Source organism: Electrona antarctica, assembly GCF_951216825.1.
Source record: "Electrona antarctica genome assembly, chromosome: 19".
NCBI lineage: Eukaryota > Metazoa > Chordata > Actinopteri > Myctophiformes > Myctophidae > Electrona > Electrona antarctica.
In genome coordinates, this window is record NC_136800.1 from 26,069,083 (window position 1) to 26,141,171 (window position 72,089).

The 72,089-nt window shown below is 41.5% G+C and overlaps 3 protein-coding genes and 2 long non-coding RNA genes across 8 annotated transcripts in view; all 5 read right to left on the reverse strand.

Moving 5' to 3' along the window:
• LOC306943069 (scavenger receptor cysteine-rich type 1 protein M130-like) overlaps nt 1–9,479 on the reverse strand; it is a gene marked incomplete at both ends in the record, with an annotated part of 19,364 nt that extends 9,885 nt beyond the window's left edge. The window contains 6 exons of the mRNA XM_079529274.1: nt 58–224; nt 2,697–2,991; nt 3,984–3,994; nt 4,117–4,414; nt 6,785–6,864; nt 9,452–9,479. Coding sequence (XP_079385400.1) covers nt 58–224; nt 2,697–2,991; nt 3,984–3,994; nt 4,117–4,414; nt 6,785–6,864; nt 9,452–9,479 — 879 coding nt within the window. The remainder of the gene's footprint in view (nt 1–57; nt 225–2,696; nt 2,992–3,983; nt 3,995–4,116; nt 4,415–6,784; nt 6,865–9,451) is intronic.
• Nucleotides 9,480–15,302: 5,823 nt separating this feature from the next.
• LOC306943614 lies at nt 15,303–26,936 on the reverse strand. Its single transcript, XR_013792430.1, has 4 exons — nt 26,908–26,936; nt 19,550–19,663; nt 15,547–15,639; nt 15,303–15,445 (listed from the first exon to the last, which is right to left on the reverse strand). It is a non-coding gene; the product is annotated as an uncharacterized lncRNA (long non-coding RNA).
• A 4,461-nt stretch (nt 26,937–31,397) lies between these two features.
• On the reverse strand, nt 31,398–46,487 carry LOC306943613 (uncharacterized protein). Of its 2 annotated transcripts, none has more exons than XM_079530043.1 (6): nt 46,360–46,487; nt 41,980–42,093; nt 40,289–40,402; nt 37,213–37,305; nt 35,411–37,111; nt 31,398–32,350 (listed from the first exon to the last, which is right to left on the reverse strand). In XM_079530043.1, exons 1-5 carry the CDS (start codon nt 46,397–46,399, stop codon nt 35,433–35,435), a joined length of 2,040 nt encoding a protein of 679 aa, XP_079386169.1. In that variant the 5' UTR covers nt 46,400–46,487; the 3' UTR covers nt 31,398–32,350; nt 35,411–35,432. The 2 variants fall into 2 exon arrangements, with proteins under 2 accessions (XP_079386169.1, XP_079386170.1); XM_079530044.1 differs by lacking the exon at nt 46,360–46,487 and adding an exon at nt 44,648–44,827.
• Nucleotides 46,488–48,647: 2,160 nt separating this feature from the next.
• On the reverse strand, nt 48,648–57,729 carry LOC306943188 (uncharacterized protein). The gene is made up of 4 exons (XM_079529394.1): nt 57,605–57,729; nt 53,424–53,558; nt 50,170–51,674; nt 48,648–49,675 (listed from the first exon to the last, which is right to left on the reverse strand). Exons 2-4 carry the CDS (start codon nt 53,491–53,493, stop codon nt 49,640–49,642), a joined length of 1,611 nt encoding a protein of 536 aa, XP_079385520.1. The 5' UTR covers nt 53,494–53,558; nt 57,605–57,729; the 3' UTR covers nt 48,648–49,639.
• A 7,538-nt stretch (nt 57,730–65,267) lies between these two features.
• LOC306943491 lies at nt 65,268–71,186 on the reverse strand. 3 transcript variants are annotated; one of them, XR_013792409.1, is made up of 9 exons: nt 71,070–71,186; nt 70,885–70,980; nt 69,715–69,852; nt 69,121–69,245; nt 68,477–68,575; nt 67,674–68,194; nt 67,113–67,199; nt 66,841–66,931; nt 65,268–66,699 (listed from the first exon to the last, which is right to left on the reverse strand). It is a non-coding gene; the product is annotated as an uncharacterized lncRNA (long non-coding RNA). The 3 variants fall into 3 exon arrangements; XR_013792410.1 differs by having other exon boundaries at nt 67,674–67,737; nt 69,715–70,118; XR_013792411.1 differs by having other exon boundaries at nt 69,715–70,118.
• Nucleotides 71,187–72,089: the final 903 nt, after the last annotated feature.

A 72,089-nucleotide genomic window follows, 5' to 3' on the forward strand; every position in this document is an offset into this window, starting at 1 on the left:
CAGACTCATTGCCATTGCATAGGAACTCTTTCGTCCACATTGAAGCCTTTGCTTTGCCCCCTGGATGACTAATGGAGCCCCACAACCAAGCTCTGAACAGACCACCTCTGCATCCTGCTGGTCAAAGTCACCTTCACACACTGAGACCCACGACTGATTAGACTTCACCTCCACTCTGCCTGAACATGAGTGGAGACTAGTCCCGTTGACTAACCTCACAGACTCTGAAGAGAGAGAGAGAGAGAGAGATTTTGAGTCAAGTTTGATCATCAACATCATTGCACGTCTATAGAGTGTCACAGTCCCGCCCCCTTTCAGAACGACGAGTGGCCCAGGAAATAATTCCCCATTCATTTTCCCCATAGGCTTTACAAAAGGTATTTATTTAAAGACGTATACGCCGCGGACAAAGCCAACTCGGCTCGTGACAAATCATGACAATAAATACATAAATACATAAATGTTTTGGGCCGATCAAATAATTAGTAAGAAGAAAATCAAAACAAAAAGTGTTGTATACCTGCCTTTTTCTTCTTCTTTATAATTATTTGATCTGGAAATTATGGAATTATGGAAAAATGGGGGGAAATAACCTGTCCTTGGACAAGACTTCATTATCCAGAATTGGGGAGAGGTTGCTAAAGGACAGCGGTCTTGTTTGTTGTCTGTTAAGTAGATTGCAATTACAGAATCACTGAATGAATATAAAGGCAGATTTAAGGGTGGTCATGCATACCTAAATTCATTGTAGGCCTACATGAGACATAAGCCACCATACTTTGTATCATATTAGACAGAATTGGCCTTCATTTATCAATCTAAGGTAAAATTATCTCATGACAGAAGTGACATGATTTATAAAACGGTTGTGTCTCACAATCGCGAGCGGCCCGACGCAGCAGCACAAGCACGCACGGACGCACTACAGAGAGTTTATATACACAGGCAAGCAGCATGTTTCTGTGTTTACAGAGAAGAACAGACAGACAGCAGCAGAGAGACAGAAGTGGTTGGAAAATACGTATACAGATAACTGAAATGAAGACAGTAAAGATGGGTCATGTTTAAGTTAGTTGTCTGTGTTACCTGAACAGATCAACTCCAGTCTGTCAGTGGACATATGCGAGTGCTTTGTCACACACTCCCTCAGCGAAGACTCAGTATCAACACAGGAACGTCTAATGCTCCATACAGGTTCGTATGTGGAAGCAGAACTCTTTATTGAAACCACAGATCCACAGTCCAGCTGTCTACACAATACAGCTGATGTGTTCATGTTCCAGTTAAAAGATTCTGCTGGTCTCCACTCCCCCTGGTCTTTCATCTCCAGTGTGCCATTACAGTGACTGGTTCCTCCTACCAACCTGACATCATGAGCCTCTGTACAGAGATAAGAGAGTAACGGTAAGTAGCATGAAATAATAACGGCATCATATATAGCTGCTGTGCAAAAATGTTCGGGACAAGGCAATTTGAGGACTGGTTTGGACATGCAGAGCTTGATTGATGCTACTCATACACCGAGTTGGCAGTGTCTGGTATCAAATCCAAAACCTTGTGAATCAAGAGCTCTACCAACCGAACTACCCAGGCATACAACACGTTAGTTACTGTTCAGTACATGGGATTATTGTGTATAGAGGGAGAGAGAGAGAGAATCTGATAATGTCTCTAATTCACACAGCCTGTGTACTGTGTGTAGATGCTGGCATGTTTCTTAGTTTAAAGACCATAACCCTAACCCTTTTATTATCCAGGGCTCAAGTTCATAACGTTAACATTTATTTTATTTAAGGTGCACAGACACCTTAACCAGAAATTTGACCAGCAATTTAAGGTCATGATTTGTGTGTGGTAATTTAAAACAAGCCCTCAATAAGCTGAGGTTTGAACAGGGTACCTTCAGATTCATAGACATACACTAACTCCAGAGCTAACACATAGAAAGTGAAAGAAGTCCATACAATTAACAAATTAGTAATGGAAAAATGCTAGGCAGAATGCTCAGTGATTGGGGGTGTTGCAGTTTGACTGTTTATGTGACATGTAATCACAGACCAGATTTTAATTTGTTTGAATTTCATCTCGACCAGCGGTGTCAGGCCAGTGGAAATCATCTGAAGTGGGGTCTGGGACTCTGGAACCCCCAAGGATCCTTGGGGAATTGCTTTCAGTAAAGGTTTCCTTGCACAGCACGTCACTGCAGTGAATGTTGCAGTCCAAACAGCAAAACACATTAATTTCAATTAGATCCTGCTCAAAACTGTCGTCAGCTTATCTGGATAGCAGTGTCCTAATCAATTACATTATTTGTTGTGCCAACTTGTGCATAAATATTCACAGGGAGTCTTACCTGTCCTTTCTGCTTTTCTTACATAATGTCAAGTTCTTACAATTTCACAAATAATGGTAATGGCTGTCACTTTCAGTCTGGAAATACTGTTAATACTGAGGAGACAGGTATAGTTTTACAGTTCATGAGAAAAAAAATGCACATAATTCCTGAATTCCTACCAACCAGCATATGAACATTTCTGTTCACGTGGGCACACATTTCAGTGAAAGATGCAAAGTAAGTGATAGCCCATACTGATTGACAGTACCTGTAGTGCCACCATTATAAGGACTATCGGCACACAATGCATGTTGAGCTAGTTTGGCATTGGATCTGTATGGCCCCCTAGTTTGTCTTTTACCTGAGCAGGTGAGTCCAACAGCCTTGCCATGTGAGCAGGTGTTTCTAGTTGAGTCTGAGGTTCTACAGTCCAGGAGAACAGACTCACTGCCTTCACACTGGAACACTTTGTTCCACATTGGAACCTTCACTTCTCCATAGAGCGCCCCCTGGAGGGCTGAAGGAGCCCCACAGCCAAGCTCCCTACAGACCACCTCTGCATCCTGCTGGTCAAAGTCACCTTCACACACTGACCATGACTGATTAGACTTCACCTCCACTCTGCCTGAACACAAACCAGTCCCATTCACCAACCTCACAGACTCTGGAGAGAGAGAGAGAGAGAGAGAGAGAGAGATGGGAGTTTGAATATATACATAAGATAAATCACTATCATCATCCATATGTCCGCACGGGATCTATCTACTATCTACTTATTTTTTTTAAATTTACGTTTTTTTGAATTTTAATCAAACATACATGTAAACAAAACGACTGACAACTGACAATACATACAACCGAAAACAAAACAAAACAAGACAATAAACGTACAATACACACAAGGGGAGATATCTGCCTCTCTTCTCTATTGATGATCATAATACATAAGTACCTCAAACAGGTGCTACAGGTTAAACAGGTTTAACTGAATTTATACAAAATCAGGTCTTATGGTAGAAACATGAGTAATCCATCTAAACCAGTTATCTGTGAAGACTTCAACTTGACCTCTAAAGCTGAATGTAATTCTCTCCATAATAAATATACTATAGATTAAATCAATCCATTAATTTACATTTGGTATAACATTTGTAAGATCTATCTACTTTTGAATGAACACACACACACACACACACACACACACACACACACACACACACACACGCGCACGCGCGCACGCGTTGTATGGACGTGCATACACATGCATAATGCTCATGCATTTTAAAAAGAGACTTAACTGTGAAGGTTAATGTCATTTCGTTTTACCTGAACAGATGACCTCCAGTTCAAGGTCCCGTGTATAAGAATGGTAATGGTGAGGTCCGCGTAGAGTAATGGGCTTTTTTATACAATCCTTCAGTGAAGACTCTGACCCATAACAAGAAGATGTAATTGGCCATACAGGATACCTGTATGGCCACTGACTCTGACTCAATTTAAACGAGACAGCAGAGCCACAGTCAAGCTGTCTACACAATACAGCTGATGACTTCAGGTTCCAGTAGTAATCATCTGCTAGTTTCCACATTCCATGCTGTTTTATTTCCAGTCTACCAGCACAGCGATTGGTTCCTCCCACCAACCTCACATAATTCAACTCTGTACAGAGAGAATAGAGTAAACGGTTAAACAAATTATTAATCAATCAAGCAATGAAATTAATTACTTATGAAATAAGAACCCAATAAACTATAAACACTATAAACTATAGTTTATTTTACCTGAGCAGGTGAGTACAACAGCCTTGTCAGGTGAGCAGGTGTTTCTAGTTGAGTCTGAGGTTCTACAGTCCAGGAGAACAGACTCACTGCCTTCACACTGGAACTCTCTGTTCCACATTGGACCCTTCACTTCTCCATAGAGCGCCCCCTGGAGGACTGAAGGAGCCCCACAGCCAAGCTGCCTACAGACCACCTCTGCATCCTGCTGGTCAAAGTCACCTTCACACACTGAGACCCACGACTGATTAGATTTCACCTCCACTCTGCCTGAACACAAACTAGTGCCATTCACCAACCTCACTGACTCTGGAGGGACAGAGAGAGAGAGAGAGCCCAATGCACTAAATGAAATTTCCACCCAGGTGTAAATAAAGTGACTAAAGCACTGACTTGCTGAACGTTAATAACTGAATAAAGTTCCTCTAACGTAATGAGAAAGAAGTTCATTCATACAGTTCACAACCAAAGCCTCAGACAAAGCCAACTCGACTTACTTATACAGGACTTTATCATTCTTTGGGCAGAACAAATAATTAGAAAGAAGAAAAGAAGGGCAGCGTACAACACTTTTTTTTTTAAAGTTCTTCTTCTTTCAAATGTTTTGTTCTGCCCAAACATTTGGGCCGAATTTGGCTTTGTCCAAGGCTTAAAAGGTCTTTAAATAAATACTTTCTGAAACGTCTATTAATTCATTACTGGGGGCTGGGGTGATTGATTCCCTCCACTGGACCACTACATTGGATTTGGAAATCAAATGGCCAAATTTCATACATGTACCTTTTGTATTAATCATTCTACGTTTCCTCATCAAATTGTAAGTGTGGCAGGATGGACGTGCGATGACACGGCCCATCTCCCACCATTGTTGGTGGATGGATTAGTGTCACGGCCCATCATCCACGGTACATCATCCACCCACTTATTAGTGGTTTGATTAGTAGCATAGTAGCCTTGCCGAGCCATGAGGCCCATAGGGCAGGAGCCTATCTCCTGTTTCTGCAGCGTGAGGCAGCTTGATGTACAAGTACACCCCCTGGACATGACGCTAGTATGTCGCAGGGACTTACCCCCAATCCAACCCTTGATGCTGAGTGTCAACCAGGGAGGTCCCATTTTTAGAGTCTTTGGTATGACCCGGCCGGGATTGAACCCCGACCTCCCAGTCTCAGGGCGGACACTCTAACCACAAGGCCACTGAGCTGGTGATTAGTAGCATGGCAGCGTTATATAAGGCAGCGTGTCTTCCGTTTGCGTCAGCTGTTGGTCTCTCCATCCGCTGGTGTGGGTGCCACGCCACACTCTTCACGCTGGGAGTTATTCCACTGAAGTGCATGGTAATGCAAAAACGAAGCTGTCCCGTTGGGCGACAGCGTGTTAGTGTGTGCAGGTAGGTCTCTCCATATTGCTGTTTAAACGATCACCTGCACTTGTTTATTGAACTTTAACTTAACTGTGAGTTTCTTGTCTCTTTAGCCTCTGGGCTACAATTGACTCACTCACTCCTTCTGGTCTGGAGTCCTGCGTCGGCGACCGCTCACACCACAGGCATATAAATCTATTATGTATTAGGCCTCTTTTAGACGGCGACCATTTCCAGATAAAACGGCAAAGTCCCGTTGCGTTCTCATTTTTTATTGACCCTTTACACGAGAACACACGCTTTATGAAAACGCTATAATGTCGCTAGGTGGCGGTAACAGGTAAATAAAACTTTTTTGTACCTTTTGTAAACACGTTTCTGCCTGCCTTTTATATATCGAACTGTGTGAGGAGTCATTAAGTACTCAGGGTATTCATTGTTTAGAACTTCATAAATATCTCTTGGGGCGCAATTCCACAAGTGGTGTAGTATGGCTACAGTTTACTTCATACCACCCTGCCCCTTTAGCATATATATATAAAAAAGAAAAAATGTGTCAAGCAATGTATTGCTTATAGCTTATGCATAATAGACATGATGCAAATTCCACCGGTTTGTATTTATTTTGTAAGCTGTTGCATTCAGAGCTCAATTATTATTTTGCTGTGTTTGCAAGTGTTTGCAAGTGTCGACTGACTCAGCTAAAGTTTTGATGATGAAAATAGACTATCCCATGCATCGCTGGGCACAGATCCACCTCCATTGTGTTGTGGTATTCATTTATAATAATGTAGGCTACTGCACATGAACGCCACACAGTGTTGACACATGTTGGGCACATACTTTATTTGAGATTTGGGACTATTATGAGGATGAGTGTATGATGCGCCAAAATTCACGGCCAACAAAGCATGATGAATCCCACACCTAAATATGAGCATAAATGGCTTGATGAATCGGGCCCAGAGGGTTTAAAAGTACATATAATAATAATAATAAACCATCATCAGTTCACATCTAACAGTAGCCTACATGCAATCATAACAGCCTCTAGTAGTGATCACACACAAAGTAAGTTGTCTTACCTGAACAGATCACGTCCAGTCTTTCCATTTCATAACCGTAATCTTCATAATATTCCTTTGTTCCACACTCAGTCAAAGACTCAGTCCCATCACAGGGAGATTTAATAAGCCATACTTCGGAATATTTGGAAGCAGAACTTATTTGTGTTGAAACAGCAGATCCACAGTCCAGCTGCCTACATACTACGTCCGTTGCCTCTGTGTTCCAATGGTAACTAAGTACTGGCCTCCACTCTTGTTGGTGTTTAATCTCCAGTGTACCAGTACAGTGACTTCTTCCACCCACCAACCTGACATCATCCTCTATACAGAGACAACAGGGTTCATGATTTAGGTTGTTATTAGAGGAAGTAAAATATGAGGGTTTTTATTTTTTTGCTGCTTTCTTTTATTTTAATGAAATTACATCTGGCCACAAAAGTGAAAAGTTTTCCTTGTGACATAGCCTACTGTATCTTAGGGGGGAAATATTTATATGTATAGTACCGTAATATTACATATGATATATTACACACTCATTTGAAAGATATCCCACAAAGCCAATAACCCACTCAGACATGTTTTACAGGGGGAGAGGAGTCTTCAAGACCAGTTTGTGTTGACATTAAATCATAATAATGACTGGTTAAAAATAAAACAATACTAAGAGAAGGGTGATTTGTATGCGTTTGTCAATTTGACATTAATTCCACATTTGCAACAAAAAAAAGATTACAAAAGCATAACGTCTTCAACACACAATCTAATATGCTTACGTTCTTATCTTCAGCACTCACTAAGTTCAGAGTGTGCAGCCATATGAAAAGGAGACAGCTGTGGGTTATTATCACATGCATTTTGTTCTCATTCAGCAGCATGAAGATTGTTGAAAGATTTCAATGAAAGACACAAATCTTTTCGTGTTCCTCCAGCACTATAGGGATGAAATGCATGAGGACGTTACGTTATATGACATTATTGACAGAGGTTGTGACATAAGATTAAGTCAGCTGTTTTGATTGGCTAATGGAGTAGAACGTTTCACCACACAGGCAGGGGCATAGTGGAGGCAACAGCAGAAGTGACCTCCCTAAAGACACACATAAATGGTACATTCATATACAGTGCAGAACTGTAGGCTTTACTTTTCCAAATGTACATTTCTTTAATTAATTAATTCATATTGGCAGATTAAATTGACTGATGGAATGCATCAATAAGTTGTGGTCCCTCCTTCCCTTGAGTCCCATACAAATCTTAAGATGCATATGGTTCAGTGTGCACATAGTGCACACTGAACCATATATAGCCTATATTTGTACATCTTTAAATGTTCTGATGAATTGAAAATCGTTGACCCTGATGTAAACACAGTCACATACCACAATAAAATAACGGTTGGGAGCAGAGCATTCACACATCGTGACCCCTGTCTCTGGAATGCTCTCCCACAAGCAGTTAGAGATGCCAACTAACTATAGACATTTTTTAATCTAGACTTAAAACCCATCTTTTTCCCCCTGCATTATGGTATCCCCCTAGATTCACTGAAATCACTATTTTCACCTTGCTCTGCCCTGTGGTTTTAAAACCCCATGTTATATTAATGGATTTTCTGAACGCATTTTGACATCTATCTGTTGATGATCTATAGCTGTGTCCTATATTGCATGGTACTTATGTCAACCATGTGTATAGGCACATTTTATTATGCTTTACTGTGTTTCCTTGCTATTGTGTTTTTTGCTGTGTATTGTTGTGAAGTGCACAGAGACCCCTTGGGGTGATGTTGCACTATAAATAAAAATAAACTGAAACTGAACTGAAACAAGTTGTGTGCTTTTCATGGTGTCGTCCACATAAAGTAACAGTTTTTGTATCTTGTGTTTTCGTTTGAAATGTAAGCATTCTACACACTGTGAAATACACATTTCAATAAATCAATGCACTGAGTTTAGGTGGTCATAAACATACTATTGGCTTACCTGTAGTCGAGTAGTACAGGAGACTAAGTTGGCAATACATAGCTAGTAAATAAACGTGTTGTACAATCTGTAGACTTAAGCCTAATCATTCATATTGTCAGGTTCAACCACATAGTCCACAAAGGGCTGTAAAAGCATAAAATACATAGTTTGAAAAAGCACGGTCAACAAGGTACATTATCATCATCATTACCTATAAAACCCCATGCATGTTGCAGATCATGAAAATGATCACATGATTGTTGTTTAGCAAAGCTAGTGAGCGTACTTTTGTCTTTAAAGAAGTAGGCTACTGTAAAGGGAAGTCTTTCATGTTCATGTACAGTAGGCTATGATTTAGACTTGTTTTAAGTGATCAAACAGACATTCCCTCCCTGTAAAGGTCTGTTTATGTATTTCCTCTGGTAATCATTCATCACAGTAATCAATTGAACAAACAAATGGTTTGTCAGTTATAAAGTACAGCTTGCTTTCAAGGTTCGAGAGTAGGCTTAAGGTTCAAGGTGTTTATTGACACAATTCATTAAAGGGACACTTTAAGCCTTTGCGCTTAGAGGCAGGCCCACGGCCGTCTTGAGTGACATGCTAACAGCCAGGCAGGCCGGCAGGCAGGCACTGCTGTTAAGAACATTATACAAGCCATCTGTTTTTAACATAATAGAGTTGTTCAGGCATTACTTTGTATTTTAACGCAAGGACCTCATATGAATGACATTACACAAGCGATCAATCTTATCAATCTTTCTGATTATCTGATAAAATAATCTTATAAGATTATCCTGTAGTGTGTGATGCTATCAGATTTTAAAAGATTTTTAAAAAATCTTGTAGTGTATTGTCACCTAAAATGTTTACAGTAACAAAACAGTACATACGTATTGGACTAAATGTTTACAGTAACATAATAAAACAGTAGGCCTACATACCAATTCTGTGTAACTTGGTGGTCTGCATCGCTGCTACAACTCTGCACTTCACACACTTGCCCAAATCTGCCCAAATGTGATGACGTGATGAATACCCCCTAGTTTGACACATCACATGCTACTTCAAGCATTATGAAATTTAGAACATTTTGCCTTATAGGTTGTTAATGGTGGCACCGTGGCCATATGGGTTTGGCCAATGTGGCGATCCCGAAGGTCGCCGGTTTGAGCGCCCTAGCTAAATCATTAGAGCATACCCTGGCTACATCCGTGCAAAATGTGTCACTTTTGACAAATTAGCGCAAAATATCCCCAAGCTCCTCAACTATACCAGGGACTGATAACAGGTAGAGTAGTGGAGCAAGATGGAAAAGGGGCGACCCCCCAATAGGGGGAGGGCATAGTGACACGTTCGGTAGGATTTTGGCTTCTTTGGGTGCCATCTTTCTGCCTACATGTAGGCTAGTAGGCTGGCTACTTGGCTGCCAGTCTGTAGTTCGTCAGTTTGCTTGTCAGTGACGCTGGTACACTGTCACTGAAGTACACCATCTTCCATCTCTCTACTGTCATTGACATGTCACAACTCTTCTACTCTATGGCTCTGGATTGACGGTGGTATTATTATTATTCGCGAAAATGTTTGGGTGTTCTGATCTGATAGCTGCCTCCCCTCCCCTCGCGTCAAAACAGTTCTCAATGTTTACATCTTACTTGACGAGACATATCCTTACAGGAGAGGGGGGGAAAACACCACGAGAGTGACGAGTGATCAGTCAAACATGTGTTCTCTCCGCAGTAAATAAATAATCTGTCTGTATGCGATCTGACCATTATTATTTTGATTACACTGTCATGCTCGTTTGAGGACAGGTAGAGAGCAGAGCATACATGTGTTTGGGAATGTTGCTGAAGGTTATGTTATTTTGTCAGCTGACACCCAAATCAAAGAAACCATACAGCGTGTATTTAATGTTTTGATATCGCTGACAGTCAACGTACGAGTATAAAAACGGACGAGTATAAAAACGGACAGGGCAGACCCATTACTGTTGTGGATCAAGGTTGTTATTTTGTCATCTGACACCCAAACCATACAGTGTTTATTTAATTTTATATCTACAATGGTATATATGTCTCCACAGTGAGGCTGGATAATATAGCCTAGTAGCCTACTACTATAGCCTACTAGCCTACTGGTAGGCAGAAAAATGGCAAGCAGAATAACCCGTTCTGAGTGAAACTCCTCCCTATGCACTGGCCCTATAGGCTTAGGCTATATCAGCTGTTCTGTGATGCGCACATGCACGCGTGTGCACGTGGCATCATTAAAACCAGTAAAAAAATTCTACCAGTAAAAAAGTGCAGTAGGTGTTATGCATGGAGAGATTTATGCAAACAGTGTGGTTTGGTAGGAGAAGGCGGACAAAGGTGGACGTATAAACAGTTTTGCTACTCTTTCAATTAGTGTAGCAAGATAATAATAAAGCTTTATTCATATATCACCGTTACAAAGTGCGTTACAAAAATAATCAATCAAAGTAAACAGCACACAAAACAGTTAAATGTTAAAACAATGCTAAAAGTAATCTAAATATAAGCAAACAAACAAATTACGTACAAAATAGTAAGAAGCTAAGGCAGAAAAAACAATCAGTAAAACACAATCAGGAGAAATTAGGATTAAAAGATAGTCTATAAAAGAGTTTTAAGTAGAGATTTAAAATGTGGAACCGACTCAGTGAGCCTGATTTCCAGGGGCAGTGCATTCCAGAGGGTGCCTCACACCTCACAATGTGGTTCTTTAGGTCAGTGATTCTCAAAGTGTGGTCCTCCCCCAGCTAAATTATATAGCTTCAGAATAATGTAACCACTTTAACCATTATATACTTTGGCTATTCAAAAATAGCAGATATACAAGCTTACAGTGGCCAAATACATTTGGGCGATCCTTGATATGAAATTGCTTTAGGTCATACAGCCGATGAAAATCAAATGACAAACAATTCCTGCAGTAGTCCTACACACAACTGATACTACAACTACAAAACTATTAGAATAATGGAATGTGCTGAATATGTACCAAATGTCTTTCATAAAATGCATTAATATGGCGTGAAAGGAAAAAATAGAAGATTCACAATGTGTATTCATTTCCAATATAAAATTATTCTGGATGAAATAGTCACAATGCCACACAATGCCTACTATGGAAGCTTTACAAAATGTGGCATTATTATATATAATCATTTTTAACATTTCAGCTACAGGTTAATTATCAAACTGCAAACTCAGATGCTCCAATAAAAAATAAAAACCTCAAACTATATGAGGAGTGTGGTAAAAGGATCACACAGATTCATTCTCCAGGGTGTAAAGAGGACCTGCTAGTTGGACATCAATTATCAGATGACTCAGAGCTTCTTCATGGAGCCTGTGCACAAAGATGATCCAAACATTAAGACAATGAATAATAATAATTCATAAAAGTCTAATAAACGAACAATACAATGCAGTATTGTATTGTATTGTTGGTAACAGCGCTTTAGTTCCAGCATTAGTTACATCTATTAATTTGACCAAACTGGTAGGTGGGTTTCTGAACTGCAGCCCTCATCTGACAGCGAAATTTCCTTTAAGCAATAGAAGGTAGTTAACACTATGATTACCACCACTCCACTCAGGCATCATGTCCTCCTTTTCACTGGAAGGTGAGACAGTTGGGAACAACAGTAGTGGCAAGCAGTGGGAGAAATTAAATTGGCCAAAACATTTGTAAAAGTTGGCCAATTTCAGTAGAAATGGTGAAATGAAAATGGTGTGGTTACCAAAAAAGCATCCAGTTAAATAATATAATTATAATTTGGTCCTTTGGTTATTTTTGTCATTGTATATTTGGACATACATGACATTTCTCCACTCCATTTAACAATCCCATCACTACTCACTAATAATCACACTAAACTAACGTCTTGCCTAGAGAGTCTAAACATAGACTGGGACACAAACTAGTTTCCCAGGAGACCTTTTCTACCTTCTAAGCTATGGCCCGCCCAGTTTTATTTTATTCTCTCAAAACATTTTTGTTGTTGCCTATGACTTTATGTCAATATACTGAGGAGGAAAAAAACGGTTTGCCAAGAAATAAATGTAAATGTGCAAAGTGAACTATTGTGTAGTTACAGCATAGACTGAATGCAACAAAGGCAGCATGCACAAATAGAACAAGAAAGTACTGCCGAAGCAGACAACCCGCAACACTCCAGGTTAGAATAAAGTTCTTACGGTGCAAGGCTCGAATATACAAATTGAAATTAAGAAAATGCCAGCACTCATTTTATGTCCTTTTGATATGACTTTATTTACCTCTGGCGTTAATAACGAACGCATTTCAGCCTGTGTGGCCTTTGTCAGCGTTAGCGTTCGTTATCAACGTCAGAGGTAAATAAAGTCATATCAAAAGGACATACAATGAGTGCTGGCATTTTCTTCATTTCAGCATGCACAAATACTCTTCAAACTTTTCAGGCCATGACCCCCCAAAATAATCATATCCCCCCTGACAAGCACTTGTTGAATTGAAGGAGTTGAGGCTTGAGCCATTACGTTTTGTTTCACTCCGTTCCAGATAGTTATGAAACTAGCCGATCTACAAGCTAGATCAGCCATTTTCTACTTTCTTATATTGTACATTTTTAAACACCTTTTTTGCATTGGATGTGTATACAGGTCTTTTCTGGGCCCCCCATGGGAAGCCTTGGACATGCACGTCTTACGTCCTTTTTTATATCAAACAGGATCGCTGTAATTATACATTTTCTTTGCATTCTTGACTTCAACACTCCTTGACCATGGTTTTGATCATAATGCCAATGTTCTGTGATCATTTCTGACTTTACCATGCATCTCGTTTGGAAAATAAACGCTTCTAGAGAGTTTAGATGTGACAGGGTGACATAATAATGGAAGATTATGTCTCCCAGTTTTGGGGGGTAATGGAAGGCAGGGATTTTCAGAGTAAAATCTGCCCAATCTGCTGCACTATAGCACAAAAAGTGCTAATATAATAATATTAGAGGAAGTAAAAGGGTCTTTAAAGTCCTTAAATTGTGACTTTACTGTTATCTGGGGACCACCCCAGAAAATAATGTGGGGACCCCCATGGGGGGCCTGACCCCACAGGTTGAGAACCACTGTTTCTAGAGTCTAGAGTGGAACTATTAGCAGCTTGGATCTGAGAGAAATAAAGAAACAGACAATGCAACTTACTGAGGTCCTGATGTGATGGGCTTCAGGTTCCTCCTGTCAGGCTGCTCTCTCCATTATGGATGCGCATCCGATGTAGTTTCAGGTGTTCAGACCTATTAAAACACTTCCCACATGTTTCACAACTGAAATGTTTCTCTCCAGTATGGATGCGCTGATGTTTTGCAAGGTTTCCAGAGACAGTAAAACACTTCCCACATATTTCACAACTGAAAGGTTTCTCTCCAGTATGGATGCGCCGATGTACTTTCACGCCTGCATACAGAGTAAAACCCTTCCCACATATATCACAGCTGAATGGTTTCTCTCCAGTATGGATGCTCCGATGTGTTTTCAGGTTTGCATATTGAGTAAAACCATTCCCACATATTTCACAACTGAAAGGTTTCTCTTCAGTATGGGTGCGCTGATGTGTTTTTAAGTTTGAGGACTGACTAAAACACTTTCCACATTTTTCACAGCTGAAAGGCTTCTCTCCAGTATGGATGCGCTGATGTATTTTTAATTTTCCGTTCTCAATAAAACACTTCCCACACATTTCACAACGAAAAGGTTTCTCTTGAGAATGGATGCGCTCATGCATTTTTAATGATCTAGACAAAGTGAAGCTTTTCCCACATGTATTACAACCAAAAAGGTTTTCTCCAGTATGGATGCGCTTATGAGTTTTTAAGCTTCTATACAAAGAAAAAGACTTTCCACACACTTCACAACTGAATAACTTCACTCCAGTGTGAGTCATCTTGTGTATTTCGAGGCTTGTATTTTGAGTGAATCTTTTCCCACACTGATCACAGGCGTAAGGCTTCTCTCCAGTGTGAATTCTCCTGTGTACGGTGAGGTGACTCATTATATTAAAGCTTTTCCCACATGTGTCACACGAGTAAGGCTTCTCTCCAGTATGAATCCTCATGTGGGGATTAAGGGCAGATGATTGAGTGAAGGATTTCCCACATATTCCACAGCTCCATGGTTTCTCTCCAGTATGGACTCTCTTGTGTACATTGAGTAGAGACATTTGATTGAAGCTTTTCCCACACTGATCACAGCTGAATGGCTTCTCTCCGGTATGGATGAGCTTATGAGTTCTTAATGTTGTAGAGCGACTAAAACACTTCCCACATATTTTACAACAGAATGGCTTCACTCCAGTGTGGATTATCTTGTGGGATTCAATGTGAGACATTTGACTGAAGCTTTTCCCACACTGGTCACAGCAGTAAGGCTTCTCTCCAGTGTGAATTATCTCGTGGTTTTTGAGGGTAGTCTTGAGACTGAAGCTTGTCCCACACTCGCCACAGCAGTAAGGCTTCTCTCCGGTGTGAATTCGCTGGTGTATTTTGAGAATAGATGTGGAGTTGAACCTTTTCCCACACTGGCCACAGCAGTAAGGCTTCTCTCCAGTATGAATTCTCCTGTGTACGGTGAGGTGACTCATTACATTAAAGCTTTTCCCACATGTGTCACACGAGTAAGGCTTCTCTCCAGTGTGAATTCTCCTGTGTCTGGTGAGGTGACTCATTACATTAAAGCTTTTCTCACATGTGTCACACGAGTAAGGCTTCTCTCCAGTATGAATTCTCTTGTGTACTGTGAGAGAATACATGCGGTCGAACTTCCTCCCACACTGGTCGCAGCAGTAAGGCTTCTTTCCTGTGTGAATTCTCTGGTGTACTTTGAGATGAGAAGTGAAGGTTTTTCCATGTTGATTACAGCAGCGTTTTTGTTTAACTGAGGATGGGACAGAAAACATAAGATATGGGCAGGGATAAGAACTGAGGACAATGCAGGACAGGAATAAAAGTAAGAAACAAAGAGTACATGAAACTCACTGAGGTCCTGGTGATCTCCAGGTTCCTTATGTTTAATAGAAACAGGCCTGGCTGGATCTGTAGAGTTCACCTTCACCTGCAGTCTGAACTCAGCTTGAATGAAGGAATTGGAATCAAATTAATTAAGGATGAATTAACAATAACAGACAGTAAGGGAGGAGTAGACGTGGCCCATTCACTTGGTAGGCCTTAAGGTGAACATTTCCTACTGTTTAAATATGTGGGGCTCTGGATTTCGTTTGCTACATTAAAATAAATCTATTGGTATTAAAGGGTAAGACCACTTTTAGAGATTTGGGTTGTGTAGTTGCCATGATGCAACTCCAAATGTGGACAAGAAATCAAAATGAATTGCAGTGTTTAGAAATTGATAATTCAAAATATGCTCCTCATTGACTTACATTGTACGCTGAAACAGCTATCAAAGTCACTCTTGTACGTAAACAAACAAAGCTGATTCAGACAATATTTGAGCATCACCAAAACTCATGCTGTTTTATATTTTTTTTATATAAAAAGTTAACTTCCTGTTGTGAAGTAGTAGTAGTAGTAGTATTAGGTATTGTAAGTGATTTTCTTTGGTTAAATTAAGTGTTTAAAAGCTCTATATTATGATAGTACACATTGCTAGAGTGTTTGTTCAGTAACAGGAGTCTCCATGTAAGGGCCGGCGCCATGGGGGCACTCAACCCGACCTCCTTATGGGCCCAGTATGTCCCGTTTATCATCCATCTTATGGGCCCAGTATGGCCATACTGGTATACTCACCATAGCCTGGTCAAGGCCAACTATTGTCGGCGCATGGAAACTAGGGGCTACTAATATATACTATTCTCTGCCTATCGCCTCGCTTGGCGGTGCCTCACGTTGCTCAAGGCCACCAGACACGGCGCGCCTCCGTCAGGACATCAGTGATAATGACAATCGCTGATAATGACATACTGAGACAGTGAGTATGCCAGTATGGCCATACTGGGCCCATAAAATGGATGATAAACGGGACATACTGGGCCCATAAGATGGATGATACCAGTCGAATGGGGTGACATATGAAACTGCTATTGTCTTTCTTGAGGTGATAATGGCTAATGGATAATGGCTGTGAGCCATAGTTTCAAAGCAATTCACACATTAACCTAACAATTAATACTAATGAAGTGTGCTAGGCACACTATTTCATAAGTAGGCTATTCAAACTGGTGTCTACTGTCTACAACTGCAATTCAAGGCAACACAATAGCTGTATGAAATAAAAATTGCTACTCTCTCCTGATTGGCTGAAAAGTTGTCACCTACCTGAAAATGTATTTCCTGTTTATTAAAGAGCTGGAGAGACGGGGAGATCCATGCTACTGAACAAACATTCTATAGTGTAACGATACATTTTAACAGCGATACGATAGGTATCAAGATAGGCTACATGGTTGACGACATGATACATGGACAATATTGGTTCATTAAGGCGGTACGATACGATTCAATGATTTGAAATCGATACAGTAACTATTTAGCAAATACATTAAATGTGTGAAACTTGTGGATAGTGCAGGGTTTTAAGGGAATAATGCATTATTATGGATATAAATAAGTAAACAGTGATTCTCTGGCAAATAGATGGACATTGTATTTGAACACATAATGGACAAACCCACGCCTTGACATGAACACCGAGAATACACACATTTATCGATAGACCAATTGTAGCTAAATAAAAGTATGAAACCCATATTTTTCTTCTTCTTTCTTCTTAAAATTGCTAAATACAATGCACAAGTACTTGCAAGTACTGCATTCGATACCGATTCTTTCCATTGCAAAACGATACAAAGTCAAACAATACAATACGATATTTTCTGTTTACATAACGATATACTTTGACTTTTGAGTGGTGCAACCATAGACATACACATAGACGCCCCTTCCGGCTCTGAGGCATGTGTCACCATTGAAGGCACTATTTTCCCGAGATTCCTTGCAAAGCATTAGCGGAAGCAAAGCGGAAGCTTACAAGCTTCCGCGTGCGTAACATAAGTCCCGGAAAAGACGCGCTGTGATTGGCCAGTAGTCACTTGAGTGACAGCGAGAGACATGGAGGAGTCACATGAGTGACGTCACTCGGGCAGCGACGCAGTCGCCTTCAGCACTTCTAAATAAGAAAGCTGCGGAGAACTGTTGCTTTGTGTTCACTCTTTAATGTTTTCTGTTAGTAATCTAATCCCCCCTGGCTCTGATGTTGTATTGTTAATAACTTTGTTGTTTGTGTTTGTTTGTTTGTCTTGTTTTGTATTGTAATGTATATTGTCATGACTGTTATAAAGATTTGTTAAAAAAAATAAAAAGCCTCCAGCACTGCACTTCCGCCTTCATTGGGATGCAACCACTCCAAGGAACAGCAATGTCCGTGTACACCTATGTTTGTGACCGTGTTTGTGTGTGACTCATGAGTACGTGTTTGTGTGTGACTCATGAGTACCAGTAGGGGCGCTGTTGTGCCAGAGACAGAGAGATAGTATTAGTGCTGCACTGTTGCCTGCTAATGAGAGACACAGAGAGAGAGAGGGGTGGGGGGGGGGGAATTGCACCACTCAGTTTACACGGGTGTGATTTTTTTAAATTAAAATTGATATTTCGATACAGTTACTACATCGTTACACCCCTATCTATAGCAATGATTACTATCATAATATAATGACTTTGTTTTAACAAAACAATGTCACTTACATTACCTTTAAGGTTAGGATTAGGCATATATTTGTCGACCACTTAAGCGTTATTCATAGTCTAATATATTTGGTGGTGAGGTGACCACCGAACTACAACATGACGTCACAGCGCCGTGGTGAAGAGAAAACCACCGCTCTCCCCAGCCCTTCCCTCTGTTTTTACTCACCACCGCTCCACGTTATTACAGCTCCTGTGGTCACCTCACCACCGAAAATTCAGACTATGAATAGAGACTACAGCCACAGAGTAGACAGTCAAGTAGAAGAAAAGGGGGGAGCGGGGGCGATTGACAGCTGTGGCGGCCAATCGACGGGTCAACTCAGGTTTTAGTCATTACCCGAGGTCCGAGACATACGAGAGCCGCTCCGAACATACCCACTTCACTTCTTGTGATTGGAATGGTTACAGTAACATAATAAAATAGTACATTCCTATTAATCAACATTTTACAGTAACATAATAAACTAGAAAAAGTGCCCTTCCGGGCACAGGTCTCCACCAGGAGGATAGGAGTGTGTGTGATGTTTGGCAAGGATGTTTAGGAGGATGTTTTTTGGTTTTTTTGATGATTTGAGGCATTTTGTTCCAAAAATGTGTTTTGCAAAAATCAACCTGTTGGTGGCGCTATAACAGGCCAATGTGAAAAGGGTGGGATATATTCCTCAGCCTAGTAAGAAAAAGTGTGAAAGATTTCACGTAAATTGCATGCTGCGTTCATGATTTGAGGCTATTGTTCAAAACGGGGCAATCTTGCAAACTGTGAAAGCCAATTATAGCCAATTAGGATGGAATATGAAATATCGGACAGATCCAACTTGAGCACATGACCATAGAGATACTGTGTAACGATTTGTGAGATTTTTGGACAGAATCTGGAGGAGTAATATCAAAAAATGTGTTTTACAAAAGTCGGCCTCCTGGTGGCGCTATAAAAGGCAGATGCGGAAAATGCAGGTCAAAGGTTTGTCCTTGGCCTCTAGGGAGTGTGCATGCAACGTTTCACGCAGATCGGTGCAGTTGTAGGTCAAAAATGTGAAAAGCTGCCTCATGGTGGCGCTATAACTGGCCGTTCTGGAAAATGTGGGGCAGAGGTTCATCGTTGGCATCCAGGGAGTGTGTGTGCAAAGTTTGGCATCGGCCGGGTTAACGGTGCCGGAGATTAGCTGTACACAGACGGACGGAAGGACACACACACGGACGGACGGACACACACACGGACGGAGTGCAAAACATACTCTCTCCCCATGCCTTCGGCCTGGTGGAGACAAACAGTACATACGTATTCTGTGTAACTTGATCATTGGTTTCAACATGGTGGTCTGCATCGCTGCTACAACTTTGTTGTTCACACTGATGGTAGACCGCCTGGACGTCTTTGTAAATAAGTTTGAATCTAAAAAAAAAAGAGGTTAATATAACTTAAGGAAACAGCCTCATCTGTCATTCCAATCAAAAACAATGTGACGCCAAGCAGAGCACTTTTTCCTAAACCGGGTCACACATGCTAGTTTGGACCGAATACTGACTTGGATAATGAAGTCAAAGATGTTGGCTGCTATGTTATTTGTGTCCAAAATGGCCACTGATACCCCACACTTCATAGTGCTGCCAAACATTACCCACAGATAAATATTTGCGTTGCGAGGCATTGTGAGCTTTAGAGCTGCTATTTCTACAAATGTTCCTCTTTCTATAACAAAAAAATATCGCATGGATGCACCTGGGACGTATCCTCAGCGATGTATCCCAAGGTCATCGGGGTTTCGGGTCTCTCGAAAATCATACCCCTCACTCAGGCGACCCAGCCGGGGTGATCAAGTCCCGACTTACGTCCCAGTAGCTACCCTCAATCAGTCCCACTAGGGCAAAACCAGGGCCACACAATCCGTTGGAACTACTCCAGAACAACTCTGCCAGAGCTGGGAGGTACGCTTCTGGCGCATGGAAGGACTAGGCTCTGTGGGTTGACTCCCATCCGGGCCCCTCCTACGTCTCACCAGGTCCACTCCTGTTCTCACCAGGCCCAGGACCTGTGCGTTGCACTAGAGTTCCAGCACCAGTCACTTAATTCAGGAGTGGTGGGCAATGGTTCCGCAGACTCCACCCGAGCGAGAAGGTGGTGCTGCGAGCTCTGCTTGCTGCTTGAATGGCCCTCCTAAAGGCCTCACCGAGGGTTTGTTGGGCTTCATCCTCATGGATGACACAGGCTGGGGCGCTAACGGGGCGCTCACCCGGGTGCCGTCTACATTCCGGCTGATGTGATAAACAAATCTGCACAAGCATGTTCACATGTGAAGTCAAGAGCACCCTGAGAGTGCTAGACTAAACATAAAAAAACATACCAAAATGTGGAACGCCCTACCAACAGTCATTAAGACATGCAAATCCCTTGACTCCTCCAAAAACGCCCTCAAAGGGCACCTACGGATGGTTGCAATTAGAAACTGGCCCCCGTAAAATCTGAATCCCCTACCCACCCCTTTTTCCTCTCACTGTATAAGTTTCTTTTTCCTTTTTACCTCCTCTATGATGATTTCCTGTTTTGACTATATAGTTGTGTATATTCATACGTCTTTAATTGTTTTGAAGAATTGAAAATGGTGGGCCCTATTGTAAAGTGTAATGCTTTATGGTGTCGTCCACTCACAGTTAACTAACCTCGCCTCACCAGGCTTTCCACCACCTCGGAAGAAAGCTTGGTCTCTGTTTCAAAAGTCCGTATGATCCGGTCGGGAGCGGATGATATCGTTATTTACGACAGGCAGGATCAACAGGGCGGCAACTTACTTTTCCCTCAAACTGATTTTTCTCAATAAAAGCTACAGGCTACGAGAGCTTTTATTGAGAAAAATCGGTTTGAGGGAAAAGTTCCTGCCTGTCGACTATCATCCGCTCCCGACAGGATCATATACACTGACACCACTGCGCGTAAACAGCGCCTCAAACTGTGACTCCGCCCACAACCGGGGGAAGTTGTGATTTGCGCTCGTTCACTGCAATGCAATTTGCGGCATTTTCAAAACAATATTGAGCAGAGTAGCGATTATCAAACGTATTTGCAATGCCATACGTTGAAAGATCTGTTGCCCGTGGACAAGGCACGCTACCTCCGCAAGTTAGATAGCATCGGCATAGATGTTTGTCCGTATGTGATTAAGGATTGGACCAAGTTGCATTGGCAGCCATAGAAAATTCTTACCCCAGGCTAAAACCGGATGTGACGTTTTTGGGCGTTCCTGTCTAGTGTATGGCTCCGTCTTTTTGGCAAATCTAGAACTTCCTGTTTGAGAGCTAGCAAATTTAAGACATCCGGTTGCTTTCAGAATAAAAGCGTGGTTAATTAAATAATTATTACATTACATTATTAGTATTATTATTACATTACAGTTATTGTGAAGACACATTATGTTTCTGTGTAAAAATAAGTAATGAAATAACGTAAAAAAGTTATCTAAATGGATAAATGCCCAAGTCTATGCACTGGAGTGCCCAACAAAAATCCCTTCTATGTATCGACTAGTGTGACATATGCACATGTCCGGGGAGACCTCCTCTACAACACCACACTGTCCGCTAAGCAGCAGAGGTGTAAAAATGTAATTGGCACACCATACAGCGATGTGAAAGGTCAAAAACCATCCCATTTCCAGACTAAAGTGAACTAAAGTGGACACTGGACAAAAATCCCTGCTATGTATCGACTAGTGTGACATACGCACATGTCCGGGGAGACCTCCTCTACAACACCACACTGTCCGCTAAGCAGCAGAGGTGTAAAACAAAAATTGGCACACCATACAGCGAGGTGAAAGGTCAAAAACCATCCCATTTCCAGACTAAAGTGAACTAAAGTGGACACTGGACAAAAATCCCTGCTATGTATCGACTAGTGTGACATATGCACATGTCCGGGGAGACCTCCTCTACAACACCACACTGTCCGCTAAGCAGCAGAGGTGTAAAACAAAAATTGGCACGCCATACAGCGAGGTGAAAGATAAAAACCATCCCATTTCCAGACTAAAGTGAACTAAAGTGGACGCTGGACAAAAATCCCTGCTATGTATCGACTAGTGTGACATATGCACATGTCCGGGGAGACCTCCTCTACAACACCACACTGTCCGCTAAGCAGCAGAGGTGTAAAACAAAAATTGGCACGCCATACAGCGAGGTGAAAGGTCAAAAAACATCCCATTTCCAGACTAAAGTGAACTAAAGTGGACACTGGACAAAAATCCCTGCTATGTATCGACTAGTGTGACATACGCACATGTCCGGGGAGACCTCCTCTACAACACCACACTGTCCGCTAAGCAGCAGAGGTGTAAAAATTAAATTGGCACACCTGAAGCCAATAAAGCAATGAAAACCACCAATGACACAGGTGAAAATACCTACCATGGGGAACTGATTTTAAACAAGCTGTTCAAGATGCTTTCAACTATTCCAATATGGTCAGATCTCCTCTCAGGTGATTTGCAGAGATTCTCTGGAGCCTATGCTGCACAAATAAACCCGAGTAAGAAAAGCACAGCTATTTCTGAGGCCACATTCAAAAACACCAAAGTGTTGCTTTTACGAAATGAGAAACACAGACTGGACGAATGTGTACAGCAAATACGCTTATTTTACAACCAGTCAGCCAGTTGTTCTAGCAAAACATACAGACATCTGTAAAACATGTGCCCGGACAGTTGAAAGCAATTCTTCACAGACTAATATTTTTGCATTACCGCTGCCACAGAAAAGAGAGTCCCTCAATTCTCTTTTCGAACACTCAATCATGGAAGGTGAAAGTCCAAACGCATGTACAGCATGTGATTCTGCTATGAAGCGACAAATATGTTGGAATGACTCTCCTGATTTCATTACTCACGTCGCGTGTTACTGATCGTGGGGCGGTGTATGTAGAACCATCTGGTGTAATCGAAATTCCTATTTGTGACGGCACTAAAATTAAGTATAAGTTGGCCTCAATCATTTGTCATGCAGGCGCTGTGGCCAAAACTGGACACTTTTGGGCAAACTTGATTTATGACAATGTTGTAATTAAAGCAAATGACACAATGATACGAATCTTACCAGCAGCAAATGCTGTGCGAGAGTCAAAAGTAAATGGGTGCTTATATTTCTATGTGAAATGTAGTGATGCTGGCACCACAGTGCTTAGCGGACAGTGTGGTGTTGTAGAGGAGGTCTCCCCGGACATGTGCGTATGTCACACTAGTCGATACATAGCAGAGATTTTTGTCCAGCGTCCACTTTAGTCTGGAAATGGGATGGTTTTTGACCTTTCACATCGCTGTATGGTGTGCCAATTTAATTTTTACACCTCTGCTGCTTAGCGGACAGTGTGGTGTTGTAGAGGAGGTCTCCCCGGACATGTGCATATGTCACACTAGTCGATACATAGCAGGGATTTTTGTCCAGTGTCCACTTTAGTTCACTTTAGTCTGGAAATGCGATAGTTTTTGACCTTTCACCTCGCTGTATGGTGTGCCAATTTTTGTTTTACACCTCTGCTGCTTAGCGGACAGTGTGGTGTTGTAGAGGAGGTCTCCCCGGACATGTGCGTATGTCACACTAGTCGATACATAGCAGGGATTTTTGTCCAGTGTCCACTTTAGTCTGGAAATGGGATGGTTTTTGACCTTTCACATCGCTGTATGGTGTGCCAATTTAATTTGTACACCTCTGCTGCTTAGCGGACAGTGTGGTGTTGTAGAGGAGGTCTCCCCGGACATGTGCATATGTCACACTAGTCGATACATAGCAGGGATTTTTGTCCAGTGTCCACTTTATAAAGTCCATGCACTCCAGTGAATAGCATTTATCCATTTAGATAACTTTTTAACACTTTGATTGCTGGAAGATCTCAACAGGCCTATTTGGATGTTGCTGCCATTTAACATTGCACAAAGGCCTTGTTCGGGGGCCCACAGTAAAATGTTCTCTTATAGCGAGAATCACACGCCTACATCAAAAGAAAGCTGAACTTGTCCACTTCAATTAAAAAAATACATTTTGATTTTACCATGTTCCATTCTGGAGATATTGACCTTTTTGCAACACCTGCATTTGCCTGGAAGTGGTTATCTTGAACAGCGAGCAGAGTTATGGATGGTTTAAAGTCAGAGACATTGACAGGCAGATATAAAATTGAACCCAATAAATATCCTATACATCCTATACACCGAATGAAAGCCCTGAATGTGTACTTTTACGAGGAAAAGAGTAAACATTGATCCCATGTACAGTTAGACAGTAATTGGTTATTGAATGCAGCTTGTGCCCACCAGATAACTTCAGAGAAGACATGGACGTGAACTCCTCAATATTCACAAAATAAGGCCTATAGCGACATATAAATACTATATACCGTATGAAACAGAAGACTCTCTGCTTTCATAAGAAAAAAACTTCTACTGTAGTAATAATAAAAATCACACCCATGTGAAGTGAGTGGTGCAACTCTGACAGAGTTGCACCACTCACTTCACATGGGTGTGATTTTTATTATTACTACAGTAGAAGTTTTTTTCTTATGAAAGCAGAGAGTCTTCTGTTTCATACGGTATATAGTATTTATATGTCGCTATAGGCCTTATTTTGTGAATATTGAGTTCGGGTCCATGTCTTCTCTGCAGTTATATCTGGTGGGCGCAATGTGCATCCACCCAGTATCCAATTTATGACAAACTGTACATGGGATCAATGTTTACTGTTTTCCTCGTAAAAGTACACATTCAGGGCTTTCATTCGATGTATAGGATGTATAGCATATTTATTGTGTTTATTGTTATATCTGCCTGTCAATGTCTGACTATAAACCTTCATAACTATGCTTTCTTTTTGATGATGATTGCCGCCTCGCCTAATCTATCTCACTGCTTTCATTGTTTTGATCGCAGTAACATTGGGGGGGGGGGGGGGGGGGTCATGGGCACATTGGGCAGCAAAAGTCTTGATCCGTACGGCTATAAAAAGTCCCATTCCACCGTTCGGTTCAGAACTATAGTAACGGTGAGACGCGTTGTCATCAGCTGATTTTGTTTTTCAAGCTAGTGTAGGGGAACATGCCTGGGCATGCTAGCCTGGCACGGCCAGACTCATAGCGAGGGTTCACTGATGTTTCCTCCGGGGAAGAATCTTCAGTGAATCCCCGCTATGAGGCTGGCCAAGCCAGGCTATGGGCATGCAGCTTGGGGGCGATGGAGGGAGAAAAAAAGCGTCACCCGGCTGTGATGTCGACGAGAAGGAAAAAATGACTTCCACAGATGACAACACCACGGTTTAGGTCGCGGAAAAGTTCGTTATACATTACACCCGGGTCGATTACGTCCCCGACGCGTTCATTGCGGTCTTATCACTACAATTATAATGAATAAAAAAGCGTTACAATCACACGTCTGAGCGATCTCCGATTATGACGGCTCTGCATGGCGATACGTGATCCACCAACGGAACACTGTCTTGTCGTGGCGGCCCCTCGATACTACCTCGCAAGATCCTCCTCCTGGAGAAACAGGAGGGGAGGGGGGAATCAAATGTCCGAGCCGAGGTGGAAAGCCTGGTGAGGCGAGGTTAGGTGAAATGTGATTCTTTTCACACATCGGCATGGGCGCTTACACTGGCTTCTACACGTAAAGCGGCCCGCCCTCCTGTTTTCAGGAGGGGAGGGGGGTTTTTTTTTTTTGTTTTTTTTTCTGATCACGTGAGCGGGACAAAGCAGCAATGATAGGGCGATGGTTCTTCATTGTCCGGGTGGGTAAAAAGATGAATGAAAGTATGCTATAAAAAAGTGATTGAAACGTATTGATACGTGATCCGCACCCGACGTTTGATTAATTGATAACGTATTGATACGCGATCCGCGTTGGGAGTGTTAATTACTTATCTTTACACAGAAACATTACTTATTTTTACACAGAAACATAATGTGTGTCCTATAGCATCGTTTAAATGCTTAATTTATAGTTTTAATGTGCAAATTAATCTTTTTTTCAATACTCTAGAGGGTACTCTTATTTTGAAGAGATCGTCGGAAGTCTTATATTTGCTAGCTTAGATTGGCCAGAAAAACAGTGCCCTAGTGGGCACCCTAAATTAAATGGTGCCCAGGCTACAGTTAAATTGAGTTGTACTTGAAAAAATCTTATGATATTTAGTCACCTAAAACTAGACTAACTAAAACATCGCAGGTGACTAAAACTAAATCCAAAGACTATGACTAAACTAAAATAGAAATTTGCTGCCAAAAACACTGTTCTGCAGCCAGCTTTGTTGTAGTTTAGCTAAATGCTAATACGCTAACAGACACCGTCTTGCAGCTTGCTTATTATTATAGCCATGCCAACTTGTCAAGTTGTCAAACCACTTGTCTGATAATGAACAGAAACGTGAATGTTAATGACTAGTCACTACACCTACACGTTAATTAAAAATGTGCATTCTTTAAGATAACAACATTAACATTAGGGCTCGGCTAGTTAGGCTATCATATGCCACAATGGTCCCTATTACGCAGCCCAGACGAACACCGCTAATTAATATCTGTTAATCAGTAATTTAATCAAGCTGACGCTGTTAATAAAAGTAATCAGCGTGTAAACGTAGGCTATATTTTGCACTTACTGGACACTTAAACTGCTGCTCCGACCGCGGCGACCGCTGCTGTGTGTGTCTGTGTGTGTGCGCATGCGTGCGTGTGTGCACTGGGTGGGCTGAGCCTATACTTGAGTAGTAGATACAAATAAGAAATCCGACTTTCTTTACTTTAGTCTTTTCTCTCACCCTCGCAGGCCCATGCAGGGCTGACAAAGTCAGTAAACCGCACTGTTTACTGACTTTACTCAAATGAGTGCAATTAGAAAATGTAATGAGATAGAACAGTGCATACTATAGTATAGACTAAATGTTCACAGTAAATGTGACGTGTGGCCGATTAAGTCACAAGAAACTATTAATAAAGTGCACTGTTTTAAAGTGCGGGTGCTACTCTGTAGCCGAACTACGCCACCTTTGAGAGGTCTGGTCCTCTATTAAATAATACAAAATATAAAAACAAGGCAACACAGGTTCGAGTTTAAAACCAGGTAAAAGAGCATAAAAATAGCTAAAAACACAGGGAAGGACTGAAACGGAAACCAGCTATAAGGAAGATAGAAAATTACAATATTTATTATAAAATTAGGCCTAATTACATGGGTACCTAAAACACCAATTAAAGACAAGACAAATGCTAAAAACTCTTAAAACAATCTAGTCCTTCAACATGTGCAACATTAGCTCAGAGGTAGGGATTGGTGCAGGGGAGGTTCTCTGGAAGAGTAGCCTGGAATATCCTGGTCCTCTTCACAAACAGCTCCTGCAATCACATACACAGGTAGGCCAGTACAACGGTTCCAACATCTCCTATTAAGCAAACGGCTCTGGTAGACAGGTATGTGAGCGAGTACTGCATCAGAAGGTTACTTACAGCGGCGGCCGGCATCAGAACCGGCCACCTACGCTGACACGTAAGCAGCACTCGCTCCCTCTCTCCAGCCTCGTCCGTCTGGGTCGTCTCTCTCGGTCCCCTCGATCCGTCACTCTTTCCGTCCCCTGCTGCATTCTGTGGGTCTCTCTCATGTTCTCCGGACAGCCCCCCCATGGGCAAGGCCAAGCCGGGGACACACCAGCCAGGGGCCGCGGTCGTGGCGCTTACAGTGTCGAAGGCATGGCTCTCATGGCACTTACAACCCATCTGTGGTCGACGAACATGGCTACCGCTGGCCCCCAGCTGGGGTGTCCTGGCCCTAGCCCATGGAGCTGCCCCCATTCCTCCTTCTCCCAACACAGCCTTCTCCTTCCTCTGTTCTCTCTCCTTTCCAAACACTCTTGTCTTCTTATAGGGCTCCTGGTTGACCACACCCAACCCAGGTGCAGGTCCTTAAAGCTGCAGGTCCTTGATTAGTTCATGGGTTAGTGGCAGTCAGTGGAAACATAGGTTATATAAATCATGCAACTCAAATCATGCAACTCAAAACACAAATAAATAAGCAAAACAATAAAGTAAAATCACTCGACAATAATCTCACTCTACAGCAACTTAAAGAAAACATTTCAAACAAACATGCAAAAGGATAACACAGCAAAAGCACAAATATCACAATAAACCAAACACATCTACATTTCCACCGGCTCACATATTGTTGTGAAGTGCACAGAGACCCCTTGGGGTGATGTTGCACTATAAATAAAAATAAACTGAAACTGAACTGAAACAAGTTGTGTGCTTTTCATGGTGTCGTCCACATAAAGTAACAGTTTTTGTATCGACTTGTGTTTTCGTTTGAAATGTAAGCATTCTACACACTGTGAAATACACATTTCAATAAATCAATGCACTGAGTTTAGGTGGTCATAAACATACTATTGGCTTACCTATAGTCGAGTAGTACAGGAGACTAAGTTGGCAATACATAGCTAGTAAATAAACGTGTTGTACAATCTGTAGACTTAAGCCTAATCATTCATATTGTCAGGTTCAACCACATAGTCCACAAAGGGCTGTAAAAGCATAAAATACATAGTTTGAAAAAGCACGGTCAACAAGGTACATTATCATCATCATTACCTATAAAACCCCATGCATGTTGCAGATCATGAAAATGATCACATGATTGTTGTTTAGCAAAGCTAGTGAGCGTACTTTTGTCTTTAAAGAAGTAGGCTACTGTAAAGGGAAGTCTTTCATGTTCATGTACAGTAGGCTATGATTTAGACTTGTTTTAAGTGATCAAACAGACATTCCCTCCCTGTAAAGGTCTGTTTATGTATTTCCTCTGGTAATCATTCATCACAGTAATCAATTGAACAAACAAATGGTTTGTCAGTTATAAAGTACAGCTTGCTTTCAAGGTTCGAGAGTAGGCTTAAGGTTCAAGGTGTTTATTGACACAATTCATTAAAGGGACACTTCACCCTTTAAAAAAATATATGTATGTTAATGACGTTTAGAATATTTAGAACAATTTCCTGGGGGTCTTTGTGTGGTTTTAGATATTTTAGATTTTAGCAGTGTCCATGATGTCACAAACACTGGGCTCACTTCCTTCCTGGACTACAATTCCCATAATGCTTTGGTGCACTGCTCCTTCTTGTGCATAGGAGGAGGGCTGTCTTACTGACACAACGTGTAGTTAAGGAAGTAAGTGAGCCCAGTGTCTGTGACGCATCATTACGGACCAGACTGCAAAAGAACAAGGAGGCGCGGCCTTTGCGCTTAGAGGCAGGCCCACGGCCGTCTTGAGTGACATGCTAACAGCCAGGCAGGCCGGCAGGCAGGCAGGCACTGCTGTTAAGAACATTATACAAGCCATCTGTTTTTAACATAAGAGTTGTTCAGGCATTACTTTGTATTTTAACGCAAGGACCTCATATGAATGACATTACACAAGCGATCAATCTTATCAATCTTTCTGATTATCTGATAAAATAATCTTATAAGATTATCCTGTAGTGTGTGATGCTATCAGATTTTAAAAGATTTTTAAAAAATCTTGTAGTGTATTGTCACCTAAAATGTTTACAGTAACAAAACAGTACATACGTATTGGACTAAATGTTTACAGTAACATAATAAAACAGTAGGCCTACATACCAATTCTGTGTAACTTGGTGGTCTGCATCGCTGCTACAACTCTGCACTTCACACACTTGCCCAAATCTGCCCAAATGTGATGACGTGATGAATACCCCCTAGTTTGACACATCACATGCTACTTCAAGCATTATGAAATTTAGAACATTTTGCCTTATAGGTTGTTAATGGTGGCACCGTGGCCATATGGGTTTGGCCAATGTGGCGATCCCGAAGGTCGCCGGTTTGAGCGCCCTAGCTAAATCATTAGAGCATACCCTGGCTACATCCGTGCAAAATGTGTCACTTTTGACAAATTAGCGCAAAATATCCCCAAGCTCCTCAACTATACCAGGGACTGATAACAGGTAGAGTAGTGGAGCAAGATGGAAAAGGGGCGACCCCCAATAGGGGGAGGGCATAGTGACACGTTCGGTAGGATTTTGGCTTCTTTGGGTGCCATCTTTCTGCCTACATGTAGGCTAGTAGGCTGGCTACTTGGCTGCCAGTCTGTAGTTCGTCAGTTTGCTTGTCAGTGACGCTGGTACACTGTCACTGAAGTACACCATCTTCCATCTCTCTACTGTCATTGACATGTCACAACTCTTCTACTCTATGGCTCTGGATTGACGGTGGTATTATTATTATTCGTGAAAATGTTTGGGTGTTCTGATCTGATAGCCGCCTCCCCTCCCCTCGTGTCAAAACAGTTCTCAATGTTTACATCTTACTTGACGAGACATATCCTTACAGGAGAGGGGGGGAAAACACCACGAGAGTGACGAGTGATCAGTCAAACATGTGTTCTCTCCGCAGTAAATAAATAATCTGTCTGTATGCGATCTGACCATTATTATTTTGATTACACCGTCATGCTCGTTTGAGGACAGGTAGAGAGCAGAGCATACATGTGTTTGGGAATGTTGCTGAAGGTTATGTTATTTTGTCAGCTGACACCCAAATCAAAGAAACCATACAGCGTGTATTTAATGATTTGATATCGCTGACAGTCAACGTACGAGTATAAAAACGGACGAGTATAAAAACGGACAGGGCAGACCCATTACTGTTGTGGATCAAGGTTGTTATTTTGTCATCTGACACCCAAACCATACAGTGTTTATTTAATTTTATATCTACAATGGTATATATGTCTCCACAGTGAGGCTGGATAATATAGCCTAGTAGCCTACTACTATAGCCTACTAGCCTACTGGTAGGCAGAAGAATGGCAAGCAGAATAACCCGTTCTGAGTGAAACTCCTCCCTATGCACTGGCCCTATAGGCTTAGGCTATATCAGCTGTTCTGTGATGCGCACATGCACGCGTGTGCACGTGGCATCATTAAAACCAGTAAAAAAATTCTACCAGTAAAAAAGTGCAGTAGGTGTTATGCATGGAGAGATTTATGCAAACAGTGTGGTTTGGTAGGAGAAGGCGGACAAAGGTGGACGTATAAACAGTTTTGCTACTCTTTCAATTAGTGTAGATAATAATAAAGCTTTATTCATATATCACCGTTACAAAGTGCGTTACAAAAATAATCAATCAAAGTAAACAGCACACAAAACAGTTAAATGTTAAAACAATGCTAAAAGTAATCTAAATATAAGCAAACAAACAAATTACGTACAAAATAGTAAGAAGCTAAGGCAGAAAAAACAATCAGTAAAACACAATCAGGAGAAATTAGGATTAAAAGATAGTCTATAAAAGAGTTTTAAGTAGAGATTTAAAATGTGGAACCGACTCAGTGAGCCTGATTTCCAGGGGCAGTGCATTCCAGAGGGTGCCTCACACCTCACAATGTGGTTCTTTAGGTCAGTGATTCTCAAAGTGTGGTCCTCCCCCAGCTAAATTATATAGCTTCAGAATAATGTAACCACTTTAACCATTATATACTTTGGCTATTCAAAAATAGCAGATATACAAGCTTACAGTGGCCAAATACATTTGGGCGATCCTTGATATGAAATTGCTTTAGGTCATACAGCCGATGAAAATCAAATGACAAACAATTCCTGCAGTAGTCCTACACACAACTGATACTACAACTACAAAACTATTAGAATAATGGAATGTGCTGAATATGTACCAAATGTCTTTCATAAAATGCATTAATATGGCGTGAAAGGAAAGAAAAAAAAATAGAAGATTCACAATGTGTATTCATTTCCAATATAAAATTATTCTGGATGAAATAGTCACAATGCCACACAATGCCTACTATGGAAGCTTTACAAAATGTGGCATTATTATATATAATCATTTTTAACATTTCAGCTACAGGTTAATTATCAAACTGCAAACTCAGATGCTCCAATAAAAAATAAAAACCTCAAACTATATGAGGAGTGTGGTAAAAGGATCACACAGATTCATTCTCCAGGGTGTAAAGAGGACCTGCTAGTTGGACATCAATTATCAGATGACTCAGAGCTTCTTCATGGAGCCTGTGCACAAAGATGATCCAAACATTAAGACAATGAATAATAATAATTCATAAAAGTCTAATAAACGAACAATACAATGCAGTATTGTATTGTATTGTTGGTAACAGCGCTTTAGTTCCAGCATTAGTTACATCTATTAATTTGACCAAACTGGTAGGTGGGTTTCTGAACTGCAGCCCTCATCTGACAGCGAAATTTCCTTTAAGCAATAGAAGGTAGTTAACACTATGATTACCACCACTCCACTCAGGCATCATGTCCTCCTTTTCACTGGAAGGTGAGACAGTTGGGAACAACAGTAGTGGCAAGCAGTGGGAGAAATTAAATTGGCCAAAACATTTGTAAAAGTTGGCCAATTTCAGTAGAAATGGTGAAATGAAAATGGTGTGGTTACCAAAAAAGCATCCAGTTAAATAATATAATTATAATTTGGTCCTTTGGTTATTTTTGTCATTGTATATTTGGACATACATGACATTTCTCCACTCCATTTAACAATCCCATCACTACTCACTAATAATCACACTAAACTAACGTCTTGCCTAGAGAGTCTAAACATAGACTGGGACACAAACTAGTTTCCCAGGAGACCTTTTCTACCTTCTAAGCTATGGCCCGCCCAGTTTTATTTTATTCTCTCAAAACATTTTTGTTGTTGCCTATGACTTTATGTCAATATACTGAGGAGGAAAAAAACGGTTTGCCAAGAAATAAATGTAAATGTGCAAAGTGAACTATTGTGTAGTTACAGCATAGACTGAATGCAACAAAGGCAGCATGCACAAATAGAACAAGAAAGTACTGCCGAAGCAGACAACCCGCAACACTCCAGGTTAGAATAAAGTTCTTACGGTGCAAGGCTCGAATATACAAGTTGAAATTAAGAAAATGCCAGCACTCATTGTATGTCCTTTTGATATGACTTTATTTACCTCTGGCGTTAATAACGAACGCGTTTCAGCCTGTGTGGCCTTTGTCAGCGTTCGTTATCAACGTCAGAGGTAAATAAAGTCATATCAAAAGGACATACAATGAGTGCTGGCATTTTCTTCATTTCAGCATGCACAAATACTCTTCAAACTTTTCAGGCCATGACCCCCCAAAATAATCATATCCCCCCTGACAAGCACTTGTTGAATTGAAGGAGTTGAGGCTTGAGCCATTACGTTTTGTTTCACTCCGTTCCAGATAGTTATGAAACTAGCCGATCTACAAGCTAGATCAGCCATTTTCTACTTTCTTATATTGTTTGACCATTTTTACACACCTTTTTTGCATTGGATGTAGGGTTGGGTCAATCGCGATTTGGATGAGTCTATCGCCGATTATTTTTATTAGGCGATTTTCAGGGCGATTTTATTTTATTTTTTGCAAAATAATACTCAATCTTATCGAAAATTCAACTCTTCAGACGTAGCCTGTACAAGCGTGAGCAAAATGCGAATTAATTTGGGCCAGCAGCCGCCGGTAGAAAGCCCTCCTCCCCTTGTAATGGTATGCTCCTGCCCAAGTAGCAGCCCGAGTCCCCGGCCGCAGCAGCATCCAGGCATCGGGGTCTGACGCTCCGACCGTCTGGGCGGGGAGGAGACGTTACTGTGGAGCAGGCTACATGTTGTTGTGTTTTGTTTACACTGTCACTCCAGTCCAGGCCCAGTTAAATAATATACAGTCACACTGATGTCTCGTGTCTCATCACCCGACGTGCTTCAATGCATGGCCGTGAAGTCGGGGGGGGGAAATAAAAAAATAAAGAAAAGGAAAAGGAGCGAGTGAGAAAGAGTTAGCATTGCAACATGCTATGCTAACACTACCAGCCATGGTGGTGATGATAGCTTAGCTTAGCATGCTGCTCGTCTGTTCAACTTCACTTCATCTCAACTTTTAATTTATTTCTTCATTTGTTACCCTGACACCCGCGCTGCAAAAAACAGACGGATCTACAAGCTCTCAACGCGTCGCAAACGGCGCTGCAAAAACAGGCAGGACGCGACGCCTTGAGAGCTTGTGTTGTGGATCAGCAGCCCATGCTACTGCGGGAGTGCGGGCTGCTGCCCCCATGATGGGGGCCGGCACTCCGAGCCCCCGACGGTGCGGGGAGGCAAAGACTTCTCCGGGGAGGAGGAGAAGTTACTAGAGAAGTTACTAGGGCAGGCTACATGTTGCTGCGGCTAGCAACACTGTCACCAGACATGGTGGATTGGTGGCTGTGATGTTAGCTTGCAGCTGCTTGTCCGTTCAAACTTCACTTCATCTCCAGTTCTCCACCTGTAACTTATTTCTTATTTTGTTACCCTGGGTGGCTGCGCTGCAAAAATAGACAGATCTACAAGCTCTCAACGCGTAGCGAACGGCGCTGCAAAAATAGGCAGGACGCGGCGCCTTGAGAGCTTGTAGATCAGGCTTTTTTGCGACCCGCAGTGAGCTGTTCTCACTTTACTTATATGACACGAATATATCGTCCATCGGCGATTTTTGGACAGGCGATGGGCGATTGAAAATAATTGGCATATCGCCCAACCTTAATTGGATGTGTATACACGTCTTTTCTAGGCCCCCCATGGGAAGCCTTGGACATGCACGTCTTACGTCCTTTTTTATATCAAACAGGATCGCTGTAATTATACATTTTCTTTGCATTCTTGACTTTAACACTCCTTGACCATGGTTTTGATCATAATGCCAATGTTCTGTGATCATTTCTGACTTTACCATGCATCTCGTTTGGAAAATAAACGCTTCTAGAGAGTTTAGATGTGACAGGGTGACATAATAATGGAAGATTATGTCTCCCAGTTTTGGGGGGTAATGGAAGGCAGGGCTTTTCAGAGTAAAATCTGCCCAATCTGCTTGGCACTATAGCGCAAAAAGTGTTAATATAATAATATTAGAGGAAGTAAAAGGGTCTTTAAAGTCCTTAAATTGTGACTTTACTGTTATCTGGGGACCTCCCCAGAAAATAATGCAGACCCACAGGTTGAGAACCACTGTTTCTAGAGTCTAGAGTGGAACTATTAGCAGCTTGGATCTGAGAGAAATAAAGAAACAGACAATGCAACTTACTGAGGTCCTGATGTGATGGGCTTCAGGTTCCTCCTGTCAGGCTGCTCTCTCCATTATGGATGCGCATCCGATGTAGTTTCAGGTGTTCAGACCTATTAAAACACTTCCCACATGTTTCACAACTGAAATGTTTCTCTCCAGCATGGATGCGCTGATGTTTTGCAAGGTTTCCAGAGATGGTAAAACACTTCCCACATATTTCACAACTGAAAGGTTTCTCTCCAGTATGGATGCGCCGATGTAGTTTCAGGTGTTCAGACCTATTAAAACACTTCCCACATGTTTCACAACTGAAAGGTTTCTCTCCAGTATGGATGCGCTGATGTTGTGCAAGGTGTCCAGAGACAGTAAAACACTTCCCACATGTTTCACAACTGAAAGGTTTCTCTCCAGTATGGATGCGCCGATGCATTTTCACGCCTTCATACTGAGTAAAACCCTTCCCACATATATCACAGCTGAATGGTTTCTCTCCAGTATGGCAGCGCCGATGTGTTTTCAGGTTTGCATATTGAGTAAAACCATTCCCACATATTTCACAACTGAAAGGTTTCTCTTCAGTATGGATGCGCTGATGCGTTTTTAAGTTTGAGGACTGACTAAAACACTTTCCACATTTTTCACAGCTGAAAGGCTTCTCTCCAGTATGGATGCGCTGATGCATTTTTAATTTTCCGTTCTCAATAAAACACTTCCCACACATTTCACAACGAAAAGGTTTCTCTTGAGAATGGATGCGCTCATGCATTTTTAATGATATAGGCAAAGTGAAGCTTTTCCCACATGTATTACAACCGAAAAGGTTTTCTCCAGTATGGATGCGCTTATGAGTTTGTAAGCTTCTATACTGAGAAAAAGACTTTCCACATACTTCACAACTGAAGAACTTCACTCCAGTGTGAGTCATCTTGTGTATATCGAGGCCTGTGTTTTGAGTGAATCTTTTCCCACACTGATCACAGGCGTAAGGCTTCTCTCCAGTGTGAATTCTCCTGTGTACGGTGAGGTGACTCATTACATTAAAGCTTTTCCCACATGTGTCACAAGAGTAAGGCTTCTCTCCAGTATGAATCCTCATGTGGGGATTAAGGGCAGATGATTGAGTGAAGGATTTCCCACATATTGCACAGCTGTATGGTTTCTCTCGAGTGTGGATTATCTTGTGTACATTGAGTTGAGACATTTGATTGAAGCTTTTCCCACACTGATCACAGCTGAATGGCTTCTCTCCGGTATGGATGAGCTTATGAGTTCTTAATGTTGTATAGCGACTAAAACGCTTCTCTCCAGTGTGAATTCTCTCGTGGTTTTTGAGGGTAGACTTGCGACTGAAGCTTGTCCCACACTCGCCACAGCAGTAAGGCTTCTCTCCAGTGTGAATTCGCTGGTGTATTTTGAGAAGAGATGTGGAGTTGAACCTTTTCCCACACTGGCCACAGCAGTAAGGCTTCTCTCCAGTATGAATTCTCCTGTGTACGGTGAGGTGACTCATTACATTAAAGCTTTTCCCACATGTGTCACACGAGTAAGGCTTCTCTCCAGTATGAATTCTCTTGTGTACTGTGAGAGAATACATGCGGTCGAACTTCCTCCCACACTGGTCGCAGCAGTAAGGCTTCTTTCCTGTGTGAATTCTCTGGTGTACTTTGAGATGAGAAGTGAAGGTTTTTCCATGTTGATTACAGCAGCGTTTTTGTTTAACTGAGGATGGGACAGAAAACATAAGATATGGGCAGGGATAAGAACTGAGGACAATGCAGGACAGGAATAAAAGTAAGAAACAAAGAGTACATGAAACTCACTGAGGTCCTGGTGATCTCCAGGTTCCTTATGTTTAATAGAAACAGGCCTGGCTGGATCTGTAGAGTTCACCTTCACCTGCAGTCTGAACTCAGCTTGAATGAAGGAATTAGAATCAAATTAATTAAGGATGAATTAACAATAACAGACAGTAAGGGAGGAATAGACGTGGCCCATTCACTTGGTAGGCCTTAAGGCAGGGGTGCCCAAAAGGTAGATCGTGATCTACCAGTAGATCACAAAGGCTGTGCAGGTAGACCACATGACATGGCCCTAAAAATATATATATAATTTAAATATATGGAAAAAAACATCAATGCAATACTTTGTTTTCAAGAATGTTGCGCACAAATGTCAGTAGCATTACAAAGTTATATACAAAAAAAACTATCAATTCCATTTTCCCCCTCAATTTCCCATTCCAAGTGTGTTGGTCTTCTATGTAATGCCAGCGCTGCTATTCCAAAGCCCCCTCAGGTACATTGTTAAACTAGTTTCAGCAATGGAATCATCATTCTTTTCGTGGGTATATCTCGTCATTTTGAAAGTAGCTCTCAAGTCAAAAAAGTGTGGGCACCCCTGCCTTTTTGGTTTCCTACCGTGGGGCTCTAGATTTCGTTTGCTACATTAAAAAAAATCTATTGGTATTAAAGGGTAAGACCACTTTTAGAGATTTGGGATGTGTAGTTGCCATGATGCAACTCCAAATGTGGACAAGAAATCAAAATGAATTGCAGTGTTTAGAAATTGATAATTCAAAATATGCTTCTCATTGACTTACATTGTACGCTGAAACAGCTATCAAAGTCACTCTTGTACGTAAACAAACAAAGTTGATTCAGACCATATAGAGCATCACCAAAACTCATGCCGTTTTTATTTTATTTTTATAAAACATGTTAACTTCCTGTTGTGAAGTAGTAGTAGTAGTAGTAGTATGTACAGTAGTAGGTATTGTAAGTGATTTTCTTTGGTTAAATTAAGTGTTTAAAAGCTCTATATTATGATAGTACACATTGCTAAAGAGTGTTTGTTCAGTAACATGAGTCTCCATGTCAGGGCCGGCGCCACAGGGGCACTAGAGGGGGCTAAGCCCCCTCAACCCGACCTCCTTGCCCCCACATATGAAACTGCTATTGACTTTCTTGAGGTGATAATGGCTAATGGATAATGGCTGTGAGCCATTATCCATTAGCCTAACAATTAATACTAATGAAGTGTGCTAGGCACACTATTTCATAAGTAGGCTATTCAAACTGGTGTCTACTGTCTACAACTGCAATTCAAGGTAACATTCTGTCTTGCATTGAAGATGAGACCACAACCCCAGATTTAACAACACAATAGCTGTATGAAATAAAAATAGCACTTAGTTTGCCCCCTCGACATTTTCGACTGCCCCCTTAGTCATTTCATCCTGGAGCGGCCCTGCTCCATGTCTCTCCAGCTTTTTATTAAACAGAAAATGCATTTTCAGAAACTGAAACTTGGATACCAATTAGCTCTTCGCTAAGTCCCACCCAAGCCCGCTGTTGGCCAATACCACGTTAGCGACGGTTACTAAGGTAGGATACTGGTCACGCTTGCAATGCTGGTCAAAATGTTTAAGCAGTGTCAATAAATATATTTGCTGTACAGCATGTGTGGACCTCAGAAAGAGGGTTTGTTTTCTTACCTTGTTATGAGCAAACTAGTCCGTTCCATGAATTATTTCGCTCCGTTGTGCAGTTTAATAGTACATATTAGAAATAAAAATAGGCTCTCATTGACTTCCATTGTAACGGGGGAACAGCTCTCAAAGTCACTCTTTTAGAACACTAAGCTGATTCAGGAAAACTCATGCGGTTTTATTTTTAATAAAAAATGTCAACGTTGACTTGTTTTTGTTTTGACTTCAGTGTTGCCACATTGTGTGAGAGAAATAAGCCAACCCACCTCCAAAAACAAGCCAACTCTTAAAGCCAAATCAAGAAAAACAAGCCAAAACAAACACAATAATATGACCATATATAATCATAATAAAAAGATTGTATGCATTTATCATTATAAATACTATGTAGGCCTATGTCTATGATAATTCATGTTTTGGTAATGTATTACATACACTAATTATTAGGCTTAAGCCAAAAGTAGCGGGAAATAAGCAGACCTGGCAACCCTGACAAGTTTGTGTGGAAAGAAGTTCCGGTTTGCCTTCAAAACGATCTGATTGGTCTGTACACCCACTTCTGAAGTAGCCTCGGCCTCAGCCTTCCATCCAGGCCGTTGGATGTAAACAAATGTATTTGATCTCGTCCACTTGTCGCAAACACCATACACAATTTTGGACGCGTTTGAGGGAGACACTTTAGGAGAAATGTCTGGGACTGCAGCTGGGTGCATCTCAAACAGCATGGCGACTTGTTTACAAACGAGAGTTGGGAACACCAGAACCGCTTCACTGTATATCTCCAACCAAAATAGTTACTTTATAAATCTATCAAAAGACGAAAATAAAACGGCATGAGTTTTCCTGATGTCATAAACTGTCAGAATCAGCTTTTGTTGTGTTCGCTTATGTGCTAACTGACTGACTTTGAGAGCTGTTTCCCCGTTACAATGGAAGTCTATGAGAGCCATGTATTTGACCAGCATGCAAGCGTGACCAGTATCCTACCTTAGTAACCGTCGCTAACGTGGTATTGGCCGACAACGGGCTTGGGTGGGACTTAGCGAAGAGTGAATTGTATCCAATCAGGATAGAGAACGCAGTCTGGATACAGATTAAACAAGTGGAGCAGACAAAATTGTTACTGGAACACTATCAAAATTAAGCTCTTAAATGGCTACTCTCTCCTGATTGCCACAGAGTAGACAGTCAAGTAGAAGAAAAGGGGGGAGCGGGGGCGATTGACAGCTGTGGCGGCCAATCGACGGGTCAACTCAGGTTTTAGTCATTACCCGAGGTCCGAGACATACGAGAGCCGCTCCGAACATACCCACTTCACTTCTTGTGATTGGAATGGTTACAGTAACATAATAAAATAGTACATTCCTACTAATCTAAATTTTACAGTAACATAATAAAACAGTACATACGTATTCTGTGTAACTTGATCATTGGTTTCAACATGGTGGTCTGCATCGCTGCTACAACTTTGTTGTTCACACTGATGGTAGACCGCCTGGACGTCTTTGTAAATTGAATTGAATCTAAAAAGAAGAAAAAAAGTTAATATAACTTAAAGGGTAAGACCACTTTTGTAGAGGTTTGGGTTGTGTAGTTACCTTGCCATGATGTAACTCCAAATGTGGACAAGAAATCAAAAATAATTTCTCCAGTGATTAGAAATTGATAATTCAAAATATGCTCCTCATTGACTTACATTGTACGCTGAAACAGCTCTCAAAGTCACTCTTTTAGTACGTAAACAAACACAAACAAAGTTGTTTCAGACAATATAGAGCAACACCAAAACTCATGTGGTTTTATTTCTTCATAAAAATGGTAACTTCCTGTTGATTTTACTATATGAAGATCTGGATCCGGATCCATGGATCCAGTCCGGGTTTTCTTCTGAATAAAAATGGACAAATCAACAGGAAGTTAACATTTTTATGAAGAAATAAAACCACATGAGTTTTGGTGTTGCTCTATATTGTATGAAACAACTTTGTTTGTGTTTGTTTACGTACTAAAAGAGTGACTTTGAGAGCTGTTTCAGCGTACAATGTAAGTCAATGAGGAGCATATTTTGAATTATCAATTTCTAATCACTGGAGAAATTATTTTTGATTTCTTGTCCACATTTGGAGTTACATCATGGCAAGGTAACTACACAACCCAAACCTCTACAAAAGTGGTCTTACCCTTTAAAAGGAAACAGCCTCATCTGTCATTCCAATCAAAAACAATGTGACGCCAACCAGAGCACTTTTTCCTAAACCGGGTCACACGTGCTAGTTTGGACCAAATACTGACTTGGATAATGAAGTCAAAGATGTTGGCTGCTATGTTATTTGTGTCCAAAATGACCACTGATACCCCACACTTCATAGTGCTGCCAAACATTACCCACAGATAAATATTTGCATTGCGAGGCATTGTGAGCTTTAGAGCTGCTATTTCCACAAATGTTCCTCTTTCTATAACAAAAAAAAAAACATTGCATGGATACACCTGGGACGTATCCTCAGTGATGTATCCCAGGGTCATCGGGGTTTCGGGTCTCTCGAACATCATACCCCTCACTCAGGCGACCCAGCCGGGGTGATCAAGTCCCGACTTATGTCCCAGTAGCTACCCTCAATCAGTCCCACTAGGGCAAAACCAGGGCCACACAATCCATTGGAACTACTCCAGAACAACTCTGCCAGGGCTGGGAGGTACGCTTCTGGTGCATGGAAGGACTAGGCTCTGTGGGTTGACTCCCGTCCGGGCCCCTCCTACGTCTCACCAGGTCCACTCCTGTTCTCACCAGGCCCAGGACCTGTGCGTTGCACTAGAGTTCCAGCACCAGACACTTCATTCAGGAGTGGCAATGGTTCCGCAGACTCCACCCGAGTGAGAAGGTGGTGCTGCGAGCTCTGCGAGCTCTCGATTGGCCGCTGTGGCGGCCAATCGACGGGTCAACTCAGGTTTTAGTCATTACCCGAGGTCCGAGACATACGAGAGCCGCTCCGAACATACCCACTTCACTTCTTGTGATTGGAATGGTTACAGTAACATAATAAAATAGTACATTCCTACTAATCTAAATTTTACAGTAACATAATAAAACAGTACATACGTATTCTGTGTAACTTGATCATTGGTTTCAACATGGTGGTCTGCATCGCTGCTACAACTTTGTTGTTCACACTGATGGTAGACCGCCTGGACGTCTTTGTAAATTGAATTGAATCTAAAAAGAAGAAAAAAAGTTAATATAACTTAAAGGGTAAGACCACTTTTGTAGAGGTTTGGGTTGTGTAGTTACCTTGCCATGATGTAACTCCAAATGTGGACAAGAAATCAAAAATAATTTCTCCAGTGATTAGAAATTGATAATTCAAAATATGCTCCTCATTGACTTACATTGTACGCTGAAACAGCTCTCAAAGTCACTCTTTTAGTACGTAAACAAACACAAACAAAGTTGTTTCAGACAATATAGAGCAACACCAAAACTCATGTGGTTTTATTTCTTCATAAAAATGGTAACTTCCTGTTGATTTTACTATATGAAGATCTGGATCCGGATCCATGGATCCAGTCCGGGTTTTCTTCTGAATAAAAATGGACAAATCAACAGGAAGTTAACATTTTTATGAAGAAATAAAACCACATGAGTTTTGGTGTTGCTCTATATTGTATGAAACAACTTTGTTTGTGTTTGTTTACGTACTAAAAGAGTGACTTTGAGAGCTGTTTCAGCGTACAATGTAAGTCAATGAGGAGCATATTTTGAATTATCAATTTCTAATCACTGGAGAAATTATTTTTGATTTCTTGTCCACATTTGGAGTTACATCATGGCAAGGTAACTACACAACCCAAACCTCTACAAAAGTGGTCTTACCCTTTAAAAGGAAACAGCCTCATCTGTCATTCCAATCAAAAACAATGTGACGCCAACCAGAGCACTTTTTCCTAAACCGGGTCACACGTGCTAGTTTGGACCAAATACTGACTTGGATAATGAAGTCAAAGATGTTGGCTGCTATGTTATTTGTGTCCAAAATGACCACTGATACCCCACACTTCATAGTGCTGCCAAACATTACCCACAGATAAATATTTGCATTGCGAGGCATTGTGAGCTTTAGAGCTGCTATTTCCACAAATGTTCCTCTTTCTATAACAAAAAAAAAAACATTGCATGGATACACCTGGGACGTATCCTCAGTGATGTATCCCAGGGTCATCGGGGTTTCGGGTCTCTCGAACATCATACCCCTCACTCAGGCGACCCAGCCGGGGTGATCAAGTCCCGACTTATGTCCCAGTAGCTACCCTCAATCAGTCCCACTAGGGCAAAACCAGGGCCACACAATCCATTGGAACTACTCCAGAACAACTCTGCCAGGGCTGGGAGGTACGCTTCTGGTGCATGGAAGGACTAGGCTCTGTGGGTTGACTCCCGTCCGGGCCCCTCCTACGTCTCACCAGGTCCACTCCTGTTCTCACCAGGCCCAGGACCTGTGCGTTGCACTAGAGTTCCAGCACCAGACACTTCATTCAGGAGTGGCAATGGTTCCGCAGACTCCACCCGAGTGAGAAGGTGGTGCTGCGAGCTCTGCTTGCTGCTTGAATGGCCCTCCTAAAGGCCTCACCGTGGGTTTGTTGGGCTTCATCCTCACGGATGACACAGGCTGGGGCGCTAACGGGCGCTCACCCGGGTGCCGTCTACATTCCGGCTGATGTGATAAACAAATTTGCACAAGCATGTCCACATGTGAAGTCAAGAGCACCCTGATAGTGCTAGAGTCTAGCAGCTAGACTAAACTTAATAAAACATAACAAAATGTGGAACGCCCTACCAACAGTCATTAAGACATGCAAATCCCTTGACTCCTTCAAAACCGCCCTCAAAGGGCACCTACGGACGGCTGCAACACAGGCTGTGCAGGTAGACCACATGACATGCCCCTAAAATATATAATTTAAATAAATAAACTATTTTTGGCATCTGCCACTTGAATTAAGGTGACTTCATTGGATTGACATAAAAAGGACAGCTCAAACCCACAATGCAATATTTGTCAAAAATGTTTTGCACAAACGTCAGTAGTACAAAGAAATGTGCATTTTTCTAATACGTGACTACTTTCAGCAATGAGATAATATATATTTTTGGTGGGTAGATCTGGTTGAGCTGGTCATTTTGAAAGTAGCTCTCAAGTCTAAAAAGGGTGGGCACCCCTGATATACACTAAATGAAATGGTGCCCAGGCTACAGTTAACAGTTGTTGTAAACAATCTTATGATATTTAGTCACCTAAAACTAGACTAACACTAAAACATCCCAGGTGACTAAATGTGACTAAAACTGAATCCAAAGACTATGACTAAACTAAAATAGAAATTTGCTGCCAAAAACAGCACTGTTCTGCAGCCAGCGTTGTTGTAGTTTAGCTAAATGCTAATACGCTAACAGACACCGTCTTGCAGCTTGCTTATTATTATAGCCATGCCAACTTGTCAAGTTGTCAAACCACTCGTCTGATAATGAACAGAAACGTGAATGTTAATGACTAGTCACTACACCTACACGTTAATTAAAAATGTGCATTCTTTAAGATAACATTAACATTAGGGCTCGGCTAGTTAGGCTATCATATGCCACAATGGTCCCTATTACGCAGCCCAGACGAACACCGCTAATTCATATCTGTTAATCAGTAATTTAATCAAGCTGACGCTGTTAATAAAAGTTGCCTATCAGCGTGTAAACGTAGGCTATATTTTGCACTTACTGAACACTTAAACTGCTGCTCCGACCGCGGCGACCGCTGCTGTGTGTGTGTCTGTGAGTGTGTGTGTGCACTGAGTGAGCTGAGCCTATACTTGAGTAGTAGATACAAATAAGAAATCCGACTGTTTGTTTCTTGTGCTATAAAAAACCACTTGTAGTTTAGGTTTGAACAACCACTTTATTGACAACCACTGTAGCTTACGGCACGGGGTACCTGTTCGTGTGGATCACAGTCAGCTAAACACATACACATAAACTCAGTCAGCTCTCGTTCCAGTAGTCTCGCGGGACTACTGCAGCTACGGCAACACTGACTGACCAAAACAGTTTGGGAACACAACTGTCTACATCCCCCTTTTCAAGCAATGCTCATCAACCAACCATTGACAGAGTCCAAAGCCAAAAGGTACTGCATATAGAAAATAAAAAACGTAGCATGTGAAAACACTTATTGCAAGATATTTTCAAATGTCCTTCCCTTCTTCCCTTCTTTTTTTTTTTTAACAATGCAAGTGAACAAATCACATCTCCATCACAAACCCATGTATGCATACATCCTAATCAAGGTACTTCCTATTTGGTTTAGGGACCCTACCAAATCTAGTGCGGTACACAGGAGTGGATGGCTGAACTGGGCTATGGTCCTTTGTCTCTAGTCTGTACACTCCTGTGGCACACCGTCGGGAGTCTTCCCGGCACTAGTTTGTGCTTGGCATTGTCCTGGCAGTGAGCAGTGAGTGTTATCCGGCTCTTCAGTCATTTGTGTTCCGTCCATCTGTTGAATGGGAGTGCGTTGTGGCATTTCCGGGTCCTTTGCGACGACAGGGTCTGTAGGTCGTGTAGGTCGTGGCTCCATCACTGGCAGAACGTGACGTCTGTTGCGTCTGTATTCTCTCCCTTCAGACTCCACCACGTATGAACGTGGCTCAACACAAAGTCTCTGTACAATGCCTAATTTGTCATGGCCTTTTTGTGTTTGTAGTCGTACCACTTGATTTTGTGACAGGGGAGCTAGAGGTTTGCTGGACCTGTCATAGCAGCGCTTCTGAGCCTTGCGCTTCCTTGTGAGCTGGGCTTGTATGTCGGCCGACGCTTTCGCTGCTGGAGTCAGTAACTGTTTGCAGATTGGCAGGATCGTTCAAGTCCGTCTGGAGAACAGTCTTTGCGCAGGGGAGCCCAAGATCTCGTCCCTGGGCATGTTTCGAATGTGTAGCAAGTTGAGGTAGAAGTCTGTTCCGTCTCTCTTTGTCGTCTCCAGGAGTTTCTTTGCACTCCTCACGGCCCTCTCACCAAGGCCGTTAGACTGAGGGTACTCGGGACTGCTTGTCACATGTGCAAAGTCCCAAGATCTGGCAAAGTCACGAAACATCTGACTGGTGTACTGGGTGCCACCATCCGAGTACAACTTCTGTGGTGATCCGTGAACTGAGAAGTGACGTTTCAGCTTGTTGATCACGCTCAGGGACGTTATGTTGCTGAGTTGGTCAATTTCAAACCAGCCCGAGTAAGAGTCCATTTACTTTAGTCTTTTCTCTCACCCTCGCAGGCCCATGCAGGGCTGACAAAGTCAGTAGTAAACCGCACTGTTTACTGACTTTACTCAAATGAGTGCAATTAGAAAATGTAATGAGATAGAACAGTGCATACTATAGACTAAATGTTCACAGTAAACATAAATAATCCACTTAATCCAATAAAAACAAAAATAATTACCTATTCTGGACTGTACTGTTTTCAACACGGTGGTCTGCATCGCTGCTACAACTGTTCTTCACACACTGATGGAATTATAATTAAAGCCACTATCCAGACTACTATAGACTATAGAGACCTTCTCCTCAATCTCCTGGAAGGTTGGGACCATGGGAAAGGCCCATTTTTAAGGATGACTGAGATGTGCTGTTGCATGGTGGGAGATCAGATAATCCTTTCGACAATAGGTTGCAGCACACCTGATGACCTGTAGGCTACATTTTTGACTTAAATCATGGGCTGAAAAGCTATACAGTAGCTTTTATTCAGCCCACAAAAAAGAAAAATAGAATAAAAATACAAAATAAAATAAACAATGATACCTGCACAGATTCATAAAGTGCAGATGACTTGAGTACAGTCCATAAAACATTGTTTTAGTGTTGTTTTCAGTCCTATTGCATACATTTCCGTGTTATTTGTGGTGTAGAGGTACCTAGCTGTTAACAGTTGCCTCATTTTCCAAGTCTTGATTAAGAAGACATTTTGTGTTTCTTACTGCATCTGTTTATGTGTAGTATATACAGTTTAGGGGCCGGCAGCAGCCTGGGTAAATATGAGCATAAAGATAGTAACTAAACACCCATTCTATAAGTAGAACCACATGTCATGCTCTGTGCTCTGATATTGTGTGTGTGACTGTGTGTGCTGACTCTGCAGGGCATGGGCGCCTATGCTCCTCCAAAACTAACTCCCAAACAATTCCCCTTGCATGGCCAGAGCCCAGACGTGTCATTCATTTGGAATAATCGTTTTGTACCCACTACCAACCATGTTTTATTCCAACTTGTAGTGCGACTGGCAAGACTAGATTATTTTATTAGGTATTCATGTGGGGGAAAAAAATTAAGGGCTGCCAGCCGGAAACCACAACCTGAAAACCACTTAATTGTGTAGCCTTGTCTGGATCACTCTGGTCAATTTGGAATAAATAATCACACCCGTGTGAAGTAAGTGGTGCAACTCTGTGTGGGGGTCCCCGGAACTTCCAGACCCACAGGAACGCGGCCAGGGTGCCGGCCCGGTTCCGGCGAGCCGCCCCACGTCCGAAACGGGTGAGAAATGACAGAGTTACCATGTGGGGGTCCCCAGGGGGTCCCTCTACTGTACTGTACTGTACACTGTACTGATACACCTGAAATCATCATACAGTTAATATACATGTGTGTGTTAGGCTGCACAACAGTAACACTTGGTTTTGAAAACCAACCAAATGCTATGTTCGTGCTCACAGGTAGCCAGGCAGGCACACACAAAGCTACTTAATGAAGTGGTTGCACTTGCACCACTTAAAAACAGGCTTTGCACCTTGTGGAAAGCTTTGGTTGGAAATGTTTTAATGCAATATATCATACAAACCGCTGGGGGGCAGTGTTGGTCCTGTATTGTGCTGCATGTTGACTACTAACCTTTAAACCTGTAGGGCAGGCTCTAAATATCTTCACATTGGCTTACCTTGAATGCATACAGTATACATATTGTTCAATGGTTAATGTGTAGGGGGAAATTGCACTAAACATACTTACATAAACTACTAAAAAGGACACATTCTGGGTTGACTTTTCTATTGTGCTTGTAGATCAGCTTTTTTCACTGTTTGCCTCCTTGCGTAAAAATTGACAACTTTAGTCAATTTGGTATTAAAAAGTCTTTAAATTGTAATTTTAGAAATGTCCAGCCAACCATATGAAAAAAGGAGTGTGCGCAGTCCGCACACTCAAATGAAAATCTGTGCAAAATATTTTTCTCTTCTTCTTTCAAGACAGTACACTTTCAGTCATCAGACCTTCATATTACACTTCCTTTCTATGTTGGTTTGTTTACTGATGAGAGATAACAATGTTGCACATTAAGCTAATAAACTTGGGACCCCCCAAAATAATTTGTGGACCCCCAGTTTGGTATATGCACTGCTCATAATAAGATATGTGAACCCGTTCTCAATGTATAATTTTCCAAAGGTAGCAGGCCACACAACACATTGCAACACTTTGAACTTGCAGATCTTTTTGAATAGCCCAAGTATAAAATAGAGATAAAGTGGTTAAATTGTAATTTATTTTTCTGGGGACCCCATCACTGCTGCAACACTGTTCGTCACACAGGATGGCTGTAGTGTCATTAGGCCCGGGTGTCAATGTTTATTGAACATGTCCAGATATAGAAATAATATACAGGTAGCACAGCAGTCAGCAGGTATGATAAACATCTTAAGAGAGGTATATCTTCAGCAGCAGTGTTAAAATGGGATACTTTATTAACAAATTGCAAACATTACAGCAATTCAATATGGTTATAAGAGTTCTAAAATAAGTACAGTAAGAAGCAGAATTCAATGGCACACATATACAGATCAAAATATCTTGTCTTTTAGGAATTGCACATTCAGCCTGGTCATACCTGTAGACTGTAGTAGCCTATATATTCATTTCTGTAGTAGGCCTACATGTATTCAGTATATTTGTCATCTGTAGTATATGTAGTAACTATAGTATATGTTGCATAATGTCTACTTTTTAAAAGTATGTGGTGCCTCAGGTTAAGCAGAGATGTTTGGTGCAAAAATAACCATGCAGCATACTGCATTATGTTAACATACAGGCAGACCATACAGATACCAAAGATGGAAACTTGTAGCTACTGATAAATGACCACTTAACTATCCCAGACACTGAAAATTACTTAACTACTCCAACAGAGGATAGGCAGGACCTGCATACTGCTGACAGAATAATCATGACTTGGTGGAGGAACCAAATTGGGTTTTCGTTGGGTTCGTCAAAGGGCTTGGGTATCTTCGAAAAGTTTCTGTGCTGCTGTTTGGCTATCATGAAGCTCCATACAAAAAAGTGTTATTACACAACTTGGTTGAATGCTTGATTCTGATGGTGTGTTATTTTTAAATATCAGACCGCTGTCTAATCAAACAAATGTGGTGTGTAAAAGTTAATGGAAAAAAATTACAACATAGTATACGCCTATACAAATTCATTACCATGCTACAATATACAATTATGATTAATAAACTATATTTACAATGATTACATTTACAATGTCAACACAGTGCCTACTGTGGAAACTGTCCAATGTGTGATTTTTATGAAAGAACATTTATAACAATTCAACTATAGGTTGAACTATACCAAACTCAACATCAAACTATGAGGTGTGTGTTAAATGTACAAAAGATCACACAGGTGGTTCATCCTCCAGGGTGTCCAGAGGACCTGCTAGTTGGATATCAATCATCAGATGACTCAGAGCTGCTTGACGGAGCCTGTGAGAGAGTTGAACAAAGTTGACAGAACATGTTAACATGAATGGGACTAATATTGTGTACTCTGCTTTCTGTCCCTAAAACCAAAATAAATTTGGGGAAGCAGCACTTAGTTGCTAAAGACATTCTAAAGACATTCCCTACTAAAGACATTCCCTTTTGACGCTGTCTTGATTGAGTTATATGCAAGATTTTCTTTGCTTGATGTTTTGTGTACAGCATATTGGATTGCCTTGTTTAACAGCCAGATTAAATACCCCCACAGTGAATTTGGTGGTGTACACTACATTTTAAGTAGTCCCAGAATATAAATCTACTACAATCGCAATAGACAATGCAACTAGCATGGGTGTAAAATATTTTGGCCAGTCCATTTAGCCAGCCAGGCAAGGAAGAAAACAAATCAACACTGGGCCTTCTACAGAGTGTACTGTGTAACTATTAGCAGCTTGGAGCAGTGAGAAAGACCGAAACAGAGAGAGAATGAAACTTACTGAGGTCCTGGTGGTCTTCAGTTTCCTCCTTTTTAGTTGAGATGGTCCTGGATGGCTCACAGTAGAAAGGCTGTTCTCTCCACCATGGATGCTCTGATGTCTTTTTAATTTTCCTTTGTCAATAAAACACTTCCCACATATTTCACAGCTAAATGGCTTCTCTCCAGTATGGATGTGCCGATGTTTTTTTAATGAACCAGACAGATGAAAACACTTCCCACATGTTTCACAACTGAAAGGTTTCTCTCCCGTATGGATGCGCCGATGTCTTTTTACTGACCCAGGCGCAGTGAAACACTTACCACATATTTCACAACTGAAAGGTACAGTAGAAAGGTTTATCTCTCCAGTATGGATCCGCTGATGCATCTTCTGATGTGTTTTTAATGTTCCAGACTCAGTAAAACACTTCCCACAGATTTCACAACTGAATGGCTTCTCTCCTGTATGGATGCGGCGATGTCGTTTTAATGTTCCAGACTCAGTAAAACACTTCCCACAGATTTCACAACTGAATGGCTTCTCTCCCGTATGGATGCGGTGATGATTTTGTATCTGCCTTTTCTCAGTAAAACACTTCCCACAGATTTCACAACTGAAAGGTTTCGGACGGCTCACAGTAGAAAGGCTGCTCTCTCCAGTATGGATGCGCTGATGGCTTTTTAACGATCCAGACTCAGTAAAACACTTCCCACACATTTCACAGCTGAAAGGCTTCTCTCCAGTATGGATGCGCAAATGTTTTAGTAATGTTCCAGACTGATTAAAACACTTCCCACATATGTCACACCTGCATGGCTTCTCTCCAGTATGGATGCGCTGATGCACTTTTAATTTTTCGTCCTTCATAAAACACTTCCCACACATGTCACAACTGAAAGGTTTTTCTCCAGTATGGATGCGCCGATGAATATTTAATGACCCAGTCCAAGCAAAACACTTCCCACATACTTCACAACTGAAAGGCTTCTCTCCAGTATGGATGCGCTGGTGAGATTTGAGATAATCACTGCTTGTGAACTTTTTCCCACATTGGTCACAGCTGTAAACCTTCTCTCCAGTATGGATAAGCCGATGAGATTTTAAATGTACATTCTGGGTAAAACTCTTCCCACATACTTCACAACTGAAAGGCTTCTCTCCAGTATGGATGCGCTGGTGAAATTTGAGAGAAGCACTGTGGGTGAACTTTTTCCCACACTGGTCACAACTGTAAGGCTTCTCTCCCGTATGAATTATCTTGTGTTGTTTAAGAGTAGACATGAAGGTGAACTTTTTCCCACATTGGTCACAGCAGTAAGGCTTCTCTCCAGTGTGCATTTCCTTGTGGTGTTGGAGGTGACCAGTTTGAGTGAAGGTTTTCCCACACTCCTCACAACTATAAGGCTTTTCTCCAGTGTGAATTCTATAGTGTACTTTGAGACTCCCAACTGAAGCATAGCTTTTTCCACATTGTTCGCAGCAGTAACGTTTTGCTTCAACTGGGGACTGAGTAGGACAGGTTTCTGAAACAGAAAACACAAGACTGGTAAGAGCAGGCTTAAGACATCCGATTTAATTACAGAGTAACCCACCCACCCACCCACCCCCACACACACACACACACACACACGTTAAAATTACCACCGCTGAAGCGCCCTTGAACAAGGCATTGAACCACTACCATGAAATGTTCTATGAGCAGGGCCTGGCTGGAAACAAGTTCTTGAGCTTAGCCCAGATACCCTGGGTAAATATAGTAATCATTTAATTTAATTTAATTTCACACACACACACACACACACACACACACACACACACAGCGTTGTAAGCTTGTAGATCTGCCATTTTTTCTCTATTTTATTTGATACACTGCCTTTCTCGCGTCGGTAAACAATAATCAGGTGACAGTGCATCCAACGCAGATGTCACGTGACACAGTTTGACCAACGCAAACGTTAAAATTTAATTAAACTGTAAAACCCCACGAACCTTAACACATTGACTTACCCATTGTAAGTCAATCGTCTGTAAATAAAGCTCGACTAGAATCAAATCTAAATAAAAGGGTTTTAAGATTTCGGCAATCTTTGAATTCAACGAGGGGGAACATTTTTTACTGACCACTTCCAGTTTATCTCCTAGCAATGAAACGCTGATAGACGGTAGCATAGAGAGAACGAGTGAGTGAGTGAGTGAGTGAGAGAGAGAGAGAGGGGGTAGAGAGAGAGTGATCTTTTTCAAATGCTTGTATCTCGGATTATATTACCAGATTCAATTTTTTTTTTATCCCATGATTTTGTAACCCATTTTTCACCCCTGTGTCAATTATCAAATGTGATCCTGGGCTCTACAAGTGTCCAAGTTGCTCCTTTACACCTGACAGGGGGGGAGTTTCCCTGGTTGGACGCAGCGCGTGGAAGGAACACGTTATTCCAACCAGTTCCTTTCCCCTCCATCAGGCGCCCCGGCTGGCCAGGGGGAGGCAGTTTAGAGACCAGGATTACTGCATGTTTTTTGATTCAAATTCTAATCAAAACAAGCTTTATTCATGGCCGATAACTAAAGTGTCGCTGCTCACGGTTAGAAAATGTATGTTTCGCGTGAATACATAAAGTGATCGCAGCTAACTCTACATCGTCGTTGCTAACTTCTGGTTCTTGACCGGGGGTAATATTTTGCCTTAAAATAAGGACTTGACTGAAAAGACCTTGGCCCCTGCAGAATATTTAATTAATTAATACCTGGCACTCAACAGTTTCTTCAATATTATCTTCCAAAAGTATAAAGGTCACTTCCGTCTGTTAGAAAAGTGATATTTTTGGTTAAATAAATATAAATTTTCTGTTGATAAAGAGCTGAAGAGACATGGAGATGTTATAGTAATTATTACAGTACAATTCTAAATATTAAGCCATTTAACACTTGCCAATTAATGAACGTTATTTTAATGATAGGCAAAATATTTTTGACTTTTGTCATTTTCATTTAATTTTAAATGGTGGTCAGCTACAAACTCAGTCACTCACAGCTGGCCAATAATAATAATAATAATAAAAATAAAAATAAATTTCGTCCCACGTCTTTCCACAAAATATTCCAAACGCTTAATAGTGGGCTCGATAAAAACCTGGATCAATAAGCGGGATTGATAAGGTAGTCATTATCAATAAAAAATAACGAGCTCCATCCCTAGACTAAATGTTTACAGTAACATAATAAAACAGTGCATACCTATTGGACTAAATGTTTACAGTAAAATAAACAGTACATACCTATTTTGTGTAACTTGATCACTGGTTTCAACAAGGTGGTCTGCATCTCTGCTACAACTCTGTTCTTCATATACTGATGAAACACTTTAGAATGGGTGTTGGTAGACCTGGATGTCAATGTAAATAGCTTCGAATCTAAACAAAAAGGAGGAAAAAAAAGAAAGAAAAAAAAAGTCAACACACCATCATTCATTCATTCATTCATTCTTTTGCCCCCACCGCGATCTTTTCATTTTGAGCTTTTGTTTTAAGGAGAAAAAAAAGATCACGATCACTGAACTGGAAGTGAAAACCAAATGTAACAGTGATCAGCGTCATTTTAGTTATCAGCGTGAGTAAAGCTCATTTTGATTAAAATCTGAATCTGGGAAAAGAATCCGAGATAAAATCGCATAACAACCTATGCATTCATATGTTGCATAGGCCTGATCTTAATAATAAATGCACAGATCATTTGTCTCGAGATCTGTAGCTTCGAGATCCACCAGGGAAGAAAAGAGAGGGGAAACGTTTGAAAAGTACATTTGTGTTGATTTCTTTCGCTGGTTCAACTTCTGCCTCTTCTGAGTTGGAGCGCATGCATGCAGAAGCAGCGCACGTGCGCAAATGCGTGCATGTGCGCTCAAGAGCGAGCTTGCGCAATGCATTATGGGGTAGATTTGCGTCGCTGTGTTTTTGTAGTGTATAGAGCGTCGCAGTCCCGCCTCCTACCCGGGACCAGGAAATGAAATCCAATGCATTATTCTCATAGACATTTCGTAAAGTATTTATTTAAAGACGGTTACGCCGCGGACAAAGCCAACTCGAGTCGTGACAACTCATGACAACACAAACAATATTTTGGACCAAACAAATAATTAGAAAGAAGAAAAACAACAAAAAAAGTGTTGTAACCTCCCGTTTTTTTCTTCTTTCTAATTATTTGTTTGGTCCAAAATATTGTTTGTGTTGTCATGAGTTGTCACGACTCGAGTTTGATTTGTCCGCGGCGTAACCGTCTTTAAATAAATACTTTACGAAATGTCTATGAGAATAATGCATTGGATTTCATTTCCTGGTCCCGGGTAGGAGGCGGGACTGCGACGCTCATACATATCTATGGTGATTGGTGACCATCGGATGGTCCCTACAATTCCCGGTGCATTGTGGGATAGTTCAGTCAGTACATTAGGGTGCAAAAATGCTCACTACACATTCGGACACAATAACAAAATGGCGGAACCCCAAAGTAATGCACTATATGGGGCATAGGGAATGAATTCGAACGCAGCCAAGTTCTCCTGCAAAAACTTCCCTTGTAGGCAGTAGCCTACACTTGTTTATAGGCCCGTGTTTTGGGAAAACATGATCACAACTTATACTGGATATAATAAAATAGGCCTATATCCACTTTATAGTTAATCCAAGTTAATGTAGCGCCAGCTAATCAGATAGCACTGTATGTGCAGTTGTGCTTTAATGTCTGCATTTATACAATGATGACGCAGTTAGCCACATTCTATAGCAGTCAACTTTTGTTGTTTCGCTAACATAGACAGTGGACAGTGGACACCGAGACAATATCTTTGTTAACACACTTTGTATGTAGACTATAGCCCTACGCACACTCGCACATAACGTTATAGCCATGCATGCTGTCGTCGTCTGATACCAGCAATGTTATTGTAGAAGGGAGTTCCTGCCGCGCCTCTAGCCTATAGCAGGCCAGTCTGGTGCATCTCAGGAGCAGGACATATATATGCGAACAAGAAGGCACTGGAGCAGCTCAGACGATTTAGGCCCTTATTTTATTATATCAGGGTGCAGGTAAAAAGTGACAACGTTTCGATGTGTCAATTACATCTTCGTCAGGTCATAGCCCGATGGGGCAACACAGTAAGGCTTAAGTACACACATGGTGCAGGGGGCAGGCCCTTGGTTAACCAATGTCACACAGCCAGCAATCATTAGTTCATACATATTTTTCACATGGAACCTAACAGTGAGGAATTATCCAGATGAAAGTTAAAGTGCATTGAGACTATAAATATACAGACTATAAATACACAGGTGTAGGAAGGATAGTACAAAAATAGAACATATTTGGTTTAAGAGACAACTATCAAGTTCATATTTAAGTAAAGTGTCAAGTACAAAAATAGAACAACATTTTTGGTTAAGAGAAAGCTGTCAAGTTCATATTTGAAGTACATACATTAAGATATATAAGATTAAAGATCTCTACCTCTTCAAGAAGTGGAGACATTATTAAGAAAGTGCTATGCAGAGAGGCCCATTGGATACACACTGGAACCCATGGGCCTAAACGAGGAACTGAAATTGTCTGCTTCCTCTAATTTCCCCTCAGAATCCCTCAAGTGCCACCACCAGACCACTACTCAGGCTGCTTCTGCTCTACACTACTGCTGCTGTGCTGCCCTTGCCGCCCGCCCCCTACTGGGGCCCTATTATTATTTGTGCTGTATGTCCTTGGCTTTTTTGGCCCCCAAAGCAGTCTATCCCCAAACTAGGTTTGGTCTTCTGCCTCAATTTTGGTTTTAATCTTATATATATATATATATATATATCTTAATGTATGTACTTCAAATATGAACTTGACAGTTGTCTCTTAATCCAAAAATGTTGTTCTATTTTTGTATCCGACACCTTACTTAAATATGAACTTGACAGCTTTCTCTTAACCAAAAATGTTGTTCTATTTTTGTACTTGACACTTTACTTAAATATGAACTTGATAGTTGTCTCTTAAACCAAATATGTTCTATTTTTGTACTATCCTTCCTACACCTGTGTAGCCTATATAGTCTGTATATTTATAGTCTCAATGCACTTTAACTTTCATCTGGATAATTCCTCACCGTTAGGTTCCACGTGAAAAATATGTATGAACTAATGATTGCTGGCTGTGTGACATTGGTTAACCAAGGGCCTGCCCCCTGCACCATGTGTGTACTTACTGTGCTTGTTCGCACCAGAAATGTTATGTTGTGAAATAATGAAACTTATGACTAAAGTTTGTATTGGAGATAGCCATGACCATGGGTCAGATGGCGAGCGTCAACTTCAACCTGTTTTACGCACTTCCTCTATTTACAACGTCCACATAAGCGTTCAGTTCAGATGTCAAATATACAGTTCTCAATCTCAACCCATGGACTGCTCGGTAGCCGCAATTTGCAACTCTAGATTTTTTTTATAATGGGATGAATCTAGCCCAAACATTTAGACTCTCTTGGGCTAGGATGAATCTAGAGTTGCAATACCCTTCATTGACTCCCCACTCATCATTTTGCGTTTGCGATCTGCTTGTCTTAAACGACGTTAAACTCACCAACATTGCAGCTGCAGTCCAAGCTTGAATTATTCTCTTTCATTCTGCAAAGCTTGTTTTTCATGAAAATCCCCCGTAGACATGTTATGAGCTACTTTCTGTCAAGAAATTCTGTGCAAGTGATTCTTTTTCTAAGTGCTGGAGTTTGGAAGCGCTCGTCGTAAGTCACTGAACGTCCCTGCATGCATCTGTTTCGCATTTGCACATAATGCAGGAGGCAGCAGCGCGACCCCTTAAAACAAACGAGTGCTTCCAAACTCCAACATTTCTTCTTCTTGACAGAAAGTAGATCATAACATGTCTACGGGGGATTTTCATGAAAAACAAGCTTTGCAGATTGAAAGAGAATAATTCAAGCTTGGACTACAGCTGCAATGTTGGTGAGTTTAACATCGTTTAAGACAAGCAGATCGCAAACGCAAAATGATGAGTGGGGAGTCAATGGAGGGTATTGCAACTCTAGATTCATCCCATTATAAAAAAATCTAGAGTTGCAAATTGCGGCTAGACTGCTCGGGTGGTATAAGCACCGCACCAGTAATTTCCGTATTTGTTCAATAAAAACCTAATCCTATCGAACAAAACGGAAGATACGCGAGTAGAATTGTAACGTGGCTCGTTTATGTTGACGTTAACGTTGTAAATGGAGAAAGTGCACAAACAGGGTGAAGTTGACATAGTCGTCATTTTTCAGGGCTATAGCCTACGTTTGAGATATCATATAAACGAAATTATCATATTGACTGGCGATGTCAAATAGTCCCCTAACGCAACGCAAATGAGCTCATGCGCCAGCGTTTAATCAAGCTGTTCATCACTATCAGTATTATAAACGGTATAATGCACTTACTAAATGTCCTCTGCCCAAACCAAACCGCTGCTCCGAGCCTCCGACCATTCCCGAGGAGGGTAACCGGAGAAGTGCGGAGACCTCGTGCCCCCGAAAGTCCAGGGTTGGGTAACAAGTACGGTCGCCCCTTTTCCAACTCGCCCCCGCGAAAAGTGAAGGAACGGTCGCCCCGGAATTTCAAAAAGTGAAGTTACTCGCCCCAAATCCGTGGATAACTCGCCCCGAAAGCGTGGATATCTCGCCCCAAAGCGTGGATATCTCGCTCCATGTTTATTTTATGAATGGCTCATCGGCCTCATCCCCCACCATTGTTCTGGAAATTCACCCCCATCACCTGATGCATGGCTGATGAATGCGCATCCCCCTCCATTTCCATAGATAGCTGTTGTGTAATGTGTAATGTTGTGTATTATATTAGCAGAGTGCTTACACTACTCGTTACTGGATAAAGTAATGATAGAAATATATTAGCCTACTACTAGTTACTGAATGGATGAATAACAAATTAGCTTAGCTCCAATGTCTGCTGCATGAACATGAACTATAGAAACAACAATTAGCTGGCTAATGAATGGGTGATGAATTAGGCTTATCCCCCATTCAAGGTTGGCACCTCAAAGTCATAGAGTTTTCTTCACACACGTTACCGCAGTGAAATTTGTTCTCTGCATTTGACCCATCTCTTGGCGCTGCAGCCATGTCGCACTCAGGAATCATTTGATTAGTTGATTTGACCGCCCAATACAACCCATTGATGCAGAGTGCCAAGCAGGGAGTCATTGAGTCCCATTTTTACATTCTTTGGTATGACCCGGCGGCGGCCGGGGATCGAACCCCCGACCTCCCAGTTTCAGGGCCACTGCCATTAACCCACCCCCTTGCATTAACATGTCTGTCTGTCTGTCTGTCTGTCAAAAATACAGTCAGTAGGCCTACTAAATTAAGTAAGTAAATGTACTTTCCACATTCTGTTTTGAAACATTTATTGTACACTCGCAAGCAGGGCCGGATTTATCCTCCCAAGGGCCCCCGGGCTAGACACAATTTCAGGGCCCCCCCATGGGCTGTGCGGTGCAAAAATTGCCCTATTTTGTTTTAATTTTGCTGTAATTTTGGGTTACCCAGCCCCGCCAAAGAGAAAGGCAGCCAGGCAGGCAGACAGACAACTAGTCGACATTGGCAGGGGTTTCCACAGCTACCCCACAACACAGCGTCACTGTCTGCAGTGCAGACAGCAGAGCAGAAGCTCTCAATGTTTTAACCATAATACTAAATATGCAATAACTAAACATAAATCTCACTTGAATTGGATTGCAGTATTTTTTTATTTTTTTTTAGGGCCCTCCCAGTCGGGGGCCCCCGGGCTGCAGCCCACCCTAGCCCAATGGTAAATCCGCCTATGCTCGCAAGAGTAAAAGATCTCACTATAGACACTTTACCTCCTCCTCTCTGTCTAGCCCCCAAAAGTACAGGTAAAAATCTCTCTCTCTCTGTTCAAAAGTACAGGTAAAAATCTCAAAGTACAGGTAAAAATCTCTCTCTCTCTCTCTCTGTTCAAAGGGTAAAAATCTCTCTCTCTCTGTTTAGAAGTACAGGTAAAAATCTCTCTGTTCAAACGTACAGGTAAAAATCTCTCTCTCTGTTTAAAAGTACAGGTAAAAATCTCTCTCTCTCTCTGCTACCTCGAAAATACAACGGTTTTGGGCCTTTCTCGGCCCCATCTCTCTCCCTGTGTTTTAGGATCCAAGATGGCCGCAGCACCAGGAGGGGGTGTCCTTACTGGGCTGCGTTCACAAATTCAAGACACCTGTCTTGCGTTTGTCTTGTGTTTAATGGCCACTCCAATGCATTTCCAATGGAACCCCATATGGTTTGACGGGGGGGGCAGAACACATCCATCAAAGCTGTGTTCATACACAAGTCAGGTGTCAGACACAAGGCAAGCGTCTTGAATGCAGCTCAGTAAGGGCATATGTCGACCCCGCCCGCTCACCTCTGCCCCACCTGGTGCTGCGGCCATCTTGAATCCTAAAACACAGGGAGAGAGGTGGGGCCGAGAAAGGCCCTTATTGGGGCGAGAAGTCTCGTATTCAAAGTCCAGACATGTTGCCGGACATCTCGCCGGACATGTCGCCCGAAAGTCGGGACAGCTTGCCCTGAGGCGGGACAGCTCGCCCAGAGAGAGAGAGAGAGAGAGAGAGAGATTTTTCCACCGACCTCACACCGCTCTGTGCCGCAGGTTGTGGTATTCTTTATTTTGTTTTACTGAGAATAAGGTTATAAAAAAGGTTACTTTAGGAATACCAGGCCGCGCTGTTCCGCCGGCTGCGAGTTGGTAAAGGGGCGAGTTGTTTGGTATTCAATGTAACAGCTCTGTATGTTATATTTTTTTAAGAGTAAGAGTTATAGTGCATTTTAGTTTTACTTCAACACATCACTTAGCCTACACCTTTATTTTAATTGCATTGAATTGAGAGAGAGAGAGAGAGAGGGGGGGGATATGGTTTAGAGTTTACACTAGATAAAGTAGGAATGCTTTGTTTAGTACTTCTCATTATGAAAGTACTACCCCAAAGAGGGGGAGGGACATATCCTGTCCATGTTGGAATAAAAAAAAGTTTAAAACATAACACAAGAGGTCAAATGTAGGAATGCAAACGTTTATTTGCCGAAACACACAATAATAGAACAAAGTTGTCATAGCTGAACAAAGTTGTCATAGCTGCAAATGTTTACAAAATTAGTACATAGTAGTGTACCTGCACAACACAAGGGAAGTTGCCATAGCTGCAAAAAAAAAGAAAAAAAAAGTAATACAATTGTTACTATTCAGTGTGCTACTGTCCCATTCTGGCCACTGGGACATTCACTTTAGATACCATCCTTATGCAGCATCTGCGTCAGTTTGTTCCTTTCCATGTCCTTCCATAAATGGGCCAGATTGCTTAATATTATTCAAAACAATTGTATTATTTTCTAAAAAGATTGATACCAAGTAATAAGTAATATATTACTTTATAACGAGTAATATACCACAGTATCCATTGTCCACCATGACCCTTGGGGTCCCCAAACCCTACATTAAGATCCACTGATCTAAATAGATGGCATTGTAATGGTGTTTTCAAACAAATCAATGAACAAACCTAATGAGGCTAAATAATAACAGAAATGACAATAATCAGAACATACAAAACAATTAAATGGCTTCTACAGGCATAATAGGCCTATCTCACAGCCCGCTTTCCACGCCCACATCCGGTAGATTGTGGTGTCATTAATTTAACATTAGGCATTTACATTTTTTTTCTCTGGAGAATCTAAGTACATTTCCTAATGTTAAAATGTCAAAGACCGATAATAATATGAAGAAACCACAATGGTATAACAACTCAAATAAGTAGAATAAACCGTACCTTTACAAAACGGTAGTTTGTGGCTTTTGAAAATACCTCTTTTAACATGGAAGCCTATGGACCGAGAAAAAAAAATAACACCACTATCTCCAAAAGGGGGCGTAAAAAGGGGGCGGGGAAATGCTGTGAGATAGGCCTATAGTGGTATCTATTTTTGTACAGTCTATGAGTGGTATCTGTTTGGTGCATCTCATGTGCTAGGTACTTTGATAGTTAAAGACACTCTTTGATTGATTAGTAAACATGTCACACTGACACTTGGGTCCTGCATGGGCAAACGTCTAATTTCTCTTTTGGGTCTTGAGTTTATGAGCTAAAACGTTTGAGAACCACTGATTGAACCAGTTCATTGTGCAGCACAAAACAGGACCCATGCTGCCCTCATGTGGTTGGTCTGGAATATTGCATTCAGGCTCCCTGGAAGTTGTGTCAACATTATCTTATTTGCTCCACAGTTCAGTGCTCAGCGAGTCAGCATTCATCTCAACGTTTTCTTCTTGGTGTGATATTGCCAGGAGGAACATTCATAGTATTTTCTTCAAAGTGAGCAGAGAACGTTTATACACAAAACAATGCTACACTAAAATACCTCTTACACCTGGGAAAAACTGAATCCATTCTCTTTGGCTCTAATAGTAATCTCAGCAAGGCAAATGGCTTCTTGGTTAGAGTGGGTGACAATGTTATCACACGTAAAGATGAAATTACCTACCTAGGTTCCATCCTGGAGGCTAATCTTTCCGGTGATAAAATGGCCACCAACGTAATCAAAAAGGTCAACCATAGAACAAGATTCCTTTACAGGATCTCCTCACTGGTCGACAAAAACACCTTGAAGACCTTAACAGGAGCCCTTGTACAGGGTTTCTTTGACTATGCATGCACCTCCTGGTACCACAGCACCTCAAAGGCCCTTAAAACCAGGCTCCAGACTTCCCAAAACAAACTGGTCAGGCTCCTACTTGACCTCGCCCCCCGAACCCACCTCACCCCTGCCCACTTCGACAGGCTGGAATGGCTTAGGGTCGACGACAGAGTACAGCATCTTGCAATGGGTCTGGTCCACAAGATTCGATACACCACCAAGATACCCATGTACCTGTCTATACTTCCTGTATGTTAACGAAGTCCACACCCACAACACCAGAGGGAGTGCAACGAACCATGTACAACCCAGATTCGGCACAAACAAGGGACTAAATTATTTTCACTCCTATGCCACCAAAATGTGGAACGCCCTACCAACAGTCATTAAGACATGCGAATCCCTTGACTCCTTCAAAACCGCTCTCAAAGGGCACCTACGGACGGCTGCAATTCGAAACTGGCCCCTGTAAAATCGGAATCCCTCAAACACGGACGCAAGGACAACACAAGAGACGGTCGCGGCCACACAGCCAACTCAAGGTATGGCCACTGAGCCGACTTGGGGACCCAACGCAAGGACAACACAAGAGACGGTCACGGCTACACAGCCAACTCAAGGTACGGCCACTGAGCCGACTTGGGGACCCAACACAAGGACAACACAAGAGATGGTCACGGCCACACAGCCAACTCAAGGTACGGCCACGGAGCCGACTTGGGGACCCAACGCAGCTCCTCCAAGGAAAACAAACAAATGAACGGAGCTGAACGTGAATCCCCCCCACCGCCCACCCCTTTTTTTCCCCTCACTGTATAGGTTTCTTTTCCCTTTTTACCTCCTTTATGATGAATTCCTGTTCTGTCCTTTGTCTATATAGAAGTGTCTATTTGTACGTCTCTAAATGTTTTTGATGAATTGAACATTGCGGACCAAGTGTAATGCTTAATTGGGTCGTCCACTCACAGTTAACAGCCTTTGTATTGAGTTTGTGCTTGAAATGTACTGTAATTCTGCAAACTGTTAATACATTTTTCAATCAATCAAAAACCTACCGTATTGTTACTCAATTCTGTTAAATTTTAACATAAACAATGTTACTATTGTGGAAGTTGATAAAAGAGACACCACACTATAAGGTTGACTTCATTTATCTCAGAAACATTGCTAGAATTAAAGCCTTTGTCAGTAGAGGATGCGAAAACGCTAATCCACGCTTTCGTAAAACAAAATAAAGGGTAAACGTTATTTATTGGACTTGATTTGGTAAAATAAATAGGCTAAAACACAATGTAATATGTATATAATAGTAGTCTCTCTCTCGTCCGAATACTCGAATAGTACCACATATGTGGCACCAGCTAAAAACACCAAAGCACTAAAAAGAATATACTTAAAGTTACCAATAAAATACAAGTGATAATAGTAATAAAGTGCAGAGGTGCTTAGCTTAAAGATTCAATCAGCCGACCACGCCACCTTTTTGAGAGGTCTGGTCCTCTATTAAATACAAATATAAAAACAAGGCAACAGCCTTGTGGACAACTTCAAATTTGCCGATTTGAAAGAACGAACAAATACTTTTATTACACTAAAAACAATAACTCTTAAAATGTCAAAAGATGTGCAAATTGGGCCAACAGGGGGGAATTCAGTCCATGAGGGGATCTCCATGGACTTCTTTCTTCTTGGTTCACTGTGAATATACAAGGAAAAGCCGCCAGTAGCCTACATCTGTTCACAGTAACTTGACTTCAATGATGGTTACACAGGTGGAGTACGTTGCCAAATACCAGAGAACGTTACTTACAACAGATGTCTGGGCGCTGCTGTGGTCAGGGGTCTGGTATTGGGTTCTGCCGTCTCTCTGCTCCGTTCATCACCCGTTCGCCTCCCATTGCACACATTCAACTGCCGTCTCTCTCAACCGGTCTCTGGGCAGCCCCGTCCCCACAGGCAAGGCCAGGCCAGGCACACACCAGCTGGGGCCGTGGTCGTGGCTCTTACAGTTGTCGAAGGCATGGCTCTCGTGGCACTTATAGCCCATCTACGGTTGGCAATCATGGCTACCACTGACCCCCGGGCTGGGGTGTCCCGGCCCCCGTGACCCCGTCCTGGGTCCAGCCTGTGGGCGCTGCCCTTTTTCCTCCTCCAACACAGCCTTCCTTCAACCTTCTCCCAAAACACTCTCTTGTTGTTCCCTTTGCCAGCCCCAATATATAGGGCTCCTGATTGCTGGCCACGCCCATGCCCAGGTGCAAGTCAGTCACTCAGTTGCAGGTCCTTTAATAGTGAGTTATGGTAGCCAGTCAGTGGAAAAATAAAGTTATACAAAATCATGCAGTTCAAACAGAAATAAATATTAAGCAAAACAATAAAGTAAAATCACTCGACAATAATCTCACTGTACAGCATGCAAAATTATAAAACACAATTATAAAAGCAAATCATGAAAATCATGAAAATTACAATAAACCAAAACACATCTAAAATTCCACCGGCTCACATATACACATAAAAATGTAGAAACTTTTAACGACCAAAATATGCACGTTATTATTATCTGAACCACAGAACCAGGGTCCTTGAAATTAACATGTTTTTCTTCCACATACTGGCACAGGCTACATTGATCACTGTGTTCACACATTAGAAAAGAACCGCCAGGGGGCGCACTGGGACACAGAAAATGGAGACAAAATATAGGCTACTAGAGATGAGGGAAATGTCCATTTGCCTTCTCAATGCGCCAGCAGCCTAGAATGTTTTTCATTACTAGTAGACTACTACCCAGACAGCACAGCGATGATGCTCCGACCTCATTCCGACATTGGTCAGCGATTAAACTTCCTTTAAGCTACCGTAGGTAATTAGTAGTTTTTAAATAGTTTGCACATTGGATATTAATCGCCGGGATGTCGCTTCCCGAACACAGCGGCGACATTCCCGCAACATCTATCCGATGTTAATAGCAAGTTTTCGATGCTTTTCCTCCCTCCAGCTTCCTTTTACCCTCTCTTGCCACGATGCCCCTTCTACACTTATTCTACACTACTCTACATTCCAAACAGTTTTATTATGGTTATTTTCCAGAATTCCGAGTATTGTTTAACAGGTCTCACCTGGAAATAATGGAGGCCCACATAATTATTTCCACATGAAAACAACCGTAACCCTGATGTGTCATTCTGTCATCTTAAAGGCACACACACCTAATAATAAAATAAATCCTAATTAAAACAGGGCAATGAAGCATATTTCTTACCTTTCTTGGAAGGTGTGGAAGCTACAATTATATACCACATGATATAAATAAATGTACATATATAGTATTAAAACAAATTATGAAATGAGAATGTTGGGGGAAAAAGTGGAAGCAGGAATAAAATATTTTATTTACAAGAGAAACTGTGTAACATTGTGTAAGTAAACATGGGCAAGGTGCAACAGCTGACCAAATAATAACTAACATAGGATATAACAAAAAAGGGGCCATCACAGCAGGGTTTCTCAAAGTGGGTGCTGTGACGTAATACTTGGATATTTGGAATTTATCGATATCATTTCAGTTGGTTCACTCATATTCAAGTATAAAGTTATTTTTAATCTGTTCTACTGGAAATTGATAATCACATACTAAAAAAAAGTGCCATGGAGAAAATGTTTAGCGGGGTGGCCTGAATACAAAAGTAGTTAGAGAACCACTGCATTTTAACCAAAGATGACAGCAATAAGCAACATTGCATTAACCCATTATAGTCAGGAACCCCTTTTTGTAACCATACCCTTCTGTACAGTATTAAAAAAAAATGCCGGTGCGAATATTTGAAGGTTTTCAGAAAACTTAGGTCTCAGTCCAAAATGGGTTAAGAAAATTGAAACAGATATATATTTAAAGTATAGACCAAGTACGCACACACAGACCAAGTCGCTCCACTAGACATTCCTGTAATGTGTTTACACGAGAGAAAACAAGCCACTGATGTGTTCAAAGATGTACAATAACTTGAGTATTTGCCTTCTCCATCAACATGAAAGTCCTCCCACCATGGGGTCAAGAGCTTTCTGCCGCTCACATCTGTAACTCTCTCCCCAGATAGAAACATGGACCCAATCCCCACATTTCTAAACCACCTTCAAAACTCACCTGTTTAGGCTGGCATTATGGCTGATCTGTTTTAGGCTGTAGGCTACCATATTGTTTTTGCTGTTGCTTTTAAGCTGTTTTATATCAACTGTATCAAAGGCACATTATAAATAAAATGTATATTATATATTTTGTAAGATATAAACAATGACATCATAACTGACTGACAATACGTAGGCTACAGTAAATTGCTGGGCTACTCGCCTGTGTCCCAAAATACCAGGCTCGGTTAACTAATTTTGAAGCAGCAAATAGCAGAACTCGCACACAAAAAACACAATATGAAATGGGAAAATGTCTATTAGCAAGATCATTGCTGGACACTGTCACAGAGCAAAAGACCAGGTAATTTTGGATATTCTTCTGTGGAGACTACCCTGCCCATCAGGAGGGAACAAGACCGGTCACATTTCCAGATATTCTGAGTAGGGACACAGGACTGACTGTGAATGAACTTGGTGTGGCAATGAGCAACAGAGACCAGTGGAAGCAGCATGTGTCGCAGATCGCAGATCTCGAGGGCACTCGAAGGATGATGATGACCCAGTGAAGCTGTGTGTTGGTGGGGAATCAGCGCCTCCTGGTGGTTAGACGATCAGAAGCCAGCCACTCCTGGACATCTCCAATTGTGGGGTCTTGTCCTTCTGCCTGCACGCGTCCAGGATTCCTAGATGCAAGAAATGTGATAAATCACTGACAAAATACTTTTGTCGAGTTGTGTAGTCCAGGCTGCTGTGACAGGCTCACTTGTACTGGTTTTTCAGATACATTACTTTTTTACACGGAGGGATTATCTTTGAGAACTTACTTGAACTTGTCGTGTACGTGTGCAGAGTTGGTGTAGTGAGTGAGATACAGTTTCATGTCTGCGCCTGTCCATCTGTCCGAACTATAATAAACTGAGAAAGAGAGAAGGGGGGAGAGAGAGAGAGAGAGAGACACACACATTACATCACACTGTCTCATGGGTGGCATTTAAGTCAGCAGACCTTGGAGCCATGTGGGGTGCAGGTCGGCTGGGCAGCTGAATGGTTGCTCTCTTGTTTGGGGGACCAGGGTTTTAAAAACAGACAAATGTACCTTTCCCACCAGGTCAATGAAGAAATCTCGGACATCCTTTGTGTTTGTTAACTTGGCAGCAATGTTGACGAGACCTCTGGAAAGATTCTGAGAAGACAATACAGCATTTGTAGCAAAGCATTAGAATGATGCTAGAGAAAGAAATACATCTGTATTCAGTACCATAATATTTACTACTAGTGAATGAAAATAATTGTCAATTAAATTGAATTTAGTCTACTGGATTATCTATCTAAGACAGGCAAATTCAAATTGTTTCTCAAATCTTTAGGACTGACTTTTACTATGTGGTTTGCAAGTTGCAAAGTGATCGGATTGCTATCAGATTTGTGAGGTTGTTGATCAGCTATTTTCGGTGAGCATCATCAGACGACAAACCATAAATCAGGCTTCAGTGTCTAGACGGAGACATCTTTAGAAATCTGATTTGAAAGTGGTTCAAACCTGATTTGCACAAATCCTTTTGATAAAACCATCCGATTCCTATTTGGATAGGTAAAACTAAAATCTGATTTGGACAGCTGGTTTGAACATAGGCTAAAATGTTGCAATGTTTCTCACCTTAAAGTTTGCCTCCATCTCTGTAAAAGCTTTAGACTTTCCTCTAAGAGCTGTACAAACAAGACTGAACAGACAGGAAATAATTTAGTTAATTTTAGTTCTCCTTTTAACTACAGTAGTATATATACTGGGTAGCACAGCACTAATTGGTTTAATTTGTCTTCAGTGGACTTTGGTATCCCTTAATACTTAGCATCCTTGCCTCACCTACAATAGGACAAAATAGACTTTACTGGAGAGTAGACTTTCAGGAGCGTCCGTCTGCCCTTAAAGCTACTTACAGATACAGTACACTGCTCTAAAAGGAGCTTCATAACAGTTTACAGCAATCAATCATCATTGATTGGGAAATTCTATCCTCTTTCTCTGTGTTCTTAAGGAGCCACAGATGGCCAGTGTGGCAGAGAGGTCTCAGCAACAGCTCCCACTGTCGAGTTGTTCATTAGCTGTCCTGAAACGTGAGGCACTGGAGCTTTCGTTCAAAGCGATTGTTGGCAAAGAACACAATGGCCGCATAATCCCTGAAATAACATAATTAACTTAATATCACATTTTAAACATATTGACACAAAGTCCGTTATGACATTTTGCTTATTCAAGAAATATATAGAATCAGCGAGCAAAAAAAACATGCATCAACAAAATATTTCAAACCAGGGGAATTTGATTAAATACATTTGAGCAAAGAGGCTTCGTAGTTCCCAACTCTTGTTCCTGATGTAAGACTACACCAGTCTCCTTCCCCAGGACAAGATCAGATAACCAGTGTGTAAGTCCTACTACAGTGGGGAGTGGGACATTACCTGGCCAGTTTGTCAGAAAGCAGAAAGTGATGACGGATGTTCTCCACCAGGGTCCCTTCAGTTCTTCCACAACTTTAAACACACTTTGAAGTTGTAAAACTGAAATTCAAGAGATGGAGAAATATAGGACAATGACTAGAGTTTAATATTGGATCTGGTTGTAGTACGGCATGGCATGTGTTCAGCAGTATATAGATCAACTTTGTTTTTTGTCATTATGATTAACCCATTTAGTCCTGACGTCGAAATAAAAAAAAGTCTGACAGTTTTATGTCAGTGGTGCTCAATATTTCATGTCAAGGACCCCAAAAATGATATGTAATTGGCCACCGCACCGACCCCCATCTGAAAATATGTTATTGCAGGAACCCCTCAGAAGCAAAGATTTGAGTTAAAACGCTCTGAAAGAATATACATTCAAAGATTTGTGCCGCATTTTCACGATTTTTCAAAAATAGCAGACCTACAAGCTCGTAGTGCCGCGCTATGAGCTTGTAGATCTGCTATTTTTCAATAGCTTAAGTATAACAAAATGCTTAAAACACCAAAAGGGGTTCCCGCCCAGAATGTGTCATGTGTCATGTTGACACTGACTGCATTTGTGTCAAATTCCAGATGCCACCACAACTATGGTGTTAACTCACCTTTAACCATCTCATTGACATAGTCTTTATAATACTGTATTATCCAGTCATCTCAGAGCTCTGTGCACACCATCTTCTCTGACACTCCGTTCTGTCACGTAGATCATTGGGTTCCCATACTGAGTCTACACAGAGGAACACATCACAGCATACTGTTAATTCATCATTCTATATTTATGACATTGGTTGGGAATGATCAGTAGTAGTAAGCCTTGCTGAGCCATGAGGCCCATAGGGCAGGAGCCTATCTCCTGTATCTGTAGCGTGAGGCAGCTTGATGGACAAGTACACCCCCTGGACATGACATGACATATGTCGCAGGGACTAACCCAAGTCCCCAACCCAATCCAACCCTTGATGCTGAGTGCCAAGCACTGGGAAGCACTGGGTCCCATGGTCCCAGTCTTTGGTATGACTTGGCTGGGGATCGAATCCCGACCTCCCAGTCTCAGGGCGGACACTGACTATAACCACTGAGTTGGTTAAATGATCAGTAGGCTGCTCTATATAGATTTGGGGGTAAAACAAATCAAGCATCAAGGACAGAATCGTGAGACCTAGAACAAGATATGTTTGTTTTGTTTGTGCATTTACTTTAATTAAAAGTTGTACATGGAGTGGAATCAGATTTTCCCTGCCCTCCATCACATGTCCCTTTGATGTAGCCCTTCTCTTGGGAAGAGAACGTGGGCAGACGAGATGTTCCCCAGGGCCTGCTGAGCACTCTTCTTCCTGGACACGCCAAAGGAATACACATAGTTAATGATGGGTTCTTGATATTATAACTAATGCTACTGTTCAATGATGTAACCTTTGCCATGCCATGTATCTTCATCTATCTTGCCAATAAAGTATTTCATGACTTAAGGGTAGTCTCCATGAAAGGTTGGTGTGGCAAACAAGCCCAGATAGAACTGGATGTAACTCTCATGTGTCTTTCTGGTTGCTGAAATCCACTGGCTCTCCCCAGTCCCCGGACAGAGAGATACCGACAAGACCTGAAAACATGCAGGCAGTAGCTCTTTAAAGTACAATGTATTGTACTGCTGATAGGAAAATACAGTGTCAAAGAATGCATACTCTGAATGCAGTCTGAATGCCCCTCCACTGTGTATTGTATTTCCATAAAATAATACTTTTATCGATAAGATTTACATTTAGATTTAATGCAATTTTTTTTTTTAAATAACTATTTTATAAAGCTATAGTATCAATTCAAGTGTCCTACTGCTGTAAGGGGATTGGAATGTAATTAATGAATACTTGCAATTATAACTGTGTGTGTGTGTAAAAATTGTCCTAATGTAATCTCTCAAGACAGATTCAAAAGTAAACACACAGGCACACATAGCCCCATATGTGTCCTCTCCCTACGCTCATTCTGTAGGATTCTGTAGGGAGAGGGCACATATGGGGCTAAGGCACACACAGACTAAACGCTGTATGCCAACAACAGTCAACAGACCAGGAGAGGGAGGCTACAGCTAACCCTCTCTGCATCAAGCCACACCAGTCAAAACGGAATCTAAATCCACGTGTTGAATGTTAGTAAAACATTTGTAATTGTAAACGTGGGCTAACTCTGCTAGCTAAATGCGATTGCTAATTTAATTACGTCAGAAGTATGCCCTGTAGGCCTGTACTATAATGTTTAATATCATGAATACATAATACATCAGTCTAACTTATTTACGCAGGCCTACTGTTCTGTGTCGCCGTCAGTGTAAAAGTGGAAAGCAAAGAAGTTTAAGTGCCCTGACTCACTTCCTCATGTTGTGGACATTGTCTGGATTCTGGAAACAGGAAAGCTAGGGTATCCGACGCTCTCCGTCTCCCCGATCCAAGAGCTGCCGGGGGTGTCTGGAATTCAAAACATTGATTTATTATGGTTAATATTTTCCAGAATTCCGAAAATGAATAGATAATTATTTATTCTAAACAGTCCTTACCTGGTAATGGAAGCCTTTCACATAATGTATATGTTCAGTGAAGTAAAATGCGGAGGAATTACTTCCACATTATGCATTGCATTACACTCGGTCAGCGTCAAAACAACTGTGTAACCCGGAAACGGAAATCACTAACTGTTAACCTGTGCTCTTGTTCTTAAAGGCACAAATCCACACTGTACCCAGCCATCACAAATCCTATATAAAAGGGGACATGAAGCAGAATTCTTATGATTTACCTTTCTTGGAAGGTCAAATGTGGAAGCTACAATGAAATACCATACATGCAAGAGTGACAATAATACAATAAATAAATACAATAATATACATTTATATGGTATTACATTTTTTTTATGAAATGGGAAGAGCAGAATACTGAACAAAATATTGTATTTACATGAACTGTAACTGATCAATAACATAATAAATACAATAATAATAATATAATAATAAATAACATCATAAATAAATATAACAACATAAACAATCAAACTTAATAAAAATGAGTGTGTGTGTGTGTGTGTGTGTGTGTGTGTGTGTGTGTGTGTGTGTGTGTGTGTGTGTGTGTGTGTGTGTGTGTGATATTTACAGTATATACATTACAGCAGTGGTTCCCAAACCTTTTCATGTCAAGGACCCCCAAATTGACACTAATGATCCCCATTTGAAAATATATGCCAGGGACCCCCATGAGAGAAGATTTTTACAAATGGAACCAGGGTCCATTTGGTTCCATTTGTACGCTCTCTGAGTTACAGACTCATAAGACTCATAAGACTCATAAGACTACAAGATTAGATTACAGATATATATTGGTTCCAAAATATAATTTAGGTGCGTACCCCCTGGAACTCCCTCAAGGACCCCTGGGGGTCCCCGGACCTCACTTTGGGAACCACTGCATTACAGTATATGCTCTATGAGAGGCTGCTACTCCAACGCCTCATGCCACTCACAGACACCCCAGGAAGAGTAGTCTTCAGTGTAGTGAGGACTAATGGGGATCCGTAATAAACAATA

Coding starts and splice junctions, on each gene's coding strand:
- LOC306943188 (XM_079529394.1), bottom strand. CDS start 53,493: ATGAAGAACAGAGTTGTAGCAGAGATGCAGACCACCTTGTTGAAACCA. Junction 51,675..53,423: donor GATCAAGTTACACAAAATAG/GTATGTACTGTT, acceptor TTTCTGTTTCAG/AAACCTGTCCTACTCAGTCC. Junction 49,676..50,169: donor TGAAGACCACCAGGACCTCA/GTAAGTTTCATT, acceptor ACTCTCTCACAG/GCTCCGTCAAGCAGCTCTGA.
- LOC306943613 (XM_079530043.1), bottom strand. CDS start 46,399: ATGCAGACCACCGTGTTGAAAACAGTACAGTCCAGAATAG. Junction 42,094..46,359: donor AACAGTACAGTCCAGAATAG/GTAATTATTTTT, acceptor TCTTCTTTTTAG/ATTCAATTCAATTTACAAAG. Junction 37,306..40,288: donor GATCAAGTTACACAGAATAC/GTATGTACTGTT, acceptor CCTTCATTCAAG/CTGAGTTCAGACTGCAGGTG.